The sequence below is a fragment of the Amia ocellicauda genome, chromosome 14 (assembly GCF_036373705.1).
Source record: "Amia ocellicauda isolate fAmiCal2 chromosome 14, fAmiCal2.hap1, whole genome shotgun sequence".
Classification (NCBI taxonomy): Eukaryota; Metazoa; Chordata; class Actinopteri; order Amiiformes; family Amiidae; genus Amia; species Amia ocellicauda.
In genome coordinates, this window is record NC_089863.1 from 24,185,917 (window position 1) to 24,255,870 (window position 69,954).

At 48.3% G+C, this 69,954-nt stretch overlaps 3 protein-coding genes across 4 annotated transcripts; 1 reads left to right on the top strand and 2 right to left on the bottom strand.

The window, feature by feature from the left end:
* Positions 1-1,052: 1,052 nt before the first annotated feature.
* Positions 1,053-26,136, bottom strand: efna3b (ephrin-A3b). Its single transcript, XM_066721281.1, has 5 exons — positions 25,982-26,136; positions 3,981-4,285; positions 3,171-3,236; positions 2,794-2,871; positions 1,053-2,027 (listed from the first exon to the last, which is right to left on the bottom strand). Exons 1-5 carry the CDS (start codon positions 26,086-26,088, stop codon positions 1,909-1,911), a joined length of 675 nt encoding a protein of 224 aa, XP_066577378.1. The 5' UTR covers positions 26,089-26,136; the 3' UTR covers positions 1,053-1,908.
* Positions 26,137-40,510: 14,374 nt separating this feature from the next.
* efna4 (ephrin A4) lies at positions 40,511-53,772 on the top strand. Its single transcript, XM_066721282.1, has 5 exons — positions 40,511-41,135; positions 45,717-46,018; positions 49,896-49,967; positions 52,203-52,232; positions 52,950-53,772. The coding sequence occupies exons 1-5, from the start codon at positions 41,014-41,016 to the stop codon at positions 53,039-53,041; spliced, it is 618 nt and encodes a 205-aa protein (XP_066577379.1). The 5' UTR covers positions 40,511-41,013; the 3' UTR covers positions 53,042-53,772.
* A 2,043-nt stretch (positions 53,773-55,815) lies between these two features.
* Positions 55,816-64,351, bottom strand: she (Src homology 2 domain containing E). Of its 2 annotated transcripts, XR_010821833.1 has the most exons (8): positions 64,068-64,351; positions 62,619-63,156; positions 60,952-61,078; positions 59,957-60,214; positions 58,815-58,986; positions 57,550-57,669; positions 56,455-57,457; positions 55,816-56,236 (listed from the first exon to the last, which is right to left on the bottom strand). XR_010821833.1 is itself a non-coding variant. In XM_066721283.1 (7 exons), exons 2-7 carry the CDS (start codon positions 63,105-63,107, stop codon positions 57,274-57,276), a joined length of 1,350 nt encoding a protein of 449 aa, XP_066577380.1. In that variant the 5' UTR covers positions 63,108-63,156; positions 64,068-64,351; the 3' UTR covers positions 55,816-57,273. The 2 variants fall into 2 exon arrangements, 1 of the variants encoding a protein (XP_066577380.1); XM_066721283.1 differs by having other exon boundaries at positions 55,816-57,457.
* Between the last annotated feature and the right edge of the window lie 5,603 nt (positions 64,352-69,954).

Sequence of the window (69,954 nt, forward strand, 5' to 3'; positions counted from 1 at the left end):
TGTGTGAGTGTGTCATTCGATTGTGGCAGTGTGTCAGTGGATTGTGTGGGTGTGGCAGTGGATTGTGTGAGTGTGTTAGTCGATTGTGGCACTGACAAACTGGCCGACTGACTGATTGACACACTTCCTGACTGATTGACACAAATTCTGACTAAGTGACTGCCTACGATTCAAATCCACACTTTTGTTTCTTATGAATTAGAATTTATTCATCTTATAATTCTTACGGTTTTCATGAAGAAGAATAGTTCTATTATTTGCTTAAACCTTCCACCTCCATGATGAACGATGAAGACAACTCACGAAAGTATTGTTTTCGGCCGCGTCGGCCGCCGCAGCATTGCTGTTGTCGTTGTTATTGTTGCTTTATTGTCTTTCCAGCAGATTCAAGTCCACTTTTGCAGAAACGCGCAGAAACGTAAACATGGTTGAGTCACTGTCCGTCTCGTTAATAAATGCTTTAGTTTTCATCTCTCTCTCTCTCACACACACTCTCTCTCTCTCTCTCTCACTCACTCTCTCTCTCTCTCTCTCTCACTCACTCTCACTCTCACTCTCTCTCTCTCTCTCTCTCTCTCTCTCTCTCTCTCACTCTCTCTCCCTCTCTCACTCTCGTGTCTTAGTTAAGTGCAACATTTGAAGAGTGCTGCGTCTCAGTGTCCCTCCTCTGAGACGCCAACACATCTTCGGGTTAAAGACCGCCCCTTCCCTCCCGCACCCCCCCACTCCCACCCACCACCTGCGAAGCAGAAATATAACAGAAACACCCCCCCCGCCCCCCCGCCCCACCCCCACTTCCCTCCTCAGACAAGATGGCCCCCAGTTTGTAAGAATCCCAGATTGCTTTGCAGTTTGTCCTGTTGTTGTTGCTGTATTTGTGTCTCTTTTGTCCTTGTATCTCCAGGGGAGCGGCGGCTGTGGTCCGAGAGACAGGGCCACCCCCCCACCTCCTCCGTCCCACAGGAAAAACTCCCCCACTCTGTCGTTCTGTGTCCCAGCCGTGAGGGGGAGCCTCCGTGCAACATCCAAATATAATAACGTCAATGAGTTGGTTCTTTTTTCTTTTTTTACCAAAGTTGCTGACTGGACTGGATTGGACCGTGTCACAATAAGTATGCAGATAATTGGACACAAAAGTACTGTCGTCCATCCAGTCATTTGATATTTCTCCCAATTCTCCTTGTTTCTTGTGTCTGACTCTGCCACCCCTCGCACACACACGCACACGTACACGCACACGCACAATGGCCACAAGACACTGTTGTAGCTGTGTATCTGCACGGGTCTCCAGACATTTGCCCGTTTGGTTTCAACTGCGCCGGTTGTTCCTCCCATTCCTCGGTTCTGACGTCTCCCCAATTTTGGTCTCTCCCAATCATCTGATTGTCTTTTTCCGTTTGAGAATTCTTTCAAACCTAGATCCCGCCCGGCGACGAATCGCGTAAAACAACCGTCCCCTCTCCTCTCCCGCAGAGACCACCAGAGACCCCCCAGGCGGGGAAGGGGCCGCTGCGGCTGCACGGGCCGACACGCGGGTACGAGTAATCCGTCAGTCACAGCAGGCGAAGAGTAACGCGCCGGAGCAGAGCGAGCACAGCGGTGTCGCCGACCTCCGTTTTGTAAATCCACCGTCCGACCGTTGACGCCAAGTTCCTCCGTAAGTGGCGCGGCCTGTGCGTGTGTGTGCACCGCCTCCAGTGTCGCGCTCTCTCTCTCTCTCTGTGAGTGCGTGCGTTAACTAAAGTTCAGTCACACACGCACACGCACTTATGTTGTGTGGGTGTTTTGGCGTCTCGCTCAGTGTTCCTTCCATCTGTCTGTCTGTCCGTCTTTTCTGTCCATCCCGGTGTGTGTGTGTGTGTGTGTGACTGGGAGGGGAGGGGAAGGAGAGGGTGTTGATGGGCGTTGCTAGGACACCGACAGGGAGAAGAGGAAGAGCGTCGCCACGGTGACACAGAGTTGCTCTCTGGTCGGGCTGTTCCCGGAGATGCTGTTCTCCAACTGCGGGACCTCCGGGCGGAAATCGTCTGAGAGAGGGAGGGAGAGAGGGAGTGTGTGAGAGAGAGAGAGAGAGAGAGAGAGATAAACCCCCCAGGAACATCAGACTGAACAGTGAGAGTGTCAGGGCCTTGAACTGCACACACAGCACATTGTTATTACTGTTATTATTAGTACTCATATTAGAATGATGTTACACGTGAGATTGTGTGTCTGTGTTTCGGGAGAGAGAGAGGGAGGGAGAGACAGATACTGGTCTTCCTTGCGGCGCACAGTGTTGGCTTCCTACCAGAACACCACACCACAGTTTACATCTACACCCTGCACACCGTAACGGATAAACACGCCCACCGAAATACAAACATTTGCTTCTTTAACACTTGAAAGCGTTTAATTCAATCTGGCAGGAAGGTTTATTTTACAAACTTCTCCAAAGAGGCGTAGGAGGTGAAGTTTCTGATGGTATCGAATCGATGTGCACAGGAAATGAAAGCGGAGGTAAAAGGACAGAGTTCTTCACTCAGGGGCAAAGGGGTGAGACAGGCCTGAGGGCCACAGTGGCCCCTGACTCACCCACACAGTAGAGACTCCCGCAGAGAGATCATGTCTATGATACATATGTCTGCACATATGAAACTGTTAGACATTTATTACTAATGCTTTGGCAATACAGATTCTGGTCGTGCCAATAAAGCACCTTGAATTTGAATGTAAGAGGGAGAGAGGGAGACACATAGAGAGAGAGGGAGAGAGGGAGGAGGGGAGAGAGAAGGAGAGAGGGAGAGAGAGGCTCACCGAGGTCGTCTATTTTGATGTTGGGTCTCAGGGTGTAGTCTGGCTGTGTGGGGCGGAACCTCTCGTCCTGCTCTGACGCTGAGAGAGGGAGGGAGAGAGAGAGAGAGAGAGAGGGAGAGAGAGGCGGATACTGTTCACTGCAGTATAGTAAAACAGCGCAGAACCACGCAGAGAGAAGCAGAGCAGACACAGAGATACAGAGAGACAGAGACAGAAAGACAGACAGAGAGAGAGAGAGAGACAGTGGGACATTGAGACAGTGAGATAGAGAAAGACAAACAGACAGACAGTGAGACAAAGAGAGAGACAGACAGGCAGAGACGGAGAAACAGATACAGACAGACATACAGAGACAGACGGGAGGGGGGACAACTCACTGGAGGCACAGCACACGTACACCTTCATCCTCAGGCAGCTCCGGCCGTGGTGATGCGTCGGCGTGGCTGCAACGATTACAATATGCTTACAATACGCACACAACATGCTTTCAACACGCTTACAACACACTTACAATCTTTCAACACACTTACAACATGCAACAACACACCCAACATGCTTTCAACATGGGACATGCTCAAAAATGCACACGACTTGCTACAAACATGTGTTCCATACACACACAACATTCTTACAACATGCTTGAAACACACATGCTTACAAACACACACAACATGCTTAAAACACACAACATGCTAAATCACACACACAACTTACTTGCAGCACACGCACAACACACAACATGCTCTCAACACACGGTACATCCTTACAACATGTTTTCAACACACACAACATGCTTGCAACATACAACACACACAATGTGCTTACAACATGCTAACAACATGCTAACAACACACAACACAAGCAATAGACTTACAAATGCACACAACATGCTTAAGGCATGTTTTCAACATGCCAAAGTACTGTACATGATAACAGTGTGATAGTATAGTGCAGTATAGTAGTGGTAGTTTACTAGTAATGGTACTCAAAGATGTAGTAGTGCAGTGGTAGTGAAAAAGCAGTAGTCACAGTAGTGCAGTTGTAGCGGTACTCACAGATGCAGCAGTGCAGTGGTAGTGGTACTCATAGTGCAGTAGTAGTGCAGTAGTAGCAGTACTCAGAAATGGCATAGTGCAGTATTAGTGGTATTCACAGATGGAGTAGTGCAGTAGTAGGGGGGTACTCACAGATGTAGTAGTACTCGTGGCCGATGTGGAACTCGTAGCCCAGGGAGAAGGCGCTGTAGCGCTGGAACTTCTCGGAGAACTTGATGGGCGCGTGGGGGGCGTGTGGCCGGTTGCACTCCCAGCGCTTGAAGCCCAGCGAGGGGTCGCAGGAGCGGTACCCCTCAGAGCTCACCATGTACAGCACGTACTGCTCGCCCCCACGCAGACCCCCGGACGAACCCCCCGCCGAGCTGTTGTAGTGCGGGCAGTAGATGTCTAGGTAGTCATTGACGTTCACCTGCACTGTGTAGCCCTCCCTCCGCAGACTGACCAAGAGAGGGAGAGAGAGAGGGAGGGAGGGAGAGAGGTAGAGAGGGAAAGAGAGGGAGGGAGAGAGGGAGAGAGGGAGAGGGGGAGGGAGAGAGAATGAGGCACAGGGACGGAGAGAGGGAGAAAGGGAGGGAATGGGGAAGAGAGAGGGAGAGAGAGGGAGAGAGAGAGGGAGAGGGTTAGTATATATGCAATGTTGTAGACTGAAACTGAACAGGAAGAGATGGAAAATGGAGAGGAAGAGGGAGGATTTTGATAGAACAATGTTTCCATGTCTTTCCCCGTGCTGGGAGAGAAAGGGAGAAAAGGAGAAAAGGAAGGAAGACACAGAAAGACAGAAGACGGACAGACAGACGGGTTATGCTATAAACAGCAGAATTCCAGAATGAGAATGCTCAGAGGCGGCACCTGCACAAAACGGCCAGCAGAGGTCAGTGTTGCTGTTGAAATGAATTAAACCCAAACGCACAGCTTAGTAACAGGATATAAGTATCATCGGTGGTCAGCTTGGACTTCTGATCAGGTCAGGGCTGCGATCAGAGTGTGTCTGGGTGTGCGTGTGTGTGTGTCTGGGTGTGTGTGTCTGGGTGTGTGTGTGTGTGTGTGTGTCTGGGTGTGCGTGTGTGTGTCTGGGTGTGTGTGTGTGTGTGTCTGGGTGTGTGTGTGTGTGTGTTTGTTTGTCCATATCTTCACAAAAAGAAGCCCCCGGCCTCACTCTACACAATAAAGAGATCAAAGTTCCTGCTCTCCACAACCTTCAAAACAATCGACCTTAACCTGTATGTAAAAAATGTATTCAAATGAATAGATAAACTGGAATGTTATTGGGCACTAAATAGGAATTATCATTGATCTTTTTTTTTTATTATGTTTATTTATATATCTTATTTTTAAGTTACGTAATTATCTTTAAATATATATTTTCTTGTTGTTTTTGTGCATCGCCTGTATCTTACATGCTATGGCAATAACAAAGAGAGGTCATGCCAATAAAGCACCTTTGAATTTGAATTTGAGAGAAGGAGAGAGAGAGAGAGAGAGAGAGAGAGAGAGAGAGAGAGAGAGAGAGAGAGAGAGAAAGGAGAGAGTAAGGGAGAGAGAGAGAGAGGAAGAAAGGGAGTGAGAGAAAGAGCGAGAGGAGAGTGAGAGAGCGAGCGAGAGAGAGAGAGATGTTCTAGCAGTAGCTGCTCTGTTCATTTAATAATTGAATAAATGAACTCCCAGGGGAGCTGGCCTAGAACTGAGAGCTTGAGAGAGAGAGAGATAGAGAGAGAGGAAGAGAAAAGGTGAGAGAGAGGGAGAGAGAGAAGGAGAGAAAGGGTGAGAGAGTAAGAGTAGCAGTATCAATAGCCGTTATAATAGTATCAATAGTAGGTTTAACAGCAGAAGCCAAAGTAAAAGCAGTGGCTCTACAGTAGCAGTTCTCTCTCTCTCTCTTCCCAAATTTCGCTCTCAACCTATTCTTCTCCCTCTCTCTCTCTCTCTCTCTCTCTCTCAAATCAGTATTTCTCTCCCACTCCCTCTCTCTATCTCTATCTCCCTCTCTCTCCCTTTCTCCGTCTCTCCAGGCAGTAAGATGAAAGATGTCTTGATGCTTTGCGAGAAAGCAAAAAAAAATGACAGACGCTGGGATGGAACTATTTTTAAACAGAGAGGGAGGGAGAGAGAGAGAAAGAGAGAGCGAGAGGCTGGAGGGAGAGAGAGGGGGAGTGAGGGAGAGAGAGAGATTGGGGGGAAACAAGCCCGTTAGAACTATTTTTAAAAATCGAGTGGGGGATTTGTGAACGAGATGGGGGAGAGAGAGAGAGAAGGGGACAGAGAGAGAGGAGAGAAAGTGGTTAACAGAAAAAGAGAGAGAGAGAGAGAGAGAGAGAGCGGTACTATTTTTAAACTCCGCAAGGGAGAAAGAGAATGCGCGTGTGAGAGAGAGAGAGAGAGAGAGGGAGAGGGAGAGAGAGAGAGAGGGAGAGACAGAGTGAACGAGTGTTAGCAATGTCTCTCCTGGGATGAACTGAAGTAGAAAATAAATGAAGTGATGCAAGCACTCTCTCTCTCTCTCTTTTTTGTCTGATCACCAATTTCCTTTTAGCAATCAGATTGAGGCAGTTATAGCTACCCGGCACTAGACATTGTCCAGCAGGTGTCGCCAAAAACACATTAGAAATATATAGTGCATTAAAACAACAGTTAAATAAATACACACACACACACACACACACACAAAATATAAACAGGAACTACATTTACACATTTTCCAATCACACTTCGAACAGGCACAAGGTGATCTGATCTGATACCACACAGCAGATTGCAGGGCAGTACAGTGCTGAAGTGTTGGGGCCTGCTCCCTTTTCCGCCTGGTGTTGTATCAGTATGATGTGGTTTGGCCATGAGTTTGTGTAGTGTTTCGGTCTTGTGTGTGTGTGTGTATGTGTGTGTATGGAGACTCTGAATTGAACTGAACTGAACTGAATTGAACTGAGAGAGACGGAGGGAATAAGCTAAGTCTCCACAATACACCTTCAACCACCCTTCTCATGTGTTGCCTCCATTCATTCCTTTCTCTATCTGTCTCTTATTCACTTTCCCTCCCTCTCTCTCTCCCTCTTCCCTCTCTCTCTGTTCCTCATCTCTCTCTCTCTGACAGAAAACAGTTCATGAATAATTGAGAGGTTATTAAACTCAGGAATACCAACACACAGGAGCTGAACTGACTGCCTCACACATACTTACACACACACACAACATACTGTATTAAACTGCACTGCACTGCATTATATTAAACATGCCACTGTACAGCACTGCAGGACCAAGAGAGGAGAGAGAGAGGAATGCAAGAGAGGGGGACATTAGAAGAGAGGGCTAAGGAGAGCGAGAGAGACAGAGAGTGTCTTTATCTACCTGAAATGTCTCCCCTTTAATAAAAACAACAGCTGCTCCCCCCCCCTCGTTAACAGAGTCGTTTTAATTAGCGCCGTAATTACTGCAGACACACCACTATGGCACCTGTCCTGTCCTTGTGAGCACAGGCTGTAACTGACACTGACACAATGATACACTGACACACTGACACACTGACTGACTGACTGCTACACTGACACACTGACTGAAACACTGACTGACTGACTGACTGACTGCTTTACTGACACACTGACCGACTGACTGACACACTGACTGAAACACTGACTGACTGACTGACTGACTGCTTTACTGACACACTGACCGACTGACTGACACACTGACTGAAACACTGACTGACTGACTGACTGACTGCTTTACTGACACACTGACCGACTGACTGACACACTGACTGAAACACTGACTGACTGACTGACTGACTGACTGCTTTACTGACACACTGACTGACTGACTGACACACTGACTGACACACTGACTGACACACTGACTGACTGCTACACTGACACACTGACTGAAACACTGACTGACTGACTGACTGCTTTACTGACACACTGACCGACTGACTGACACACTGACTGAAACACTGACCGACTGACTGACACACTGACTGAAACACTGACTGACTGCTACACTGACACACTGACTGAAACACTGACTGACTGACTGACTGCTTTACTGACACACTGACCGACTGACTGACACACTGACTGAAACACTGACCGACTGACTGACACACTGACTGAAACACTGACTGACTGACTGACTGACTGCTTTACTGACACACTGACCGACTGACTGACACACTGACTGAAACACTGACTGACTGACTGACTGACTGACTGCTTTACTGACACACTGACCGACTGACTGACACACTGACTGAAACACTGACTGACTGACTGACACACTGACTGAAACACTGACTGACTGCTTTACTGACACACTGACCGACTGACTGACACACTGACTGAAACACTGACTGACTGACTGACTGACTGCTTTACTGACACACTGACCGACTGACTGACACACTGACTGAAACACTGACTGACTGACTGACTGACTGCTTTACTGACACACTGACCGACTGACTGACACACTGACTGAAACACTGACCGACTGACTGACACACTGACTGAAACACTGACTGACTGACTGACTGACTGCTTTACTGACACACTGACCGACTGACTGACACACTGACTGAAACACTGACTGACTGACTGACTGACTGCTTTACTGACACACTGACCGACTGACTGACACACTGACTGAAACACTGACTGACTGACTGACTGACTGCTTTACTGACACACTGACCGACTGACTGACACACTGACTGAAACACTGACTGACTGACTGACTGACACACTGACTGAAACACTGACTGACTGACTGACTGACTGACACACTGACTGACACACTGACTGACTGACTGACTGACACACTGACTGACACACTGACCGACTGACTGACACACTGACTGAAACACTGACTGACTGACTGACTGACTGCTTTACTGACACACTGACCGACTGACTGACACATTGACTGAAACACTGACTGACTGACTGACTGACACACTGACTGAAACACTGACTGACTGACTGACTGACTGACACACTGACTGACACACTGACCGACTGACTGACACACTGACTGACACACTGACCGACTGACTGACACACTGACTGACACACTGACCGACTGACTGACACACTGACTGAAACACTGACTGACTGACTGCTTTACAGACACACTGACCGACTGACTAACACACTGACTGAAACACTGACTGACTGACTGACTGCTACACTGACACACTGACCGGCTGATCCTCCTCTGCTCTCTCATCTCTTCTCTCTCTGTCCCACCATCTTCATCCCTCTCTCTCACCCTCTCCCGCCCCAGTCTCTCCGTCTCTCTCACACAAACACACGCACGCGCCTGTCAGAATGACTGATTGATTGACAGGTGCCACTGCCCACCTGGGCTCCTTCTGAGCGCGCTCAGTACAGTGTGTCACGTTGGCACGGCAACCGGTCACAAGGGGAGAGTGAGGGAATGAGATAAAGAGAGAGAGAGAGACAGAGAGAGGGGAGGGAGACAAGGTGATGGAGAGGAAGAAAGATAGTGAGAGAAAGCTAGAGAAAGAGGAAGAGAAAGAGAGAGAGAGTGCATTACAAGAGCAAGAGCGATGAGCGATGAGAGAGAGAGAGAAGGTGGGGGGGTGCTTTATGCTGAAGCCCCTGTCTGTTCTGACAACTCCGGACGATGTTTGCTGTGTAAAAGCCCGACCACAAAATTAAATATTAACAACAGCCCTCCCTTCCCCCTCGCCCTCTCTCTCTCTCTCTGGCTCTCTCTCTCTTCCTGCGAGAAGAGGAAACAAGTTACACGCCAGGAGCACACACAAGGACACATGTGTTGTCACCACAACACACCATCAACATGCCAAACATGCCTACCACAGAGACAGAGACAGAGCAAGAGAGAGTGAGAGAGAGAGAAAGAGGAGGACAGAGAGTGAAAAAGAGGCACAGGGAGGGACAGAGAGCAGAGAGAGTTGGAGAGAGAGAGAGAAAGAGACTAAGTCATGTGCCATACAGAGTCTATTGCATTGCAGTTGCAGTAGATGTCATTACACAATATGGTCCACCTATTACAATGTAATACACTAATATACATTCTATTACACTCTATTACATTATATTACAATCCAGCATAATACTTTCCACTTTATTACAATCTATTACAATTTACTACACTATATTAAATTCTGTTGCATGCTATTATGCCCTATTACAATCCAAACTATTACAACAATGGGAGTAATAGCAGTTGCAGTACCAGTAGTACTAACATAGTAGCAGTGTAGTAGCAGGGACTGTGGCAAATTGATTAAACGCACAGCGCAATGTGTTAACACGCCAGTGACTCTCTTACACACCTCAGGGTCCCAAGGTGTTTGTGTGCTGTAGCTCTGGTCTTATTCTCTTTCTTTTCGGTTTGTCTTGTTCTGTTTTGTTCAGGCAGTGAAATGGCCGCCCGCCCGGTAGTTGGCTGGCTGCCTGGACCCAGGGTCCTCGCGGCTTGGCAGAGGCGTCTACAGGATGCCTGCCAGGGCTGCTGGTGGTGGGCGTGTGTGTGTGTGTGTGAGTGTGAGAGAGGGAGTGTGCGTCTGAGTGTTTACCCTGCCAGTCTCGACGGGCATTCAGGAAGACAGCCTCATGCTGGGGATCAGGACCCCACGTTGTTTGACAATGTCTCTCTCCCCCTCTCCCCACCGCCCTCCCTACACACATCTCTCTATTACACCTTCTTGCGCTCTCTTTTTCTCTCTTCCTCTTTTATCTGTATTATCGCTCCCTCTCCCCATTCTTTCTCTCCCTCTGTTGCTGAAAAAATACTCCCTCTCTCCCTCCTTCCCCCCCTCCCTCTGTCTCTCTCTCTCTCTCTCTCTCTCTCTCTCTGGGGTAGGCACACATTGGCCCTGAATGTTAATGACAGCCCCAGGCTCTCTCTCTCTCTCTCTCTCTCTCTCTCTCTCTCTCTCTCTCTCTCTCCCTTTCCCCCTCCCTCTCACTTTCTCTCTCTCTCTTTCCCTCCCAAATTCAAGTTGAAAGAACAGCCATGTCCAACCCCCCCCCCTCTCTCTCTCCTGTCTCTTTCTGTCTCTCTTTCTCTGTGTAGCATTACTTCACTGTACTGTATTGGAATGTGCTGTCCCTCTCCAGTACTGGACTGCACATCAACAAAACACAGATAGGGAGAGAGGGACAGACAGAGAGAGAGAGAGAGAGAGAGAGAGAGAGAGAGAGAGAGACTCAGTCAGTCAGTGACTAAAATGCATTAGCGTCCCCCCCAAACCCTCCGCTCACCCTTCCTATACCAGACAGACACACGCTGCTCTCCACCCTCCTGGGAGCAGCACATAAATGAGTCAAATGAACGAGGGATGACAGAGAGATAAACCCATCAGTGTGTCTCGAGGGAGGGCAGGTGCAGCCACTTGCACTGATCCTTAAAACAACAGAAGCAGCCCCCCCTCCCTGTCATTCTTCTCTCCCTCTGTCTCTCTCCATCTCTCCTTTCTTCTCCTTTCTCTCTCCCTCCATCATTCCAAGACAACAAGTGGGAGAATGGACAGTCAAGGGAGAGAGGGAGAGAGAGGGAGAGAGGGAGAAAACAAGATGGAGAGCAGGAGGCAGAGCGGGGAGGGAGAGGGAATGAGGGACAGAGGGAGAGAGAAAGAGAAGGAATGTTTTATTATTCTGTACATCACTGGCTGTGTGCTGGTTGACTGACAAAACACACATACACACAAAAAGACATGGATATACACACAGACACACAGTCATGATACATTGAGAGAAAGAAAAAGGTGGGAAGATAGAGAGAAAGAGAAAGAGGTAGTTAGAGGGAAAGAGAGAGGGGGATGTGGGCCCGTAGCTCCTAGGCTGTGAATGGTTAGTGTTGCTGTATTCCCCTGGACAGAATCTGTCTTTCCAAATCACTGACTCCACTGCAGAGAGAGAGAGAGGGAGGGAAAGATGGGTGTTCTGAGAGAGAGAGAGAGAGTGTGAGGAAGGAAATGATCAAGTTCACAGAAAAGTCAGCCCTGTGCAGTCCAGTCCAATCCAGTCCAGGCCGGTACAGTAAATACAGCCCACTAAAGTCCAGTTTTGGCCAGTCAAGTGCAGTCCAGAATTACCCCAGTCAAGTTGAGTCCAATTCAGTCCAGTGCAGCCCAGTACAGTCCAGTTCAGTCCAGTCCAGTCTAGTCCAGTCTAGTCCAGTCTAGTCCAGTCTAGACCAGTCTAATAACAAAATTGCTCATGGTGTGAGTTTGTGAGATGAGACTAGGCTGTGGTGAATTAGTATTCCTGAGATTCTCTCTGTACTCCCACACTGCCACTAACTGACATTGACACTGACACACACACTGACACTGACACTGTAACACACACAGACACTGTAACACACTCATACACTGACACTGTAACACACACAGACACTGTAACACACACAGACACTGACACTGACACTGTAACACACACAGACACTGTAACACACTCATACACTGACACTGTAACACACACAGACACCGTAACACACACAGACACTGTAACACTCACAGACACTGTAACACTCACACACAGACACTGTAACACTCACAGACACTGTAACACTCACACACAGACACTGTAACACACACACACAGACACTGTAACACTCACACACAGACACTGTAACACACACAGACACTGTAACACACACAGACACTGTAACACTCACACTCTGACACTGTAACACTCACACTCTGACGCTGTAACACTCACAGACACTGTAACACTCACACACAGACACTGTAACACACACACAGACACTGTAACACTCACACATAGACACTGTAACACACACAGACACTGTAACACTCACACACAGACACTGTAACACACACAGACACTGTAACACTCATACACTGACACTGTAACACACACAGACACTGTAACACACTCATACACTGACACTGTAACACACATAGACACTGTAACACACACAGACACTGACACTGTAACACACACAGACACTGTAACACACTCATACACTGACACTGTAACACACATAGACACTGTAACACACACAGACACTGTAACACACACAGACACTGTAACACTCACACACTGACACTGTAACACACACAGACACTGTAACACATACAGACACTGTAACACTCACACACTGACACTGTAACACACACAGACACTGTAACACTCACACACTGACACTGTAACACACACAGACACTGTAACGCACACACTCTGACACTGTAACACACACAGACACTGTAACACTCACACACTGACACTGTAACACACACAGACACTAACGCACACACTCTGACACTGTAACACTCACAGACACTGTAACACACACAGACACTGTAACACACACAGACACTGTAACACTCACACACTGACACTGTAACACACACAGACACTGTAACACACACAGACACTGTAACACATAGACACAGACACTGACACTGTAACACACACTGACACTGTAACACACACAGACACTGACACTGTAACACTCAGACACTGTAACACACTGACACTGACACTGTAACACACACAGACACTGACACTGTAACACACAGACACTGTAACACTCACACACTGACACTGTAACACTCACACACTAACACTGTAACACACTGACACTGACACTGTAAGACTCACACTCACACACTGACACTGTAATACACACTGACACTGTAACACTCACACACTGACACTGTAACACTCACAGACACTGTAACACACACACTGACACTGTAACACACACAGACACTGTAACACTTACACACTGACACTGTAACACTCACACACTGACACTGTAACACTCACACTCACACACACAGACAGTGTAAGACTCACACTCACACACTGACACTGTAATACACACTGACACTGTAACACTCACACACTGACACTGTAACACACACAGACACTAACGCACACACTCTGACACTGTAACACTCACAGACACTGTAACACTCATACACTGACACTGTAACACACACAGACACAGACACTGACACTGTAACACACACAGACACTGTAACACTCATACACTGACACTGTAACACACACAGACACTGTAACACTCACAGACACTGACACTGTAACACACAGACACTGTAACACTCACACTCACACTGACACTGTAACACTCACAGACACTGTAACACTCACACACTGACACTGTAACACACACAGACACACACAGACACTGTAACACTCACACTCACACACTGACACTGTAACACTCACACACTAACACTGTAACACACTGACACTGACACTGTAAGACTCACACTCACACACTGACACTGTAATACACACTGACACTGTAACACTCACACACTGACACTGTAACACACACAGACACTAACGCACACACTCTGACACTGTAACACTCACAGACACTGTAACACTCATACACTGACACTGTAACACACACAGACACAGACACTGACACTGTAACACACATAGACACTGTAACACTCATACACTGACACTGTAACACACACAGACACTGTAACACTCACAGACACTGACACTGTAACACACAGACACTGTAACACTCACACTCACACTGACACTGTAACACTCACAGACACTGTAACACTCACACACTGACACTGTAACACACACAGACACACACAGACACTGTAACACTCACACTCACACACTGACACTGTAACACTCACACACTAACACTGTAACACACTGACACTGACACTGTAAGACTCACACTCACACACTGACACTGTAATACACACTGACACTGTAACACTCACACACTGACACTGTAACACTCACAGACACTGTAACACTCACACACTGACACTGTAACACTCACACTCACACACACAGACAGTGTAAGACTCACACTCACACACTGACACTGTAATACACACTGACACTATAACACACACAGACACTAACGCACACACTCTGACACTGTAACACTCACAGACACTGTAACACTCATACACTGACACTGTAACACACACAGACACAGACACTGACACTGTAACACACACAGACACTGTAACACACACAGACACTGTAACACTCACACACTGACACTGTAACACACACAGACACTGTAACACTCACACACTGACACTGTAACACACACATACACAGACACTGTAACACTCACACACTGACACTGTAACACTCACACACTAACACTGTAACACACTGACACTGACACTGTAAGACTCACACTCACACACTGACACTGTAATACACACTGACACTGTAACACTCACACACTGACACTGTAACACACACAGACACTAACGCACACACTCTGACACTGTAACACTCATACACTGACACTGTAACACACACAGACACAGACACTGACACTGTAACACACACAGACACTGTAACACTCATACACTGACACTGTAACACACACAGACACTAACACTGTAACACACACAGACACTAACACTGTAACACACACAGACACTAACGCACACACTCTGACACTGTAACACTCACAGACACTGTAACACTCATACACTGACACTGTAACACACACAGACACAGACACTGACACTGTAACACACACAGACACTGTAACACTCATACACTGACACTGTAACACACACAGACACTGACACTGTAACACACACAGACACTGTAACACACACAGACACTGACACTGTAACACTCACACTCTGACACTGTAACACTCACAGACACTGTAACACTCACACACTGACACTGTAACACTCACACACTGACACTGTAACACACACAGACACTGTAACACTCACACAATGACACTGTAACACTCACACTCACACACACAGACACTGTAACACTCACACTCACACACTGACACTGTAACACATTCACACACTCACACACTAACACTGTAACACTCACACTCACACACACAGACAGTGTAACACGTACACTGACACTAACACTTACACTCACACACTGAAACTGTAACACACACTGACACTGTAACACTCACACTCACACACACAGACAGTGTAACACTCACACTCACACACTGACGCTGTAACACTCACACACAGACACACTGACACTGTAACACTCACACACTGACACTGTAACACACACTGACACTGTAACACTCACACACTAACACTGTAACACTCACACTCACACACACAGATAGTGTAACACGTACACTGACACTAACACTTACACTCACACACTGAAACTGTAACACACACTGACACTGTAACACTCACAGACTGACACTAACACTCACACTCACACTGACACTGTAACACTCACACACTGACACTAACACTCTCACAATGACACTGTAACACACACACACAGACACTGTAACACTCACACTCACACACTGACACTGTAACACTCACACTCACACACTGACAATGACACTGACACACTAACACTGTAACACACCGACATGCACACTGACACGGTAACACACACATACTGATACACAACACAGAGAGAGAGAGAGGGAGAGAGAGATGGAGGGAAGGAGGTGTGTTCTGGAGTGTTTCCTTAGACTCAGTTCTTATCTACAGAGAGAGGAGACAGCACTGACAACAGCACTTCACCTGCCACTGAGGGAGAGAGGGAGAGAGAGGGGGGTAGTGGAGGAGAGAGAGAGAGGGAGAGTGTTAGGGAAGGAGAGGGAGGGGGTAGAGGGAGGGAGGGAGGGAGGGAGCAAGAGCGATGGAGAGAGAAAAGAGTGCAGTGTTAGCACTCAGTGCATCATTAGTGCTGTTTGTAGCCCTGATGACAGATTGGGCTTGTTTGTGTGTCTCTCTCTCTCTCATCTCCCCCCTCCCTCTCCCTCTCTCTTCCTGACTCCCCTCTTCTTCTCCCCAACACCCTCTCCCTCTCCTCCTCTCTCCCTCCCTCTCGTGTAAATGTTAATTCAGACACAGTGTGCCTGCTGTGGGACCAGAAGTGAAACTCAACCAACACACACACACACTCACACATCTTAACCTCCCTTTCTCTCTGCTTCCCCCCTCTCTCTCTCTCTCCTCCATTTTTCCTTTCTTTCTGGGTATCTTTCTGTTCATCTTCTCTCTCCCCACCAACCCTTTCTGGTCCTAGAATGAGTAAAGTCAGAGTAGGGGCTGAGTGGAGGGATTGAGTAGCTGGGAGCAGAGTTGAGTAGCTGGGGGAGGGATTGATGAGCTGGGGGCGGGGGCTGGGGAGCTGGGAGATGAGTGGAGTAGCTAGGGGAGGGATTGAGTAGCTGGGGGCTGGGGTGAGTAGCAGGGGCAGGAGTTGAGTAGCTGGGGTGCTCCTCTCGCTCTGGGTTGCTTAATCTCCTCAGTGTGACATTTCTGCGAGTTGACGATATGGGTTTTGATTTCATGTAATTGTTTTAGTTCAATAAAGTGTTTTGTAAAACTCTCTCTCCTCCCTCCTCTATCCCCTACTTCTCTCCTGCCCCTCCTCTTTCTCCATCTCTCTCTCTGTCCTCCCACCATCCCTACCTTGCTCTGAAAAAGAAAGAGGGATCTGAGGCCTAACTAAAATTCCTCTGGAATGCAGAATGAGGGAAAGAGAGATAGAGAGAGAGAGGGTAGAAGAGAAGGAGAGAGATAGGATAGAGTGTTTTATGTGCAGAAACAAAGAGTGGGTCAGTGTGTCAGTCAGTCAGTCAGTCAGTCAGTCAGTGTGTCCGTCAGTGTGTCAGTCAGGCAGTCACACACATTATTATAATCATTGTTAATTACACTGTCATTATAATTGTTGTCTGTGTGAGTTTCAGAGTACAGATGGTCCTGAGGTCACACAGATTATGGACTAAATTATTGCTCATTAGCATACAGAAACACAGTTCCCAATTAATTAAATTATTAACTGAAAAAAAAAAGTTGTCAGCTACTCTGATAGCCACCTGCAGAGAGAGAGGGAGAGAGAGGGAGGAGGGGAGGACAGGCAGCAAGAGAGAGGGGAGGAGAAGGAAGGAGAGAGGGTGAGCCGGAGGGATGGGGGAGGAGAGGGGGAGAGAGAGGGAAGGGATGGAGGGGGAGGAATTTAAACCGATAACAGACCCAGGAGATGTGCACTGTACTGTAGATTTACAACACAAATCTTTCTCTCTCCTTCTCTCACCCTCCCTTCCCTCCCTCCCTCACACCTGTTTTCCCTCTCTCTCTGCACATCTCTCTTCTCCTTCTCTCACTTAATAACCCCCCCACTCTCTCTCTCTCTCTCTCTCTCTCTCTCTCTCTCTCAGGGGAAGTGACACAGAAATCTTTAAACTAGTCTCAGAAATACAGAGCTGTACAAAACACACTGACACCCTGAGACACACACACACACACACACACACACACACTCTCAGTCAATAACTGACACACTCAGTCAATCATTGGCACACACACACAAACTCACACTCAATCACTGACACACACACACACACACTCAGTCAATCACTGACACACACACACACACACTCAGTCAATCACTCACACACACACACACACTCACTCACACACACACACAACACACACACTCAGTCAATCACTGACACACTCAGTCAATCATTGGCACACACACACAAACTCACACTCAATCACTGACACACACACACACACACACACAAACTCACACTCAATCACTGACACACACACACACACACTCAGTCAATCACTGACACACACACACACACACTCAGTCAATCACTCACACACACACACACACTCACTCACACACACACACAACACACACACACTCAGTCAATCACTGACATACACACACACACTCACTCACACACACACATTCAGTCAATCACTGACACACACACACAAAGTCACACTCAATCACTGACACACACACACACACACACTGTCAATCACTCACACACACACACACACACACACACACACACACACACACTGTCAATCACTCACACACACACACACACACACACACACTCTGTCAATCACTCACACACACACACACACACACACACACACACACACACACTCAGTCAATCACTGACACACACACACAAACTCACACTCAATCACTGACACACACACACACAAACTCACACTCAATCACTGACACACACACACACACACTGTCAATCACTCACACACACACACACACACACACAACACACACACACTCAGTCAATCACTGACATACACACACAAACACACACACACACTCAGTCAATCACTCACACACACACACACACACACACACACACACACACACACACTCAGTCAATCACTGACACACACACACACACACACACTCAGTCAATCACTGGCACACACACTCTCAATTTGACTACATTTGTATAAACAAAACAATCTCTCTCTCTCTCTCTCTCTCTCTCTCTCCCCTTTTCCACCACTCCGGAACTAATTATTATTATTATTATTATTATTATTATTATTATTATTATTATTATTATTATTATTATCATTATTAGAGGGAGAATCTGTAGGATTACACTGAAAAAAAAGTTCCTGCAAAACTCTCCAAAAAAGGATTCTCTCACTTGCTCTGACAGGCTGGGACAGGTAACATTCCTGCACCAAGACACTAATCACAAAACTGCACTGACAAGCACACCTGCTCTCCCTCAGCCTCTACGACTGACACACACACACACACACACACACACACACACACACACACAGTGTATCAGTGCATCAGTGTATCAATCACATAGTCAGTCTACGTATCAGTATATCAGTCCAGTTGGGGTCCACTATACTATACTATACTATACTATACTGCACTATACTACAGTCCACACAGCGCTGGCTCCAGTCTGGGCTTGATAGTTCAGGCTCTGCCTCACCCTCTCTCCCACTCGCTCAGGTCAAAGTCTGATGCCACAGAAACAGCCCACACTCTGCCCTTCCCATCCGGGGTGAGGCCACCCTCTCTCTCTCATTCTCTCTCTCTCTCATTCTCTCTCTCTCTCTCTCTCTCTCTCTCTTTCCTTCTCTTTCTCTCAAATCCAAATTCATATTCACCTCCCTGCATCTTCCCCCCCACTCTCTCTCTCCTCCTGCCTACCTCCCTCTTTCTCTCTCTCTCTCTCTCTCTCTCTCTCTCTCTCTCTCTTTCTCTCTGTCTGTCATGCTGTTTCTGAGCTGGTGGTTTGTCACTGTGACCCCAATCTGTTTTTGCAGCACAGAGAAAGAGAGAGAGAGAGAAAGAGAAGAAGGAGAGAGGGAGACTGGTTGGAGTCACACACATACACATACACACATATATATATAAATAAATACCATACTGCGGAGGTCAGCAGAGTGACAGTTGTGTTTAAATTGCTAATTCTTTGGCAACAATTATCAGTCCGTTTATTGGACCATGGGGGGGTAGGGGTAGGGGAAGTTGGGGGGGAAGCAATAAGACTTTTATTACGGATCGATGAGAGGAAAAGTGATCAATCGATTCTGAGGACCAAGCACTTTGTCAGGAAAAAACCTCTCTCTCTCTCTCTCTCTCTCTTTCTCTCTCACTCTTCTTTCTTGGATCTCTGTCTGTCCCTCTCTCTCCGTGTTGTTGCAAACGTGACTCTCTCTCTCTCTCTCTCTGTTTTAATACCTCCCTAAAGACAGGCCATTAACAACAGCTCTCAGCTAAATCTGGGAACAGAGGATTGGGAAGAGAACACAATAAAGAGTGAGAAAGCAAAGCAAAGCAAGGGAAAGAGGGAGGGAGGGTGAAAGAAGCGATGGAGGAAAGACAGAGAAAGAAAAGACCATCACCCTCGCACAGACCACACAGGAAGTTAGCAAGAAAGCAAGTATAAGCAAATAAATACATACCTATATACATAAATACAATACAATACTGCATGCTGTACTATAGCCCACCTTCTGCAGTTTACTACAGTTACACTACACTACAGCACAGTAAACTACACTACACTACACCACAGTACAGTAAACTACACTATAGTACAATACAGCACTCTACATACAGTTAACTACAATACAGAACACTAAACTATAATGCACTACAGCACAATGCACTGCACTATATTGCAGTACAGCACACTGTACCGATTAAACAGCACAACTGCGTTACACATAAATGGCAACTGGGAAACGAGTGCAAGAACAGAAATAAGAAGAAAAACAGAATACAATGACACTGCTAGCCAAGAGAGAGGACAGACAGAGAGCACAGAGCGGACAGATAGAAAGGACATAGCGAGCACAGAGCAGACAGACAGAAAGGACACAGAGAGCAGAGAGAGGACAGACGGAGAGGACACAGATAGCAGAGAGTGGACAGACAGAAAGGACACAGAGAGCAGAGAGAGGACAGAGAGGACACCGAGAGCAGAGAGCGGACAGACAGAAAGGACACAGTGAGCAGAGAGAGGACAGACAGAGGACACAGAGAGCACAGAGCGGATAGACAGAAAGGACACAGCGAGCAGAGTGGACAGACAGAGAGGACACAGAGAGCACAGAGCGGATAGACAGAAAGGACACAGCGAGCAGAGTGGACAGACAGAGAGGACACAGAGAGCACAGAGCGGATAGACAGAAAGGACACAGCGAGCAGAGTGGACAGACAGAGAGGACACAGAGAGCACAGAGTGGACAGACAGAGAGAACACAGAGAGCACAGAGAGGACAGACAGAGGGCACAGAGAGCACAGAGTGGACAGACAGAAAGGAGAGAGAGAAGACAGAAGGACAGACAGGACAGAGAGAGCACAGAGAGGACAGACAAGTGCAGTGATGTCTGCAATGAGAAACATGAGAGAACACAGAGTAATGCAATTAATTACACAGCCAAGCAGAAAACACAGACAGAGAGAGAGACAAAGCCCAGCACAGCACACTATAGTATACATGCCGTACCACACTATACTGCACTGTACTGTACTACAATATGTGATCTTGTACTGCATTCTATTATACTATACTGTACTTATATAATGTGTGCTGGTCTGTATGTGTGTGTATGTACAGTATGTATGTCTGTGTGTGCATGCATGTGTGTCTGTGTGTATGTATGTATGTGTGTGCATGTGTGTGTGTGTGTGTGTTGTGTGTGTGTGTGTCAGTGTAACTCTGGCAGAATCAGCATTCCACAGCTGTATCTAGGTCACTTCCTGAATTATTCTGCTCCATTAGAGAGCAAGAGAGAGACACACATGTACACTCACACACACACACACACAAACACACACTTGTGTATTTGACTCATTGAGGTGTATTAAGAGATGCCACAGAGACGTGACCTTGGTGCCCTTAAACCACACATCAATAGCCAGCTGTCCCTCTCTCTCTCTCTCTCTCTCTCTCTCTCTCTCTATTTCTGTCTCTCTATCTATACATCTATCCCTCTATCTCTGTATCAGCACACACACATCAGTGTTCTGGCTAATATGTCTGTCTTCCCATCTTTAAGTCTGTCTCTATCTTTCTACCTATATCACTATGCACCCTCCTCCCTCTCCCCTTCTTTCCACATCCCCCTCTCTCTCTGTCCCTCTCTCTATCCCATCTTTTCTCTCCCTCTCTCGGTCTCTGTCCCCCCCTCTCTATCTCTCTCTCTCTCTCTCTCTCTCATTGTCTCTCTCTGTATCAGTGTGTTCTGCGTCTAGGCAAACTCAGAATGAAAGAGTGAGTAGAATACCTAATCGGTACGGCACAGCACAGAGCACAGAGCATACAGCACAGAGCACACACTCGTATCAGTCTGTTTATCCATTTACTCGATCTATCTATCCCTATCACTCTATGTATGCATCGCTCTGCGTCTATCAATCAGTCACCTCTTCCTCTTTATCTATACAATCCCTGTCAATCACTCATACAAGCTCTCCTCCCTCCTCCCTCTCTCTCTCCCTCCCTCCCTCCAGACAGACGGAGAGATTGACAGAGGAGTGAATTAACACGTTCTTGTTTTTCTCTCCAGGAATCAATCAGCATCCCACCCAGAGTAACCACAACAACAAACAAACAATAACAACACAGTGTGTGACTGTCACAGTGTGCCACAGGCAGCAGGGTGGTAGCGGTGGTGTAAAAGAAGGTGTGTTAGAGTCCTTGAAAGTGTGTCGGTAGAAGTGTCTGTGTGTCATTATAACAGTTTTTCACACTACAGCACTACAGTACTACACAGCCGAACTGAGAGCAGTATTCCTTCCACAGCTGCACTGATCAGCCAGTGGGAACCGCCCACAAGACTAATTCAACCGATTTCACATCACAACATATTTAATATGCAAATACGAGCCAAATAAGTACAACACAGACAAAGTGTGGTGCAGGACAGGCAACGACTGCCATCCGGAAAAACAAAAAACATCACGCTCGACCAAGAAGTCTCATACATACACGGGTGACCAAAACGTGTCTCAAGGGACCATGGTTTCTGAGCCTTAGGTTTGGCCCTCATAGATACCCATGAGTCCCCCACAGAATAGAGTCCCCCGCAGTATAGAGTCCCCCTCAAAATAGAGTCCCTCTCGGTATAGTGTCCCCCTCAGAACAGTCACCTCAGTAGAGTCCCCCACAGAATAGAGTCCCCCTCAGTATAGAGTCCCCCGCAGAATAGAGTCCCCCTCACTATAGAGTCCCCCACAGAATAGAGTCCCTCTCAGTATAGTGTCCCCCTCAGAACAGAGTCACCTCAGTAGAGTCCCCCACAGAATAGAGTCCCCCTCAGTATAGAGTCCCCCTCACTATACAGTCCCCCACAGAATAGAGTCCCCCTCAGTATAGAGTCCCCCACAGAATAGAGTCCCCCTCAGTATAGAGTCCCCCACAGAATAGAGTCCCCCTCAGTATAGAGTCCCCCACAGAATAGAGTCCCCCTCAGTATAGAGTCCCCCTCAGAACAGAGTCACCTCAGTAGAGTCCCCCACAGAATAGAGTCCCCCTCAGTATAGAGTCCCCCGCAGAATAGAGTCCCCCTCAGAACAGAGTCACCTCAGTAGAGTCCCCCACAGAATAGAGTCCCCCTCAGTATAGAGTCCCCCGCAGAATAGAGTCCCCCGCAGAACAGTCCCCCACAGAATAGACTCCCCTTCAGTATAGAGTCCCCCTCAGTATAGAGTCTTCCTCAGAATAGAGTCCCCCACAGAACAGAGTCCTCCTCAGTATAGAGTCACCTCAGTATAGAGTCTCCCACAGAAGAGAGTCGCGATCACTATAGTCTCTCACAGAAGAGGGTCCCCCTCAGTATAGAGTCCCCATCCGAATTCCTCCAGGCAACCGGACCGAAACCCAGCGCAATCATGTCCAGAATAAAGTGCACCCGGAGTGAAAGTGGGACCGAACAGAAACAGGGAAACGATTCCTGGTCAAAGTCGCAGCTATAGAGACATCAATACAGAGTAATACAAACCAATCAGCGTTGCTCCGGGTCAGCTTCAATACACTGTCCTGCACCAGCCCCCAGCACTAATGAGGCCGTTTTTATATCTGTAATATCTGTAAAGTGTCGCACAGGACGGCCAAGATGCGTCTGAAACTACAGCTGACTTCTAATGCCATACCAACACGAACTGGCATTGAATGGGCACAATGATAAACACATACATTCAAACGCATCCATATTACCGCAGTTCTAGTTTGACGCTATTCCCCGAAACGCTCGTTACACATCGCCTTTATTCATGCAATACGTATATATAGCCTAGACACACATGCCAGTAATTATGCTCTGCCGACTCCGCGTCTCTGGAGAAGCCCCGTGTAATGTGATTTATTAGAGAACCAGAATAGTGCACCGGCCGCGGCAGACGGGCTTGTTCACGTCGTAGGAGAGATGTCACGGAGTGGACGAATTAATGAATGAAACTCCCCGTCTCTCCCTCTCTCTAATTGTGTCCGGCATCTGTGTCTGTCCGTCTCTCTCTCCCTCTCTCTCCATGTACAGTATCTGTCTTGTCCGTTACCCCCTCCCTCTCCCTCTCTCTCGTGTATACAATCCCTCTGTCTCCCTAATTGTGTACAGTATCAGTGTCTGTTTCTCTCTCTCTATATATATATATATGTGTGTGTACAGCATCCCTCTCTTTATGTGCAATCTCTCTCTCTCTCTCCCTCTCTCTCTCTCGTGTATACAATCCCTCTGTCTCCCTAATTGTGTACAGTATCAGTGTTTGTTTCTCTCTCTCTCTCTATATATATATATATATATATATATATATATAAATATATATATATATATGTGTACAGCATCCCTCTCTTTATGTGCAATCTCTCTCTCTCTCTCTCTTGTGTATACAATCCCTCTGTCTCCCTAATTGTGTACAGTATCAGTGTCTGTTTCTCTCTCTCTCTCTCTCTCTCTCTCTCTCTCTCTCTCTCTCTCTATATATATATATATATATATATATATATATGTGTGTGTGTGTACAGCATCCCTCTCTTTATGTGCAATCTCTCTCTCTCTCTCTCTCTCTCTCTCTCTCTCTCTCTCTCTTTACAGTATGTTTCTTTATTTCTCTCTCACACACACACACATTGTAGCACCCCCAGACCCCACAACAAAGTCTCCAGTATCTGTTCACTTTGACTTGGTCGGTGGGCAACTGATCAGAAAAAAAGAAACGAATAAACAAACACATCAACAAATCAAGGCAGCCCTTTTCAAGCCCCCTCCTCTGTACAGATCGACGCTGGCACCATCGCGAGTAATAGGTGCGGGATTGTGTCTCCCCCGCTGTGTTAAACTCTCTGTCTGGATGGATATTAACAACCCCGGTGTGTTCACTGGAGAGGGAACACAATCCGCCGACACACGGCAGCGACACACACACGCGTTACATGACAGAACTGCAGATCAGATAAGTGCATTTCAGAGAGAGAGGGATAGGGAGAGAGATGGAGAGATAGAGAGATACGGTGGGGTGGGGGGGGGGGAGATAAAAAAAGGACAGAAAATGCCAGATTACAATCGTCTGATCTGCTGATCCATGAAGAGAGGAACGATAGAGATAGAGGAAGGGGGGATGAGAAAAGCGCACAGTATAGTTATTGCGGTGTGTTGCGTTACTGGACGCTACGGCAGTGTACTGTACAGTGTGTCGTCCTGTGCTTCGTATTGTATCGTGTTGCACTTCATTGTATGCCATATGATATAGTAGTGTGCTGTATGTTGTCGTATTGTGCGGTGCGCCGAGGTACGCGCCTATACACGGCGGGTGTCGTGCGGGACGGGACGCTACTCCGGCGCTACTCCGGCGCTACTCACTGTGGGTTGGAGCTGTTCCAGTGAACGGCGTGTCGGTTACCGGCGACCAGGTGAGACTCCAGACAGGTGAGCGCTACCATCCACAGCGCGACGGCGGAGAAAGCCATCTCAGTCTCTCTCTCTCTTTTCTCCGTCTCCCTCCCTCCCTCCCTCCCTCTTTCTCCTGGTCTCTCTCTCTCTCTCTCTCTCTCTCTCTCTCTCTCGATTCCTCTTTTGGTGTCACTGGCTTCTTTTGAGCGCCACGTTTAAACACCAGCAGCGACCGAACATTCAAACTACTCCTACTAGTACAACTAGTAATAATAATTATAATATGAATAATTATACGCAATGACGAAGTGGGCAATTAATCAATTAGTTATCTGCCGATTATAGTGCAGTCCTGTAACACAACAGTGCGGATAGACCCCCAACGAGAATTGTTATTTTATTTGCCCCCCCCCCCCCACCTTCTTGTCTTCCCCTCTCTCTCTCTCCCCCACCCACACCCCTCTCTCTCTCTCTCTCCTTCTACCTCCTCCACCCTCTCTCTTCCCCTCCTCTGTCCTATACAATAATAGGAAGACACCCCAAAATATTCTCCTACTTCAACCCCCCCACCCCCCCGGCCGCCCCCCACGGCCGAGCCTCCACCACTCCCCCCTCCACACCCCCACTCTAACTAAGAGGGTTAAACGAGTCGCCCCACGAATTGCGTTTAAACGTCTATCCGTGTAAACGCCGGCTCCCCGTTTCTGACACCAATCAACCAGAGAGCGCAATTAAATAATACTAGTATTAATCAGATCTAGAATGACAAAGATAGTCACAATGCTGTCCAGGTTTCTCGAGTGACAATAATCCACAAGAAGATCTTTCTCTTGTTAAAAAAAATAGCATGTGTACAAAAATATTCTCTTTTTAAAAAAGCACCAGAAAATTGCAAAAATGGTAACAGTAACGTCTCGGAGTGCCGCTCTCTTAATCCAGTTCGCGGTGTTCTGTGAAATCCCTCGCCGCCGGGAATCCGATTTCAGTCCGTTTTCAGATGCGAGAGAGAGAGAGAGAGAGAGAGAGAGAGAGAGAGAGAGAGAGAGAGAGAGAGAGAGGACGACTTGTTTCTCTCCTTCTTCCTTTTTCTCACAGCGTCGGAGGGGCGATCCTGCATCCCTCGCATCCTCGCACACACTCTCTCCCGTCCCCAGCCTCGCTCTCTCTTTCTATCCCTCCCTCCTCCTCTCTCTCTCTCTCTCTCTCTCTCTCTCTCTCCCTGCGCTCACAGGCCCCATGCGCAGGTTCGTACGGCTAAGCCCCGCCCACCTCGCAAACCAGACGCGCGTCCCCGCCCCCGCACGCGCGCCCCCGACCCGGCCCGCCTCCACCTGTCTGGCGGGCCCGCGCCTCGCACACGCGCATGCGCATTGTTAACCCTCGCCTGCCCGCCACGGCAGCGCTGTCAGGTGTTACAGCCAGTGAAACCCGCACACCTGGCGCGACTCCACAATCACCATTTCTCCCTCCCACAGGTCCAACGATAGCAGCAGCAGTAATAGTATTATCAGTTGCATTAGCAGCAGCAGAGGTAGTAGCAGTAGGAGTAGTAGTAGTAATGGTAGTAGTAGTAGTGATAGCAGTAAAAGTATAGTAGGGCAGTAGTAACAGTATGTGTGACATCAGTGATAGTAGTAAAGCAGTAGTGGCAGTGTGTGTGACATCAGTGATAGTAGTAGGGCACTTGTAGCAGTATGTGTGACATCAGTGATAGTAGTAGGGCAGTAGTAGCAGTGTGTGTGACATCAGTGATAGTAGTAGGGCACTTGTGGCAGTATGTGTGACATCAGTGATAGTAGTAGGGCACTTGTAGCAGTATGTGTGACATCAGTGATAGTAGTAGGGCAGTAGTAGCAGTGTGTGTGACATCAGTGATAGTAGTAGGGCAGTAGTAGCAGTGTGTGTGACATCAGTGATAGTAGTAGGGCACTTGTAGCAGTATGTGTGACATCAGTGATAGTAGTAGGGCAGTAGTAGCAGTGTGTGTGACATCAGTGATAGTAGTAGGGCACTAGCAGCAGTATGTGTGACATCAGTGATAGTAGTAGGGCAGTAGTAGCAGTATGTGTGACATCAGTGACAGTAGTAGGGCAGTAGTAGCAGTGTGTGTGACATCAGTGATAGTAGTAAGGCACTAGCAGCAGTATGTGTGACATCAGTGATAGTAGTAGGGCACTTGTGGCAGTATGTGTGACATCAGTGACAGTAGTAGGGCAGTAGTAGCAGTGTGTGTGACATCAGTGACAGTAGTAGGGCAGTAGTAGCAGTGTGTGTGACATCAGGTGACATCCAGTGATACATGTTCGACTGGACATGACTGTAATGGAGTCACTGACTGGACACACACACCCCTGTGGCAGCTCTGCGAGTCAGTGTGTAACCCCAGGCAGCTCATTGTGAGATATTGTGTCTGTTTTCTCCGTCTCCTCAGCCCCCCCTCCTCACCCCGGGCCTAGTAATACAGAATTATCTACACAATCCGCTTAGAGGAGACAAATTGATTTATCCTGCCTCTCTCTCCCTCCCTCCCTCGCTCGCTCCCTCTCTCTCTCTCTCCCTCTCTCTCTCTCCCTCTTTCTTTTTTCTCATGCTCTTTCTCTTATTTTCACTGTCTCTCTCCCTCACCCTCTCTCTCTCTCTCTCTCTTTTTAAGGAAGGAAATGACCAGGCAATTAATAAACGTTTGGTTCAGGGGCTGTGCAAGAAAAACCTTCACATAGGAGCGAGAGTGAGAGGGAGAAATGTCAGAGAGTGTTTGTGTCAGTGTGTCAGACTGGCTGACTCACTGATCTACACACTGACTGACTGACACCCTGACGGATGGCCTGTCTGCCTGTCTGTCTGTCGTTCTAATGCGAAGAGGCAGTTGGGAGGAGGAGTAGACGGGGGGTTAGCTGGGAGGGGGTCTCTGTTATAATTGGAGACCCCCTGGTGAGTCTATCAGTCCCCATTAGTGTCAGTACAGCCCTGCAGACACCCCCCTCCACCACAACAACAACGCCCCCACACACAAACACACACAGTGACACACTGGACTGCGTCACACACACACACACACTGTTTATCATTGTGTGTGTGTGTGTGTGTGTGTGTGTGTGTGTCAGTGTCTGGATTCAAACAACCTGAAGGGTACAAACAGATAGACAAATGTAAGAGGTGAGAGAGAAGAAAATAGAGTAGAAAGACAGTTATTAATATAAATGATCATAATGATCTGACTGACTGACACACTGACTGACTGACACATTTACTGACTGACTGACACACTGATTGACACACTGACACACTGGTAAGTACATTAACACTGTTTTGAGAGAGAGTGATAGAGATGTGGCGAAATATAGAGAGCAAGAGAGGGGGAAGGGATAGAAAGGAAGTGTGATGGACAGAAAGAGAGCAATAAAGGGACATAGGGAGAGAGAGAGAGAGAGAGAGAAAGAGAGGGGGGGTATTCATCAGCGTGTGTTATTGTCTCCAGTGTAAATGGCTGTTCATCTCTCCTTCAGTGTTTCAATATTTTATAACTATAAAGGTAGATCTATTCTGAGCAATCTGCCTCTCTCCCTCCCTCCCTCTCTCTCTTTTTCCCTCTCTCTCTCTCCCTCGCTCTCTCTTTCTCCACCCTCTCTCCCTGGCTGTCTCTCTCTCTCTCCATCCACCTCTCTCCCTGCCTCATCTGCCCTCTGTCTCTATCCCTCTCTCTTGTCTGAGTGCTCAGTACAGTGACAGTAACCTAAAGTGACACTCTTCTCTCTTCGTGGCTCTCTCTCTCTCTCTCTCTCTCTCTGTCTGTCTCTCCAGCTGTGTGACACAGATCCCCCCCACCCTGACCATCACCTGCCCCCCCCCCCGCCCCCGCCCCCCTGCCCATGGGCCCCCTGGTGAGTGACATGAATTTCCCATTTTAATGTTTATCTTGTGCTATGAAGCTTAAAACAACATTGAGAGAGAGGGGGGGAAGGAGTGAGAGAGAGAGAGAGAGAGAGAGAGAGAGCAGGCAGGAGATGAGAGAAGACAAGGAAGGGAAAGATTGAGAGATGATAGTATAGCATAGTATAATACAATCTAGTGAAGATCAGTATAGTATAGTGTAGCATAGTATAGTATTATATAGTATAGTGTAGTATAGTATAGTAAAGTTCAGTGTTGCATAGTAAAGTATAGTATTGTATAGTATGGTGCAGTATAGTGTAGGGAATGGATATAGAGAGGGATGGAGAGAGAGAGGGGGAGAGAAGGAAAGACAAAAAGGGGGAGAGAGTGAGAGAAGGAGAACAGAAGAGAGGGAGAGAGCAGTGGTGTAGTCGGGGAGGGAGGGAGAGGGAGAGCAGGAGAGAGGGAGAGAGAGAGAGAGAGTTTCTGCTGGTGACACAGTGTAGCGTTTGTGGCATCCTGGGCGAGAGCGGGACTGTCTGTGCATGACGCAGTGTGACGCAGTGGGGAGTCAATCTGACATCCTCACTGACACCCTGTCCGTCCATGTCACAGGCATGTAGCCACAGGCATCTGTCTGTCAGTCATGGCATAGAGAGAGAGAGAGAGAGAGAGAGAGAGAGTGAGAGAGGGTCAGACAGACAGAGAGAGAGAGATAAAGAGAGGGAGTGAGGGACGGAGACAGAGGAGACTGATTGTGATAGAGGGAGAGAGAGAAAGAGGGGAAAAGGGTGTGGAGTCAGGCAGAAACCGAGAAGGAAAGTAAGACAAGGTGTGAGTGTCTCAGTGTGTGTGTGTGTTTGTGAAATTGTTTGCTGTCTGGGTTGGTATGGCTATAGCTCCGGAGAGCATCTCTCCTTCTCTCCCTCTCTCTCTCTTCAGCACTCAAATCTAAATCATATTGTCATTGATCTCAACATTACTCTCAATCTCTCACACCCAAACACCTCTCTCCTTCTCTCCCTCTCTCTCCCCCTCTCTCCCTTGGTCCCACTCTCATACCCAATCATTCTGCATTTCCCTCTCTCAAATTCAAATGGTGCTTTATTGGCATGACAGACATTTATAGTGTTCCCTCTCTCTCCCTCTCCCTCTGCCACTCTTTCTATACTCCTCTCCTCTCCCCCTTCCATGTCTCTCTCCTTCTTTCACTTTAAGCATTTCCCATCATCTCTCCATCTCTCTCTCTCTCAAATTCAAATTCAAATTCAAAACAAGCTTTATTGGCATGATATGTTTTCACACAAGTATTGCCAAAGCAATTGGGTACATCGAAATGATATACAATAACATTAAGAACATTACAAATAAAAAATAAAACATTGTGTTATTTACATATATTACATGGTTAATGTGCTGTGTTGTTGGTTTGGAGACATGGTTGTGGTTCTCTGGCTGTGTGGCTGTGATGTACTCTCTCTCTCTGTAACTCCCGCAGTCTTTCTGGTACAGATTCTCTCGCTCTCTCCCTCCTCTCCCCCACTCTGTCATTCCCTGAATAACATAAATCAGTTTTCCTCTCTTTCTCGCTCTCTTTCTCCCTGTCTCTCCCACCCCACCTCACCTCTCTGTCCCCCCCTCTCTCCTTCTCTCCCTCCATCTTTCCCTCACTCCCTCCTTCTCTCCACCTCACTCTGCAATTTCAGTCTGCGAGATACATTTCGTTGATAGTCGCCCCTCTCCCTCTCTCCATCAGACTGAATAATAATATGTTTGCTTCAGTTTTCCTCCCCTCTCCCTCTCTTTCTCCATTTTTAGTCCAGTGGTGTCGAACTGATTTTTTTGCGTTCCCTCTTTCCATCTCCCCCTCTTTCTCTTTGACTGTTCTTCATCTACCACTTTCTCTCTCTCCCCCCTCTGCCCCGTCACCCTCTCACTCCTCTTCTCTCCATCCCTCTCTCTCACACACTCAGTGTCCTCTCTATGTGTCTCCCTTTCTCAATCTCTTCATCTCTCCCTCTCTCTCACACACATTGTCCTTCTGTCTGGGTTTCTCTCCCTCCCTCTCCCCCCCCAGCCCCCTCTCTCTCTCTCTCCCCTATTAAACGCAACTTCATTAAAAGGAGAATGTTCATTATCTCAGTCAGAGAGATTGTCTGGCTCTCTGACACTGCTCTGCGATGGGAGAGAAAATGGGGATATTATTAAGCAATTAACAGTAAACGAGGCCACGCAATAAGACTAGGGAGATTAGTCACCAAGTCCTATCTGTGGAGCCTGGCGAGAGGGGGTTGTCTGTCATTAAGCACAATGAAGAGAGTGTGACAGTTTTGGGTGAGAGAGCACAGAGAGGGGCACAATGTCTTATTTGCAGTGATTTGTGTTACAACAGCATTAAAAGTGAATACATTAATCAATCTGCTCCGACACTTGATTTGGGAGCTGCTTAGAGGACCCACACACTCACTCGTGCATCGACACACTGGAACACTCACACACTCACTCGCACGCCGACTCCCTCTTACTCAGACACTGACACACCCACTCGCACACCAACAAACTCTTTCCTACACTGACACACTCACTCACACACTGACACACTCACTAGGATACTGACACACACACACTGACACACTCACTCACTCGCACACTGACAAACTAATTCAAACACTGACACACACACTCACACTGACACACTCACTTGCACATGGACACACACTCACTCACTCACTCACACACCAACACACTGACACACTCACTGACCGAGACACTCACTCACTCACTTGCACACTGACAAACTAACTCAAACACTGACACACACTCACTCGCACTCACACTTTTTAGCACACTCACACACCAACACACTGACATACACTGACCCTGACTCTCACTCACTCACACAAACACATACACTGAAACACTCACACACTATCACACACTGACAAACTCACTTGTCTACCGACACACACAATCACACACTGACTAGCACACTCACACACTAAAACACTGATTCTGACACACTCAATCACACACTGACACACACACACTCAAACACAGACACACTCCCTCACACACCGACACACACTCGCACACTGACTGTAATGTTACTGTAATGTGTCAATGTCTCGGTGTATCAATGTGTCAGTGTATCAGTCAGTGTGTCAGTGTATCGATCCCTCCCTCTGTTTCTCCCTCCTTCCCTCTCTCCATCTTTCCCTCCTGCTCTGCCTTCTCCCTGGTTGATGTGTCTGTCTGTGTGGACTGGCTGGGCTGAGCTTGCTGAGAGAGTAAACCTCAGCAAAGAAGTGAAAACTGATACCCCAGACAGAGAGAGGGAGAGGGAGAGGGAGAGAGGGAGAGAGGAAGGGGAGAGAGAAGAGAGAGAGGGCAGAGATGGAGTGAGGGGGGGAAGAGAGAGGGAGAGGGAGAGGGAGAGAGAGACAACCCAAACAGATCAAATCTATTTTTGTAAATATCATTTTATTTCTCATGTGTCCAAACTGGGCCCATTTCTTGGTATACACTTATTTTACAGGTTGAATATATTTTGAAGGACTTAACCCATATATTCTCAACATAAATACATGCCTATGTATAAATATATGTATATAGAATGTATACGATACAGTCAAATACATAGATAAATATTTAATTTAGATTTAGATTAGAGGGAAAGAAAGAAAAAAGAAAGAAAAGAGAAAAAAAAGAATAGAAAAAGAAAGAAAGGAAAGAAAAGAAAGAAAAGTTTGTGCAGTTAGATGCAGGTCAGTACCTCAGGGCATCAGGTGTGGCCTAGAGAGAAGGAGAGAGAGAGGGAGGGAGAGAGAGACAGATTCAGAGCGAGAGAATGAGAGAAGGAATGACAGAGAAGAGAGAGAGATCCACAGAGGGGAGAGAAAGTGAGAGAGAGAGAAAAAGAAAGAGAGGGCTAGGGAGTTAGGGAGTGAGGGAGGGAGGGAGGAAGAGAGAGAGTGACACCAACTGAGAGAGTTTTACTTTTGATGGTGGGAGACGGAGGGAGAGGGAGCTGGAGGAAAGGAGGAAGGCAGAGGGAGGGAGGGAGGGAGGAGAGTGGTGATGGATGAGTGTACTAGGTGCGATTGCTCTGTCCTAACGAAGCAGCTAATTAGAGAGACAGTAATGCATCGTGGGCCCCAACATGTAGATTATCAACATTTATCTTTCCTTTGTCACACTCCCTCTCTCCCTCTCTCCCGCTCTCCAAAAATAACCTCGGCTCCCTACCTGCTACAGACCTCCTTTCCCTCTCCCTCTTTCTTTTTCTGTCACTCCTCTCTCTCTCTCACTCCTTTCCCTCTGAAATGGCGTCTAGCTCTTTTCTCCTCCCCTCTTTCCCCCTTCATAATTTGAATGTGTATAGTATAGTATAGTAAAGTAGTGTCCAGTCTTCAGTTTGTAGAGTCCAGTCTTCAGTGTCCAGTCTTCAGTGTGTAGTGTCCAGTCTTCAGTGTGTAGTGTTCAGACATCAGTGTGTAGTGTCCAGTCTTCAGTGTGTAGTGTCACGTTTTCAGTGTCCGTTCTTCAGTGTGTAGTGTCTAGTCTTCAGTGTCTAGTCTTCAGTCTTCAGTGTGTAGTGTTCAGACATCAGTGTGTAGTGTCCAGTCTTCAGTGTGTAGTGTCACGTTTTCAGTGTCCGTTCTTCAGTGTGTAGTGTCTAGTCTTCAGTGTCTAGTCTTCAGTCTTCAGTGTGTAGTGTTCAGACATCAGTGTGTAGTGTCCAGTCTTCAGTGTGTAGTGTCCAGTCCTTAGTTTCCAGTGTATAGTGTCAAGTCTTCAGTGTGTAGTATCCAGTCTTCAGTGTCCAAGGCTGTTGGTGTTGAGTGTGTATGTAAGAAACATATGATGTCAGACTGTACCTGAGAGAGAGTGGGAGAGAGAGAGAGAGAGATATTTTGATAGGGAGATGGGGAGTGAAGGAGGAAGGGAGTGGGGGTGGGGCGGGGGCTAAGGGGGGGTGCAGTGTTCTACTTTGGTGACACGCTGTAACGAACTTTGACTAACGAGGACGACCTCGTCACACAGAGCACCTCGTTAAGATGTCCTCTGAGGAGCTCGTTAGAGACTGCTGAGTAATGCAGTCAGACACAGAGAGAGAGCGAGAGAGAGAGGGAGCGAGGGAAAGAGAGAAGGAGAGAGGGAGGGGGGGAGGGGAGGGAGGGAGGGAGAAAGAGAGAGAGAGGGACACACAGGGAGGAGGTACGAGGGAGAGACAGAGAGAGAAAGGGAACAGGCGGGAAGGAGAGGATGAGGGAGAGAGGGAGAGGGAAAGGGAAGAAACCTCTCTTTCTCTCTCTCTCTCTCTCTCTCTCTCTCTCTCTCTCTCCCCCTCCCTCTCTTTCTCTCTCTCTCTCCCTCCCTAAGACTCAGAGTGAAACGTTGGAATTCCTCCGGCTCTTCCAGAATGTTTGGTACACAGCCCCTTGCAGAGGCCACTGCCGTTGTCATGGCAACAGCCGACAGACACAGATACAGATTTTTTAAAACACAGGCAATCAGAGACAGAGACACACGCATGCACACACACACACTAATCAACATCTCTATACAGCGCTGTCCTCCCTGTCCCTCTTCCCCTCGTTAAGCAATATTTCACTATCCAATAATGACTGCATGATCAATTCTTCAAGCATTCCCTACTTCTCCCGTTCCTTCCATCCTTCCTTCCCTCCCTCTCTCTCTCTCTCCCCCTCGCTCATTAGCAGTGAAAGTGTAAGCGATATTTTTCCGATAATTACCGTGGGATCGATCGATGCCGGTGATTAGAGCGTCTCCGTGATCGCTCACTCAGACACTTCCCGCTCGCTGCCCCCGGTCGATGGCGATATCAACAGCCATCGTCTCAATTATCCAATCACAATCACAATCAGAATAAATATACTGTTACTTTACTGCTACTACTTCCCTACTACTGTCACTGATGTCACACATACTGTCACTACTTCCCTACTACTATCACTAATGCGACACGCACTGCAACTACTGCCCTACTACTGTCATTGATGTCACACATACTGCTCTACTACTATCACTACAACTACTGCTACTCCTACTATCACTACTACGGCTTCTGCTACTACTATATCTATTGCTTATATTACAACAACAACTACAATTTCTAGTACTACTACACTGCTACTTCTGCTATTACTTTATTCATAATTACTGCTACTACTACAACACTACAACTACTGCAATCATAATGACCCCAAAACAGGCCCAGACCCTTCCAGTATATGGGGGGTAATTTTGATGAACACTGAAGCCCTCAGCCAGGCGGATCCGCGCCGACCAATCAGGAGCGCGCACCATCAGTTCGCTTCACATACAGTGCCCTCGGTTATACCGCCACACATATGACAGCCACGTGAAGCTGGAACACGCCTCCCCCCCCCCAGCACAACCACGCTGATGTTTGGGTTGTTAAGCCGATCCGCTTCGCAGAACCTGTATCTATTAATTAAGACAGGTTGAAAAGAGTCGGCGAGGGAAACGTCCACAAAACCATCAAATACAGATACAGTATGGATCACAGAGTCACATATATACCAAATAACGCTCATATATATCTGACACGGGCACAGTTCCGGCTGGCATGTAAAGAGCACACGTCTGTAGCGTGTACCACTGTACCACTTGTACCAATGCTCTGAAGGAAGACATGAAAAAGTGCAAGACAGACAGAAAGAATAGAAAAATATCCAATTCACCCCCCCCACCCCCTCGGGGACCCCCTTCAGCTCCTCTCTGTTCTGTTCTGTTCATTTCTCTCTCTCTCTCTCTCTTTTTCTTTTTTCATTTTTGTCTTTTTGTACTTTCATTATTTATTTATTTATTTATTTTGTACAAGAGCTGAGTTATTAAAACTTCACCTCCTTCACCCCGGAGTGATTAATCACACTAACTCTGTGTGATGGAGGGAGGGAGAGAGGGAGAGAGAGAGAGAGAGAGAGAGAGAGAGAGAGAGAGAGAGAGGAATTGGGGGGAGGGGTGGTGAGAGAGAGAGAGAGGGAGAGGAAGGGAGAGGGAGAAGGAGGGAGAGAGCGGGAAAGAGAGAGAGGGAGATGAAGGGAAGGGGTGGTTAGAGCGAAAGGAGAGGGAGAGAGACAGAGAGCGAGCGGAAGAGAGAGAGTGAGGGTGAGAGTTTAATGTTCTAACATTACATCAAAGCCTTATTAGCAGGGAATTACAGACAGAGAAAGAGAGAGAGGGAGAGAGATTACCTTTTACACCAGATTAGCAAAAAGTGGCTGTCACTCCCTCTCTCTCACCCTCTTTCCTTCCTCCTGCATCCTATCCCTCTTTCTCTCTGTTATTCCATTCCTCCCATTCTCCCTCCATCCCCCACACTTTGTCTCTCTGTCTCTATCGCCCCATCTCTCTCTTTCTCTGTCATTGTATCTACATTTGGAAGGAGCTCTCTAGTGCCCCCTCAGTCTGTGGCAGGCAGCTGTATACTGGGCTAATGGGGTCCTCTGTTGGCCTGTCTCAAATTCAAATTCAAATTCAAAACAAGCTTTATTGGCATGATATGTTTTCACACAAGTATTGCCAAAGCAATTGGGTACATTGAAATTATATACAATAACATTAAGAACTTCTCTCTCTCTCTTTTTCTTCTCTCCCTCAGTTGCCCTCCAACTCACACTGTCACAGATACACACATACTGACACACACACACTGACACACGCACATTGAGATACACACAAACACATACACACTGACTCACACACACTGACATATACACACGCAACACAGACACAAACAATACCTCACACTGACACACACACAAGGACACCTTACTGTCCCTTCACTCCCCTCTCTCTCTCTCGCTCCCCCCTTCTTTCCATCACTGTCTGTCACACTCAGACAAGTGACAGCAACTTGCAGTCCAGGAGAGTGTGAGAGAGAGATAGACTGAGAGAGGGATGGAGAGAAAGAGAGAGGGAGAGGAGGAGGTGGCAGGCGGACTCAGAGATAGACTGAACGATATTGCTTCCAGCTAATACCTCTCTATCTATATATATATATATATATAAAGAGAGAGCGAGAGAGGAGAGAAAGTGATAGAGGGAGAGGGGGAGAAGGAGTGATTGAGATGGAGAGAGAGAGAGAGGGGGACACTATCTATTTCAGTCAGCATTGCGACAGCCTGTCTCTGTGTAGATTGTACAGAATTCATCTCTGCCCCTCTGACACTGACTGACACAGCCTGATACGTCCACTGAGACTCTGACTGACACACACACACACAACAGACAAACACGCAAGATAGACAGACGGACACGGACCGACTGCCTAGACAGACACACGGACACACAGACAGACTATGAATGACAGATTCAATTCTCCACCCTGGCATGCCAAGTCAGCCAGTCTCTCTCTCTCTCCCTCTCTATCTCTGTTGGCTTCTGTCGCTCTTTCTCTCCCTCACTATCTGCCCCCCCTTTCTCTGTACCACTCTCCATCTCCTTCTCTCTCTCTCTCTCTCTCTCTCAGGGGCTCAAAGTGTCCTTCTCTACCTCTCTCTCTCTCTCCCCTTCTTTCTCTTCTGTCTCTTTCACTACTTATTCTCTCCTCCCTCCCTCCCTCGCTATGATTGTGTTGTTCTGGCACTTTTTGGTCGCTGTGTCTGTTTGTCAATTTTTGCACCGGCTATCAGCCTGTCAGGGGATCAAGTGGAAAACATGAGGACTGTAAAAAAAAGAAGAGGAGAATGAATAAAGGAGGAAAGAAAGTGAAAAATCGTTACAGTCAGAGTTGCACTTTCATCACTATCCTGCTCTGGGCTGCTTGTCCGACCAGCTTTGATTTCCCCCCAGGGAACAATTAACTCCAAACTGATCAGTTCCACCCTCCCTGTTCTGTAAACACACACAGCCACAAACACACACACATACACACAGACTGGAGCCAGTATAGTGCAGTATAGTATAGTACAGTATAGTATAGGGCCAGACTGGAGCCAGTGCTGTGTGGACTGTAGTATAGTAGAGTATAGTATAGTATAGTATAGCATAGGTGTCAGACTGGAGCCAGTGCTGTGTGGATTGTAGTGTAGTATAGTATAGTATAGTATAGGGGCCAGACTGGAGCCAGTGCCATGTGGACTATAGATAGTATAGTATAGTGTGTATAGGGACTATGACAGCCGTGTTCATGCCGTGTGCGCAGTACTGTGCAGAATCAGCTGCGGTGCTCGGAGAGGGGCGTGTCCGGGGCTCCAATCAGTGGAGGCCGAGCAGGTGTGGGGTCCGTGCGTGCTACACTGTGATTGTTGTGAGATTTCAACTGATTGCAGTTCATAGGAGAGACAGGGAGGGAGGGAGAGAGAGAGAGTGAGTTCTCTTCTTGTCAATCTCTCTCTCTCTCTCAGTTACTATAGAAATGTGCATCTTTCAACTGATCCAGTTTTGTTTGTTTGTTGTCTTGTTTCTTTATTTTCAAATTGGATCTCTTTGTGCATTTATGTAACTTCTGCAAAGTGTGACAATCTGACCGCTCTCTCCCTCCCTCCCTCTCTCTTTCTCTGTCTGACCTCCCTCCTCCCCCACTCTTTTTCTCATCCCCCTTCCTCTGCCTCATTCTCTCCATCTCTCTTCCACTCACTGTCTCCCTCTCTCTCCCTCCTTCCTCCTCCTCTGCTGTCCATTCCAGAGCAGCTCTCAACTGGTCAGCAGGTCCCAGGCTCAGAGATGCAGAGACAGACTCAAAATAATCAGATAGATAGATAGTCTCCATTAGTAGTATTGTTATTATTATCATGATATTTTGTAGCAGATGCCCATATCCATGGGGTGATTACAATTATTACAATAGATCACATGATCTCTGCCACATGAGGGCGCCACTACCGTACCTGTGAGCTGCTATCTGGCTGAAATCCTTTACTGGTTTTCAAACCGGTCCTGGAGTAGCCCCTGCCCTGCTGGTTTCTATTCCAACCTAGGTCTTAATTACTTAATTGAATTGTATATTGCTTTGTTAGGTCAATTAAGAATTCAATTAAGCAATTAAGACCTCAGTTGGAACAAAAACCAGCAGGGCAGGGGGTACCCCAGGACTGGTCTGAAAACCACTGCGTTACACCCTCGCTTTCTCCTTCTCCTCTCTCTCTTCTATTCTGCCCCCTTCCCTCCATCTCTCTCTCTCTCTCTCTCACGTTTTTTGGTTGCTCTGCATCCTGATTTTTTCTCCCCCCCCCTCATCTTGTAGCTCTGCTATTATCTTCCTCCCTCCTCCTTCCCCCGTCGTCTGTCATACTTTCTCTCCCTTCCATTCGTTTTCTTCAGAAATTCTCTAGCCTTCCGTCTCCCGGTCTCTGCCCGTCCGTGCCGCTCTGAGCGCAGTACCGACAGGGGGCGCCGTTTCCCCGCAACTCCAGTAGCTCCAGGTATAAACGGGTGGAAACTCCGGTCCGTCCACGATGACGTCGGTCCGGACCGCCAGGTTGCAGAGGCGCCGCCGTGCAGCCCAGACCAGACTGTGGATAAACACACACAAAAACTTGACAAACTTTGCAATTTCAACCCCCTCACTTTGCAGCCCTCCCATTGGCCGAAAGTTGCATGCCTCCCCCCCCCACATACCTTTCCCCGCCCCACACACACTTTCCAAATCTGCAGTTGTACTTCCTTGAATTTGGGGAATGCAGTAAATCCGCATACGACTGCAGTAAACTACAGCAATGCGCTGCACAGGATCGCAATCAGCGCAATGACGGGACGCGACGGGGAGGTGCGCTGAACTTTGCGCGCAGTTGCGGGACGCGGTGCGGCTTTACTGCAGACTGAGATTCACACAGAGAGGGAGGTCACTTCAGTAGACGGAACTTTTAAGGAGAAAAAACTATCATTTTCGTTTACTTATAATAAGAAACTCAGATGACTTGAGTGCAAACCTGCAATTTCACCTTTTGGGGATTATTACAATATCTCTTGACTTAAAAACTACTTGTTAGCGAGGATTTCTCTCCCCCCCATTTATTTATTTATTTACTTACTTACTTACCTGGGCGGAAAGAAAACAAAAAAAGCTTTTCCTCCACGCCGCCGAGCCGACGCGCTCCCCTATCCAGCCGCCCTAAGTGCGCCCGAACTCGGCCGGCGACATGGACCGCAGCCGCCGCCGCCTGGGAGCCGCGCTGCTGTGCTGGATCGCCGCCTGGCTGGAGCTGCAGCCGGGAGGAGGTGCCGTGCGCCACGCCGTGTACTGGAACAGCAGCAACAGCAGGTAGGACGCGGGCCCAACGGATTGATTGATTAATTAATTAATTGACTTGATTGAATGAATTCAGAAATGTAAATTAGAAGTACAATAAGTGCGAGGAAACGATGTGCGGTCAGTGTGTAAATGCGTGGAAACCGAGACCAGGAGTGTGTCGGGAGCCCCGCACTGCGCTGACTGAATGTTTTAAATGTTCCCAAATTGTCTCTTCAGCCACATCGCTGGGGAGTTTGTGCAGATTGTGACGCCTCTCTGTGTGAAGAAGTGTCTCCTGTTTTCTGTCTTGAATGCCTTGAAGCCCAATTTCCATGTGTGTCCCGGGTGCGTGTGTCCCTGCTGATCTGGAAAAGCTCCTCTGGTTTGATGTGGTCGATGCCTTTCATGATTTTGAAGACTTGGATCAAGTCCCCACGTAGTCTCCTCTGTTCCAGGGTGAAAAGGTTCAGGTCCTCAGTCTCTCAGTAGGACTTTCCCTTCAGACCTGGAATAAGTCTGGTTGCTCTCCTCTGAACTGCCTCTAGAGCAGCGATATCTTTCTTGAAGTGTGGAGCCCAGAACTGTCCACAGTATCCAGATGAGCTCTAACTAGCGCGTTGTACAGTCTGAACATCACTGCCCTTGTTCTCAATTCTACACTTTTGACAATATACCCTAACATCCTGTGTGCCTTTTTTATTGCTTCCCCACACTGTTTGGATGGAGAAAGTGAGGAGTGCACATAGACTCCTAGGTCTTTCTGATGCGTTACTTCATCTAGATCTGTTCCTCCCATAGTGTAATTATAGTGGACATTTTTGTTACCTACATGTAATACTTTGCACTTGTCCACATTGAATTTACAACAGGACCTGTCGCCTGTCTGTCTGTTTTTCTTTCACACTCGTACCATCTCCCTATCTCTGGGCCGTGTCCTGATGACGTGTGTGTGTGTGCGTTGATTGGGGGGTGGGGGTGGGATACCTGCCCAACTCCACCGTGTTCGTGAGGAGCAGCAGGCGTGAGCAGGCTCGCTCTCCGGGCTCAGCACAGGGAGAGGGGAGAGGGGGAAGGGAAGGAGAGGGAGAGAGAGAGAGAGAGAGATATACACACACAGCAATATCTGGCTTGTCCATGAACCCTTCGTTGACCAGTCTTGCCCCCTTTTAAGCCATATCCGTAGGTTCACTTTGGTGATGATCCTGTGGATGCGTGCCATTCTCTTCCTGCCTCCCTCTCTTCCTCCTCTCTCTCTCTCTTCCCCCCCCCCCACCCTGGTGTTTATATCTGGTGACCTGCACTTTGCCTCCATGTCTAAAGTCCAGTTAAGATCAGGAGATATGTGTGTTTGTGCATCTGTAATAGAGAGAGAATGTGTGTTTCTGCGTGTGCGTGTGCATATGTGTGTGTGTTGTATAGCCTGGGAGACACCCCACAAGCACTGACACACTCCCAGTTATCACCGTGGAGTTATTACAACGCCCCTGTGTAAAAAAACCACTGCAGAACGAAGCAGCCCGATAAGATTACGTGTTTGTTTGTTTTTCTGCGTGTTCCTAGTGTGTGTGTGTGTGTGTGTGTGTGTGTGTGTGTGTGTGTGAGAGAGTGCGTCAATAATTCAGTCTTATCTCTCAAGTCAATATCCACACAGGTCTGAGCCTGTTGGCACAATTACTCTGCTGTTACTCCACTGCCACGCCACATACGTGAACCCGCTACTCCACGGATACTCGGTGCTACACAAATCTGTCACAGTCATGGTCTGCCACAAAGAAAGAGAGAGAGGAGATAGAGGGAGAGACAGGGAAGGATGGTAAAAATATTACTGTGTGTCCTAATGGGATTGATGTTGTTTGGGCGGGGGGGGTGGGGGTGGTTCTGACTCCCAGATGATCACAGGGCTCTTTGCGTGGGGGGTGGGGGGAGTTGGAGAGAGTACGAGAGTAGTGTCTCTGTTTTAAAAGTAAACAAGCAGCGAGGGAGGGAGGGAGAGAGAGTGTAGTAGTGTGCGAGTTAAGTTAGAGGAGGTTCGTTTTCACAGGTAAACAAGTGGCAGACGGAGGGCTGAGAGAGAGACCGCGACAGGGAGGCAGAGAGACGGAGAGAGAGAGGGAGGCAGAGAGACAGAGGGCAGCCGAGGGAGGCAGAGAGGCAGACTGTGCGAGGCAGAGGGGCTGAGAGAGACCGAGACAGGGAGGCAGAGTGACGGAGAGAAAGAGGGAGGCAGAGAGACAGAGGGCAGGCGAGGGAGGCAGGGAGGCAGAGACCGGGTGAGACACAGAGACAGGGAGAGACCGATGGGAGAGGTGCTGTACAGTAACAACAATGACACACCTGGAATAAAACGCATTGTCCCCACACCTCTGAGCTGCAGCTTGGGGCCGGCTGGCAATATGACGACAGCCGTATCGTATTTATTAATATCACCTTAAGAAGTGGCAGGAGTAGTATTTATTTGATTTAAATTTGAGCTGACAGACGCACACTCCCACTCTCTCCTTCTCTCTCTCTTTCTTCACTCTCCCCCTTTGCCCCTTCCTTTGTCTGCGCTTCCCTCCGTCTCCCTCTCTTTCTCCATTTCTCTCTCATGTCTTTCATGTGCTGTGAATAATTTCATTTTTGTGTTGCTCTCTCCCTGCCTCCCCTTCTCTCTCTTCTCTCTCCCTCGCTCTCTCTCTGTTTTCCTCTTGTTGCTTCTTCAGTTCAGTGGAGGAAGAAGAGACTGAAGGAGAGCGAGGGGTAGGAAGAGAGGGGGGGAAAGATGGAGAGACGGAATGTGGAAAGAGAGAGAGAGAGTTTGTCATTATCGTTGCCAAACCCAGCTTCAAAAACAACAAAAATATTATTGTCTCCCTCCCTCCCTCCCTCCCTCTCTCTCTTCACACACCTGTTTCTTCTGAAGGTGGTGTCGTCATTCAATTGTCATGATACATCAACTACCCTGCAGCACCAAGACTACTCCTCTCCCTCTTTCTTTCGCTCTCTCTCTCCCTCCCTCCCTCCCAGTAGTAAAGAATAGTGAGAGTAGTTTGAGTATAGTACAGAAGCCCAGAACCTTATAGTACTGTATATTAGTGTAGTAAAGTATTGCATACTACTACACTTTACTGATGGTGTGTCCCAGGGGGGCCGCAGTGACCGTGGAGGTGCTTAAACAAACTCTGATCGCAGCATTCAGTGCCAGTTGTCTGATCTCACACGCACACACCCCTCTCTCTCTTCTCTTTTCTTTCTCTGTCCTCTCCCCCTCACTCACTCGGCTCAGGGCTTTGCCGTTTGCTCCCTCCGCTCCTCCTCTCTCCCCCTCGTCCTGTGATGGAGGGATAGCTGGGAGAGAGGGAGCCCGCGGCGAGGCCATGCCATGTTCCTGTGTGTCTCTCTCTCCCCCCCCCACCCCCACAGTTTTTATTCCCATCTCTACACTAACAGACCCTTACCCAAATCTCAAACCAAGCTCCGAAATATTTAGCCACTTTATTCAAAATAATGCCCTGTTAGCAACCCAAATATCTGAGAGGGAGGGAGGGAGAGAGCGAGAGAGAGAACTTCACTAGACAGAGAAAATCGTTTTCGTTTATTTATTCTTTTAATTTAAGGAACTCGGGTCACTTGAGTGCAAATGTGCATTTTCACCTGCTGAGGATTATTCAAATATTTCTCTCTATTTTAGAACTACTTGTTGCCGAGGATTTATTTAGGGAGGAGAGAGGGAGAGTGTGAATGAACAGGTATATATTGGTGATCGATCAAAGTGACAGGTTACACGTACCGTTTCCATGGTGATGTGAGGATGAATGGGGGGTGCTGTCACTGTTCGATCGATAGCTACTTCTGTGGCGTTTCCGACAGCTAACGAGGCGTCTCAATTAATCAGCTCAGACACCGTGGCGAGCTGACACACGACTCGCGCGCACGCGCACACAGACACACTCACACTCAAGTGCAACACTCGCACACACTGACATGCTCTGACACGCTGATACACAAACAATGACACGCATACACAGACACTCACATACTGACACAGTAACACACTGACACACTCACAAAGTCTCACACTGACACTAACACACAGACACTGACGCACTCACTCACACACTCGCACTCTCTCTCTGTCTCTCTTTCTCTCGGCTGTCAGTGCTTTATAATGTAGCTGTTTGTTGTGTGACAGGAGCAGTCACTGATGCCGAGGGCAATGCTGTTTCTATTGCCAATCGATACACCGATCAATACAGTCATCAATACATACAGACATATTAGATCAGTCAGGCGCAGAGGTGGAGTGTTTGGATAAAGAGGTTGTGTGTCACTGTGTGTGTGTGTGTGTCGTGTCTGTTAACCCCGCACTCGCTTGCTCTCTGTCTGTCTGTATTAACCCCTCTCTCCCCCTCTCTCTCAGGCTGTCTGTATTAACCCGTCTCTCCCTCTGTCTCTGTATTAACCCCCCTCTCTCTCTCTCTCCCTCTGTCTCTGTATTAATCCCTCTCTCTCTCTCCCTCTGTCTCTGTATTAACCCCTCTCTCCCTCTCTCTCTCTCTGTCTGTCTGTATTAACCCCTCTCTCCCTCTCTCTCTCAGGCTGTCTGTATTAACCCCTCGCTCTCTCTCTCAGGCTGTCCCAGGGGGATTTCCACATCCAGGTGCATATCAACGACTACCTGGACATCTACTGCCCCCACTACCCGCCCGACGGCCCCCCGCTGCCCCCCACGGGGCCCGAGCTGTTCACGCTGTACCTGGTGAGCGCGGGGGGGTACCGGGGCTGCCGCGACAGCCCCCCCGCCTTCAAGCGCTGGGAGTGCAGCCGGCCCTTCGCCCCCCACGGGCCCGTGCGCTTCTCTGAGAAGATCCAGCTGTTCACCCCCTTCTCGCTGGGGTTCGAGTTCCAGCGCGGCCAGGACTACTACTACATCTGTGAGTGTGTGTGTGTGTGTGTGTGTGTGTGTGTGTGTGTGTGTGTGTGTGAGACTCCTCTTGCCTACTTGAATACTATCAAAATCCCTCTCTCTCTTTCTTTCCTTCTACCTCGCCTTCTTTCTTCCCCTAATCCTTTCGCCTCTCTCTCTCTCTCTCTCTCTGTGTGTGTAAAGTCAGGAAGTTCAGTAGACCACAACCAGGCTTCAGTGCCTCCCAGCAAGAGGCTGTGCAATAGCCTCCTGGCTGACACACACCACTACACACAGACACACACTGAGAGACGGACACACAGCGCCACACTCACACATACCGAGACACGGACTCGCGCTGAGACACAGACACACACACGGACACACACTGAGACATGCACCGAGAAACAGACACACACTGAGATGCACACCAACAGACACTCATACACACACACACACACACACACACACACACACGCGCGCGCACCGAGAAACAGACACACAGAGAAACAGACACAGACTGAGGGACAGAAACAGACACACACATACACGCACTGAGACACACACCTTCAAACAGACACACACACACTGAGACGCACACCAATAGACACACACACACACCGACAAACAGACACAGACTGAGAGACAGAAACAGACACACACAAACACTGTGACACAGAGAGGCACACACACACACAGCCGGTTTTATTAGCAGTGTGGTCTGTGTTGGGCTGGCGCTGTGTGTTGTGTAGGGGACGGGGGATGGGGGAGCAGAGAGTGACTTTTAACATCAAAACAGTTTCCCCTGATTTCATTATTATTGTAATCATACACTCATGGGGGGGAGGCTTTGAAGTCAGACGGGAGGAATTCTGCATGGCTGTGTGCAGTGCAGTACAGACCTCTCCCCTCTCTTTCTCCTTCTCTTCTCCCCATCCATCTCTTCTCCCCCGTCCCCCCTCTTGTCCCTTTTGCACTTTCTTTCTTTCTCTCTGTCCCCTCTCCTCCTCTCCCTCCCTCCTTCCCTTTCAGAGAGACGGAGTGGTTGGTCTGTGGTTTAGAAGCCAGATGACAATTTTCCTTTTTTGTTTTTTCCAAAGCCAGACCCCCCCTCTCTTTCTCTCTCCCTACTTCGCTACCTTTTTTTTTTTTTTTAATAACCATCGCACACAGATGCATACACTGTATGACAATAACACTCAGACAACTAGCAGACACACACACACACAGTATTACACTCACACACAGTATTACACACACTCACACACAGAGTATTATAAATAAATAAATAAATTTTTATTTCTTGGCAGACTTACAACAAGTGCAAGAATTAAGTACAGTTATTACACACACTCGCACACACACACAGAGTATTACACACACAAACTCAGTATTACACACACTCTCACACACTCAGTATTACACACACTCGCACACACTCACAATTACACACACTCACACACATACTCAGTATTACACACACTCAGAGTACTACACACACTCCGTATTACACACTCTCACACACTCGCACACACTCAGTATCACTCACTCACACACACACTCAGTATTACACACTCACACACACACTCAGTATTACACACACACTCTCACACTCACACATACTCAGTATTACACACACAGAGTATTGCACACACACACTCCGTATTACACTCTCACACACACACACTCCGTATTACACTCTCACACACACACACTCCGTATTACACTCTCACACACTCGCACACACTCAGTATCACTCACTCACACACACACTTAGTATTACACACACAGAGTATTGCACACACACACTCCGTATTACACTCTCACACACACACACTCCGTATTACACTCTCACACACACACACACTCAGTATTACACACTCTCACACACACTCAGTATTACACACTCTCTCACACACACACTCAGTATTACACACTCTCACACACACTCAGTATTACACACTCTTACACACACACACTCAGTATTACACACTCTCACACACACACACACACACACACTCAGTATTACACACTCTCTCACACACACACTCAGTATTACACACTCTTACACACACACACACACTCAGTATTACACTCACACACTCAGTATTACACACTCTTACACACACACACTCAGTATTACACACTCTCACACACACACACTCAGTATTACACTCTCACTCACACACACACTCAGTATTAGACACTCTCACACACACACACACTCAGTATTAGACACTCTCTCACACACACACTCAGTATTAGACACTCTCACACACACACACTCAGTATTACATACTCACTCACACACACACACTCAGTATTACACACTCTTACACACACACACACACACTCAGTATTACACACACTCAGTATTACACACTTACACACACACACACACACACACTCAGTATTACACTCACACACTCAGTATTACACACTCTTACACACACACACACACACACACTCAGTATTACACACACTCAGTATTACACACTTACACACACACACACTCAGTATTACACTCACACACTCAGTATTACACACACTCACACACACACACACATACAAACGCATATACAGACTATTACACACACACACACAGAGTATTACACACTCTCTCTCTCCCACACTCTCTCCCCACTTCCTGCAAACTTTTGTCTGAGACACCTGGGCAGACTATGTGTCTACAGTGTACAGATTAAGGGCTCTGTGGCTGAGGTTATTTCATTAATTAAACTATTTATTTATTTATTTGCGAGGCCTTTTATTTTTTTTATTTTTTTTATTAATTCATTCTCCACCTCGAATAACCACATTTGTATTCAGTCACTGTTTATTCATTTCCTTTGTTTTGCTGTCGAACGTTGGAGTGTGTAAGAATTCCAGCTGGAGTTGATCTATCTGTTTCACCAAGAGAAAAGAGAGAGTGACAGGTAGATGTGAGAGGGGAGAATATATGTGTGTGTGTGTGAGAGAGAGAGAGAGAGAGAATTATTTATATTTATTTATTTTACTGTAATACTGTAAAGTTTTTGTGTAAAACTGTGGGAGAGAGAGACTGGGATGGAGAGAATGTTTTGAGAGTTGAAAAGAGAGAGAGAGAGAGAAGGGAGTTTACATACACTGCTGGGTGGAGCAGTGACAGAATAGGCCATTGTTTGGGCTGTGAAAGAGAGGGACGCTGAGACGGCCTTTGTCACAGCCTGACAGCAACAATGGGCGACCCAGACGGAGAGCCACGGCCGGGCCATTGTCACGGTCAACCCGCAGGCAAACAAACACGGAGACACACTCGCTCACATAAACAGGTTTCTATGTGTGCGTAACGTCATACGAGATGTTTTGCATTGGCGGGATTAATTATGATGGTTATGATGATTATTTGTCTGCATGTGGGAACATTCAGAGTTTCGTTCTCTTTGCAAAATCTTTATTGTGTTTGTTTATTTGTGGATTTGTTTCTTCCGTTGCTGTAAGCGCTGACCCCTCCCGCAGTTCTCACGCTACACAGCCCAAACTGTGCACGGGACTTCAACCTGCTCCTTGTGCTGTTTGAATGAACGGTTGTGCATGTCCAGTAATATAGTATGCACACTGTCCTGCCACACGGTCATACATGGCCAGTAATGTAGCACACACAGTCCTTTCACAGGGTCATACATGTCCAGTAATATAGCACACACAGTCCTGCCACGGTCATACATAGCCAGTAATGTAGCACACACAGTCCTGCCACACTGTCATACATGTCCATTAATATTGCATGTCAGTGTGTTAGTGATTGGTGCTATTATTGATTGATTGACTGCCAGTGTATTGGTGATTGGTCCCGTGTTATTGATTGACTCTTTGTATGTTATCAATTGGTGATGTTATTGATTTAATTATTGTCCGTGTTTCAGCCCTGCCATCAGAGGAGAGCACCCCCAACCAGCCCTGTCTGCGGTTTCGAGTGTCCGTGTGCTGCGAGAACAGTGAGTCCCTCCATCCCTCTCTCTCCATCTCTCACTCTCTCCATCCCTCTCACTGTAATCCCCCATCTCTCTACTACTCTCTCTCTTTTGCATTGCGCTCTGTCGTTCCTGGAGTGGCGCTAATCTCCTGTTCCGCGCCTTCACTTCTGCTCTTCTCTTTCTTCTCCTTTTTTCTTCCTCTTTCCCTCTCTCCCCTCCGCCTCTTTCTCTTTTGTGCCAGGTGTAATAGACTGTATCTAATCCATAGCTAAATGTATCAAAAACCAGTGTTTTGAGTACACCTCTCTCTCCCTCTATCTCTTCCCCTCTCCCCCTTTCTCTCCTCCCCCTTCCCCCTTTCTGCTTCTGTTCCCAAGAAAGTCTTTAACTTTACTCTCTCCCTTTCTCTCTCTCATTCCATTTTCTTCCTTCCCTCCTTTTTCCCCTCCACTGTTCACATCTCCCTCCTTATACTTCCCTCTTTCTTCCCTCTCCTTCCTCTCCCTCCATCCCCCTCTTCTCCTTGTCTTTCACTCTCCTTTTTCGCTCCCCCATTTCTCTCTCCTCAACTCCTTCTGATCTCCCCCCCTCTCCCTCGCTCCCTCCTCTCCTCCATCTTATGATCTGTCGTTACCAGAGCAGGACTAATCTCCCCCCAATCCACTACACTTCCGCTATTCATTGAGCCCCATCCCTCCATCCCTCCCTCCGTCTCTCTCTCTCCTTCTCTTGTCATCTTCACTAGAGCAACACTAATCCTTCCCAGATGACACTTGTCTCTCTCTCTCTCTCTCTCTCTCTCTCCCTCTCTCACACTCTGTCCCTGAGTCTCCCCATCCCTCGTTTACTACTTCCCTTCTCTTTCCCTTCATTTTGTCTTTGTCTGTCTTCCATCTGCCACTTTTTCTGTCCCACTTGTCACATTTTTTTCCTCTTTCTCTCCCTCTCATTCCCTCTCCCCGTCTCTGTTCTGTGTTATCTGAATGCAACATGTCAATTGCCTCCATCTCTCTTCTCTTTTCCTCTCTCACTCTCTCATTCCTTCTCTCTCTCCCCCCCCCCCCCCCTCTCCACAGTGCTGGTCTGTCAGTAAACAGTTAAGCAGGACAAATATTTACAGCTAAATTCACTAACGACACTAATTACAATCAACTCTCCTCCCTCTCCCTCCCTCTGTTCCTCAATCTCTCTCTTTCCCTCCTGCTCTCTCTCCCTCCTGCTGTGAGAGACCATTAGGACCATTTTCTACCGTTTTCTATTTAATTGAACCACCGCTCTCCTCTCTCTCGTTTTCCGTCACAGAATCTGATCGTGTACAATTTTCCCAACACACTTGTTTCTTCTCTCTCTTCCTCCCTCCCTCTCTCTCTCTCTCTCTCTCTCTCTCTCTCTCTCTCTCTCTTTCCCCTGCTGTGAAGACATAATCGTGGCCATTGCTCTCTCTCCCTCCCTCCCTCCCGCTGTGACCAAATACCGTTGCCTGGTACTATTATTAAATTTAGCCATTCTGTACTTTTTCTCTCCCTCTCTCCATTTTCTCTCTCGCCCCCTGTCTCTTTCTGACTCTCTCTTTCCCTCTCCTCCCTCTATCCCCTATATCCCCATGATCCATTTATGATTTCCTCTCACTCCTCTTCTCCCTCCTGCTCTCTCTCTCTACTGCCCCCTTTTGGCTCTCTCCCTCTCCTTCTTTCCCTCTCTCCCTCCCCCTCCTCTGTCTGTCCATTTTCTCCCACCCTTCTTAACACACTCCTTCATTATCCCTCACTCCGGGACTCGGCCCCCCGCTGGTTGCCTGACACCCAGAAACAAGCCCTCCCTCCCTCCCTCTCTCTCCATCTTGCTCCTTCTTTCTCTTCTGGCTGTTTCTCATTCTCCCCCCCCCTCACCTCAGTGTCTGTTTTCTCTCTCTTTCACTGTTGTTTAATGCATTATATCCCTCTTTCTCTCGCCTGTCTCCCACTCTTTTTTTCTCACACTTGGCCACAGACTCCCTTTCTCCCTCTGCCTCTGTCCCTGTCTCGGTCTGTCATTCTCCACCTCTCTTTTTGTCTCTCTCTTTCTCTCCCTCTCCCCCTCTTTCTTTTTCTGTTTCTCCCACCGCTTACCATGTTGCCTGCCCCCTCCCTCTCTCTCCCTCGCTCTCCCTGTCGAAGTGCACTGGGGACATTAATCAGTGTTGCGCAGGCGTCAGTGCGGATCCTCTGTGTGCACCTGTATTAACCTCCCCTCCCGCTCTCTCCCCTGCTTTTTCAGCCACAAGATCGAAGGAGGCAGTCAAAGCAAGTGAGTCTCTGTCCGTCGTCTGTCTCTCTGTCTGTATCAGTCTCTCTCGATCTCTGTCTGTCTGTGTCTCTGTCGTCTGTCTGTCTTTCTCTCTCTCTCTCTCTCTGTCTCTCTGTCTGTGTCTCTGTCTCTGTCTGTCTTTCTCTCTCTCTCTCTGTCTGTCTGTCTCTCTCTGTCCGTTCTGTCTCTCTCTGTCTGTCGCTCTTTCTCTCTCTCTGTCCGTCGTCTCTGTCTGTCTGTCTGTGTCTCTGTCGTCTCTCTCTTTCTCTCTCTCTCTGTCTGTCTGTCTCTCTCTCTGTCTGTCGTCTCTCTTTCTCTCTCTGTCTGTCTCTGTGTCTCTCTGTCTCTGTCCGTTCTCTCTGTCTGTCGCTCTTTCTCTCTCTCTGTCCGTCGTCTCTGTCTGTCTCTCTGTCGTCTCTGTCTCTTTCTCTCTCTCTCTCTGTCTGTCTGTCTCTCTCTGTCCATTCTCTCTGTCCGTCGTCTGTCTGTCTGTGTCTCTGTCGTCTCTGTCTCTCTGTCTGTCTGTCTCTCTCTCTGTCCATTCTCTCTGTCTGTCTCTGTCTGTCTGTCTGTGTCTCTGTCGTCTGTCTGTCTTTCTCTCTCTGTCTGTCTCTGTGTCTGTCTCTGTCTCTCTGTCCGTCGCTCTTTCTCTCTCTCTGTCCGTCGTCTCTGTCTGTCTGTCTCAGACCCTCACTATCTGCGTCTCTCTGTCTTCAGTTACTCCAGCCCCCCACAGTGCAGCAACCTCAGCACTGAAAACCCCCCCGTCCCTCCTCGTCCTCACCCTGCCCCTCCTGCTCCAGCACTGAGACACCGACACGGGGCGCGAGGGGGACGGAGACGAAGACACTGAGACTGCCCTAAATGCCCCACAGACACCATCACTCCCCTTGTTACCCCCTCTAAAGACAAACTGCCCCACCACAGACACTGAGCCACTATAGTTACCCCCAGAAACACTGAGTCACTGTTATTGCCCTTTTTACCCCCACAGAGACACTCACAACTGCCCCCCAGGAAGATAATCTTAAACTACCCCCTGCCCCCCCCACAACACCCCCACAACTGCAGCACTTAAAATTACTGTAGATCAATCTCTTGATCAGAACTGTCTGTCTGTAGTTCCCTCTCTCCCTCCCTCTCCCTCTCCCTCTCCCTCTCTCAGAGCAGTACAGCATGTCAGAAACACTGTCTACTGTCCTGCACATTACTGAAGCGCTTTTTGGGGACACAAATGGTAGAATCTGGTTTGGCTCCTGATTCAGTCTGGTTTGAGACCACACTGTGTGAACTTCACTTTGGTGTCTGTTCTTAATTGTGTTCAATTTGGTCAGAATTTGAATCGATCATTGCAGTTGTATTTGGTGGTGTGTGTGTGTATATATATATATATGTATATATATATTTTTTTGTATATATATATTTGTAAACCGAACTGTTTTTTTTTTTCACATTTTAGTGAAGCCTTAATTTGACCTCTTCTGTGAAGAGTGTGATGTTTGAGCCACGTACTGTTCTCCAATAAAAAGATTTCAATACAGCTGTGTGTCTCTTGTGTCTGTGTCTCCATTTCTCTCTCTCTCTCTCTCTCTCTCTCTCTCTCTCTCTCTCTCTCTCTCTCTCTCTCTCTCCCCCTCAGTGCAGTGGAGTGTGTCAGTGCTGTACAGAGCTCTCTCTGATCAGGGTCTTTGTAGCTCAGAGTGCACCCCCACACACACTGCTATACAATAGACACCGCTCTCCCCCCACACACAACTGTCTACACCATGCATTCAGGTGTACAGTGTGTGCAGTATATAGATTAGGTGTACAGTATACCTCAAGTCTACAGTGTGCAGTATATACAGTTGAATTAATACAATCGTGAGTTTCAATACTTGGTGGCAAATCCTTTGCAGTCAATGACTGCCTGAAGTCTGGAGCCCATAGACATCAGCAGATGCTGGGTTTCTTCCCTGGTGATGCTCTACAGGCCTGCACTGCAGTGTCTTTAGTTCCTGCTTGTTCTTGCTGTTTGGCCTTCAGTTTTGCCTTCAGCAATGAAATGCTGCTCAGTTGGACTCAGGTCAGGTGACTGACTTGACCATTGCAGAATATTCCACTTCTTCACTTTAAAACAGTCTTGGGTTCTTTCACAGTCTGCTTCAGGTCATTGTCCATCTGCACTGTGAAGCGCCGTCCAATGAGTTCTGAAGCATTTGGCTGAATCTGAGCAGATAATAGAGCCCTGAACACCAGAATTCATCCTGCTGCTTTTGTCAGCAGTCACAGCATCAATAAATACAAGGAACCAGTTCCCCTGGCAGCCATACATGCCCATGCCATCGCACGCTTCACAGATGAGGTGGGATGCTTCGGCTCATGAGCAGTTCCTTCCCTTCTCCATACTCTTCTCTTCCCATCATTCTGGCACAAGTTGATCTTTGTCTCATCTGTCCATAGGATGTTGTTCCAGAACTGTACAGGTTCTTTAGATGTGTTTTGGCAAACTCTAATCTGGTCTTCCTGTTTTTGGGGCTTGCCAATGGTTTCCATCTTGTGGTAAACCCTCTGTATTTACTCTGGTGAAGTCTTCTCTTGATTGTTGACTTTGACACAGATACTCTACCTCCTGGAGGGTGTTCTTGATCTCGCCAACTGTTGTGAAGGGGTGTTTCTTCACCAGGGAAAGAATTCTTGTCATCCACCACAGTTGTTGTCCGTGGTCCTCCAAGGCCTTTTGCTGTTCCTGAGCTCACCAGTGCGTTCTTTCTTTTTGAGAATGTACCAAATAGTTGATTTGGCCAAACCTAATGTTGCTGCTCCCTCTCTGATTGGTTTGTTTTGATTTCTAAGGCAAAACTGAAGGCCAAACAGCAAGAACAAGCAGGAACTAAAGACACTGCAGTGCAGGCCTGTAGAGCATCACCAGGGAAGAAACCCAGCATCTGCTGATGTCTATGGGCTCCAGACTTCAGGCAGTCATTGACTGCAAAGGATCTGCCATCAAGTATTGAAACTCACAATTTAATTCATGATCATGTTAGTTTGTCCAAATACTTTTAAGCCCCTAAAATTGGGGGGACCACCTATAGAAATGGGTGTAATTCCTGCACCGTTCACCCAATTTGGATGTAACTACCTCAAATTAAAGAGGAAAGTCTACACTTAAAGCACATCTTGATTGTTTTCTTTCCAATCCATTGTGGTGGTGTACAGAGCAAAAATGATGACAATTGTGTCACTGTCACTGTCACTATTTATGGACCTAACTGCAGACCAGGTGTGCAGAATATAGAGCAGGTGTGCAGACAGCTGCAGTCTGTTAATTACAGAATTCAGACGGTACACCAGCTCCCCCTGGCGCCCAGGAGCGGGAACCACCGTAACATTGCAATCCCTGCGGCTCCTGCTGCCTCCTGGCCTGCTCTCCGCTCCTGCGCTCCTCCGGCCAGATGATGAACGGGGGCAACGGGGGTGGGAAAGACTGAGGTGGAGAGACAGAGGAAGGAGGGCTGGGAATGGAGATGGACAGAAGGAGAGAGACTAAAGGCAAAATAATAAAAACAGGACTAAACTGTAATACAAACAAAATACAAAATAATGCGTTTCAGAAGCAAAGAATTTATTTTTCCACTACATTCTTTCCATTATTCATTCCTCTGCTTTCTGTTCTGTTGCTGTCTGAACAGGACGGTCTTTGGCCTGGTTTCACATTTCTCACAGAGTCACATTTCAATCTGGGCCCCTATACTATACTATACCAAACTATACTATATAGTATACTATAGTCTACACATCTCTGGCTCCATTAATAATAATAATAACTATAATAATAATTAGGCTACATATTGTACTCAGTTCTGCCATTCCATTCAGCTCCTTTAAATACAGTCTGCTGGTCAACGCAATTCAATCCTCAATTCTGCAGCATGTGACGTGTCCAGCTGGGGGCGCCAGACCTCCACTGCGCTACATGCTTGGAGTCGGTGAAGTCAATTCACATGGTGTTGGAGTAACAATGGCTTTTCAAAAGAAAGATAATTTGTTGTTATTATTATTATTATTGTTATTATTGTTATTACTGCTAGATTTACTGGGATTTAAGTAATGGACCCCCCCCCACAAACACAAAATAAAAAAAAAACAACGCAACATGACAATTACAACGATATACTGTGCTAATACAATACATAATAATAATTAAAAGGGAACAAAGAAATATTATGTGGGATTTCTTTACCAGTGTTCCGTCTTCCCTTCTCTCCAAAATGTCAGTGTGTCAGTCAGTCAGTCAGTCAGTGTGTCAGTCAGTCAGTCAGTCAGTGTCAGTCAGTGTGTCAGTCACTCAGTCAGTCAGTGTGTCAGTCACTCAGTCAGTCAGTGTGTCAGTCACTCAGTCAGTGTGTCAGTCACTCAGTCAGTCAGTCAGTCAGTGTGTCAGTCAGTCAGTTAGTCAGTCAGTCAGTGTGTTAGTCAGTCAGTGTGTCAGTCAGTCAGTCAGTCAGTGTGTCAGTCAGTCAGTCAGTCAGTGTGTCAGTCACTCAGTCAGTCAGTGTGTCAGTCACTCAGTCAGTGTGTCAGTCACTCAGTCAGTCAGTCAGTCAGTGTGTCAGTCAGTCAGTTAGTCAGTCAGTCAGTGTGTTAGTCAGTCAGTGTGTTAGTCAGTCAGTCAGTGTGTCAGTCAGACAGTCAGTCATTCAGTCAGTCAGTTTGTCAGTCATTCAGTCAGTCAGTTTGTCAGTCACTCAGTCAGTCAGTGTGTCAGTCACTCAGTCAGTCAGTGTGTCAGTCAGTCAGTCAGTCAGTCAGTCAGTCAGTGTGTCAGTGTGTCAGTCAGTCAGTGTGTCAGTCACTCAGTCAGTCAGTCAGTCAGTGTGTCAGTCAGTCAGTCAGTGTGTCAGTCAGTCAGTCAGTCAGTGTGTCAGTCAGTCAGTCAGTCAGTCAGTGTGTCAGTCAGTCAGTCAGTCAGTCAGTCAGTCAGTCATTCAGTCAGTCAGTTTGTCAGTCAGTCAGTCAGTGTGTCAGTCAGACAGTCAGTGTGTGTTGTGGGTGGGGCATGTCAGTGTGGGCGGGGCACAGGGTTCATCAGGGTCATGTGCTCCGCCCCCTTGAAGGGCAGTTTCTCGCCGCTGTAGTAGCGCACGAGTTCTGGAACGCTGCCGAAGACGCAGCTGCTCTGGTCCAGGGTGAAGCCGCTGTCCCTCGTCTCGGCCACGATGATGTGCACGCAGCCCTGGCTGGTCCTGAGGGACGGAGGAGAGAGAGGAGAGAGAGTCAGTCAGGGGGCGTGGCGGGCCAGTGTCGGCGGGGGGAAGGCGGGGGGACGGGGACTCACTTGAGGGCGATGGAGTATTTGCTGTGTCCTGATTCGCTGGTCCGCACCAGGAAGCTGGCCTCCTTGCAGGGCTGCAGCTGAGACTCCGCCTCCTGCCGGGACACGGCGCCGTGGAACCAGCTAGACACAGAGAGAGATAGAGCAAGAGAAAGAAGGAGGACAGAGAGATAGATAGAGAAGGAGGACAGAGAGAGAGAGGGAGGGAGGACAGAGGACAGAGAGAGAGGACAAAGAGAGAGAAAGAGGACAAAAAGATAGGGAGAGGACACACACACACAAACACAGGACAGAGTGAGAGAGAGGACACAGAGAGGGAAAGGGAGAGGACACACAGATAGACAGAGAGAGAGAGGATACACACACAGAGGACAGAGAGAGAGAAGGAGGACAGAGAGGGAGAGGAAACACAGAAAGAGAGAAGGAGGACAGAGAGATAGAGAGAGGACAGAGAGAGGGAGGGAGGACAGAACAGAGAGACAGGACACACACAGAGGACAAAGAGAGAGAAGGAGGACACAAAGATAAGGAGAGGACACACACACACACACAGAGGACAGAGTGAGAGAGATGACACAGAGAGACAGAGAGATAGCACAGAGAGAGAGAGAGATATTCTACTTTAATAATGATTCAATGGAAACAACCAAAACACTTCTCAAATTATACATTTCCAAAAAACGTGTCACAGATCTCCACCCCCTGCACTCAGGACACTGTTTATCATTCCACAGTGTGTAAAGATATTGGGGAACACACTGGGGGGGATCTCTGACCAGGACGATTCTTCCAAGACCCTTGAGATCCTCAGCCTGCGCTTGAGGACCGCCCCCTGCAATCCACGCCCCGCGCTGTCCGTCGGGTCACTGTCATCTGTGGTCAGTCGGCCATTTCCTGGTTGATCGCGAAGCTTGCCGAGATCATTGGTCTTGAAAGGTCTATCTGAGATTGAGTTTCTGAGACAGAGGGAACCGGGTGTTGGGCCAAAATATCTCGATCCAGCACCATATTTCACCGTCGGCATGACCTTCCTTTCCACACAAGCTCTGCAGATCTCCAGCTGTGGCCTTTGGGTTCTCAGGACCGTCTGGCTTTTCTGCGCATCTGTGACCACAGGCGTGTCACCTCATTTGTATTCCCCAGTGAAACAGGAAGCCACAATATAGTTCCTTATGACTGAGATTGACTTTAAACAGTGGCAGGTTAATGCAGATTTACTTTTGTTGGATTTTATTTAACACACTTATTGTGTGTGTGTGTCTGCTCACCTCTGCTTCTCCAGGGGCAGTGTGGGATCGACCCAAGTGACCTCTGACACCTCTCCAGCAGTGGGGGAGGCCTTCAGGACCCTCTGGCTCCAGCTCTTCTGTCGGAGATGCTGGCGGCTCTGGGGGGGGTCGTCCTTGGCAGCCGGGGGGCGCTCGGAGCTCTCGAACTGCACTGTGGGGAGAAACATGCCAGGGTGTCAGTGTGTCAGTCAATGTGTGTCAGTCAATCAGTCAGTCAGTGTGTCAGTCAGTCAGTCAGTACGTCAGTCAGTCAGTCAGTGTGTCAGTCAGTGTGTCAGTCAGTCAGTCAGTACGTCAGCCAGTCAGTGTGTCAGTCAGCCAATGTGTCTCAGTGTCAGTCAGTCAGTCAGTGCGTCAGTCAGTCAGTGCATCAGTCAGTCAGTCAGTGTGTCAGTCAGCCAATGTGTCTCAGTGTGTCAGTCAGTCAGTGCGTCAGTCAGTCAGTGCATCAGTCAGTCAGTGTGTCAGTCAGTCAGTCAGTACGTCAGTCAGTACGTCAGTCAGTGTGTCAGTCAGCCAGTCAGTGTGTCAGTCAGTGTGTCAGTCAGTCAGTCAGTACGTCAGCCAGTCAGTGTGTCAGTCAGCCAATGTGTCTCAGTGTCAGTCAGTCAGTCAGTGCGTCAGTCAGTCAGTGCATCAGTCAGTCAGTCAGTGTGTCAGTCAGCCAATGTGTCTCAGTGTGTCAGTCAGTCAGTGCGTCAGTCAGTCAGTGCGTCAGTCAGTCAGTGTGTCAGTCAGTCAGTCAGTACGTCAGTCAGTACGTCAGTCAGCCAGTCAGTGTGTCAGTCAGCCAATGTGTCTCAGTGTCAGTCAGTCAGTCAGTGCGTCAGTCAGTCAGTGCATCAGTCAGTCAGTCAGTGTGTCAGTCAGCCAATGTGTCTCAGTGTGTCAGTCAGTCAGTGCGTCAGTCAGTCAGTCAGTGTGTCAGTCAGTCAGTGTGTCAGTTAGTCAGTGTGTCAGTTAGTCAGTCAGTGCATCAGTCAGTGTGTCAGTCAGTGTGTCAGTCAGTCAATGTGTCTCAGTTCGTCAGTCAGTCAGTCAGTGCATCAGTCAGTCAGTGCGTCAGTCAGTCAGTAGCTGTGCAGTGTTAACCGGCAGTGCAGTGTGTGTAGTTGTGTTACCTGACAGCGCCCTCACAATCTGCTCCTTCTTCCACTCCCACGGCTGCTCATACTCAGCGGGGGGTCTCTCGTCTGTCTCGGGCCGCGCCCCCCCCCGCCCCGGCCCCTCGGCCGCCCCGCCCTCGTACGGCGTGTCGTAGAGCTGGGGGGGCGGCGGCCGGCTCCCGGGGGGGTCCTCCGCCGCACCCCCGCCCTCCCCTGGCTCCAGCAGCAGGGTCATCTTCCCCAGGAGGTCCTTAGAGCCACGCCTCCTGATCTCTGCCAATCACAATCATTGATTCGTTGATGGATTGATTGACTGATTGACTTGTACAGTACAGTCATGTAAAATCCCACTGACTCTGTCCTAACTCTCTCTCTCTCTCACACACACACACACACACACACACTCAAACTCAAACTCACTGTCACACACTCACTCTCTCGGACTAAGAGACAATAGAACAGGAGGGGTGTATGAGAAGGTCAGGTGGTCATGTGACTGGTCTGCTGACCGATGCACTTCCTGGTTTCTGGGAAGTGACTGTGACCGGCGAGAGGGGACTGACTTCCTGAGAGCGTTGCCGTGGTAACAGCCTTACCTTCCTGAGCGGAGAGAATGGGGCCGGCGGGGGGGTCGGGGGGTCGGGGGGGTCGGGGGGGTGCCGAGACAGGAAACAGGAAAAAGTGACAGGAAAGAGGAAACTGCGCCCAGCTTCCCAGGACAACAGCGTCGCCACAGCAACCCGCCAGCCGGGGCGGGAGCGCACACTGCCCCCCCCCCCAGACCCCCCACCCGACCTCTGACCTCTGGCCTCCTCCAAACCCTCTCGGTGCCTCCCCGTCTCCCTCCTTCCCTTGCCTTCTCTGTCTCTGCTCTGCACCTTCATCTCTCCTCTCCACACTGTTCTCTCTCTCTCTCCTTCCTTTCTTTCCACGTTCTGCTGCTGTAACCTCACCCCTTCCTCCCTCCCTCCTCCTCTCTTCCCTCCATTCCGGTGTGGTTGTGCATGTACCAGTGATCATCTGCTGGGCGTCGTAGGGCTCCATATAGCCATCGTTGTCGCCCACCCTCTCCGCATCCCTCTGCTCCCTCGTTCGCTTGGCATCGTACGGGTCAGCGTAGTCCTCCACGATCAACACCTGAGAGAGAGAGAGGAAGATGGAAAGAAGGAGGGAGAAGGAGAGGGGGATAGGGGAGAGAAAGGGAGAGGGATTGGAGAGAGGGGGAGAGAGGGTGAAGGAGAGGGGGAGAAAGGGAGAGAGAGATTGAGAGAGGGATGGGGAGAGGGAGAGGAAGAGAGAGGGAGATGGAAAGAGGGAGAGGGGGGTAGTGAGAGAGGGGGAGAGAAAGGGAGAAGGAAGGAGAGAGAGAGAGAGAGAGAGAGAGAGAACGAGAGAGCAAGAGAGAGGGGGAGAGAGACAGATACGCACAGATCAGATACTTTTTTCATCTCTCTCTTTTTTTCTTTCAGATATAGGATGGTGTTCATTCCCCCTCTTCACTGTTTCTGTCGACGCTTTGTCAACACTGAGTCAGTCCAACAGACACCCGACACCCACTCTGATAACCTATATACTATAGGAAGGAGGGGAGGAGAGAGGGAAGGGGGGAAAGGTGAGGAGAGATGAGTGACGGGGGAGGGGAGATGAGAGAGAGAGAGAGAGAGAGGGAAGTGGTGAAGGGAGAGTTGACACCAGTTTGGCCCCCCATAAGGAATTCCCACCCCCTCCCTCTCTCTCTCTCTCTCTCTCTCTCTCTCTCTCTCTCTCTCTCCATCTCTCCTTGTGTTTCTCTGTAACCAATATCCTCCCCCCTCCTTCCCTCCCTTCCTCTCCCTCTCTGTCGTTCTCCCTCTCTCCCCCTCTCCCTCGGTGTGTCTGTGCCATTGTCACTGCAGATGCCATTAGATGTAGTTTTCAAAGGCCCGGCCCTGGGGGGGGGCTGTCAGACCATTGTTCCCACTGACGCCAAGAATTCTGACACAGGATACTGAGAGAGGGGGGGCTGACACCTGGGTGTCCATGACAATAGAGAGAGAGAATAAAGGTGTGTGGGGGGAGGAGGCGCTCCTATATACAGCACTATGGACCGGAACCACTGTAGTGCCGACTGTAAACCACTCATGTTAGACAGTGACTCTGCTATAGAGTCCAGTCCAGTCCAGTCAGTGACTATGCTATAGAGTCCAGTCCAGTCCAGTCAGGGACTCTGCTATAGAGTCCAGTCCAGTCAGTGACTCTGCAGAGGTCCGGTCCAGTCCAGTCAGTGACTCTGCTACAGAGTCCAGTCCAGTCAGTGACTCTGTTATAGAGTCCAGTCCAGTCAGTGACTCTGCAGAGGTCCGGTCCAGTCCAGTCAGTGACTCTGCTACAGAGTCCAGTCCAGTCAGTGACTCTGTTATAGAGTCCAGTCCAGTCAGTGACTCTGTAGCAGTTCAGTCCAGTCAGTGACTCTGCTATAGAGTCCAGTCCAGTCAGAGACTCTGCTATAGACTCCAGTCCAGTCCAGTGACTCTGCTATCGAGTCCAGTCCAGTCCAGTCCAGTCTAGTCAGGGACTCTGCAGCAGTCCAGTCCAGTCCAGTCCAGTCCCATCCAGTCCAGTCCCATCCAGTCCAGCCCTTCAGTGACTCTAAAAAAGTTCAATCCAATCTGGTCCAGTCCAGTCCAGTCAGTCTTACCGTGTCTGTTTTGCTGCCATTCTTCCCCTTCTCGCTCTCGGTTCCACTGGCCGGTCCCGTCCCATTGCCAGGGCTGTAGTTCTGGCTCTTGTCCACCTTGTCCACTTTGATAAGCCGGCTGATGTAGGCGCTGGCCCCCTTCCCGGGCCGGGGCTGCTCTTCGGAGCCCGGCTCGACCCGGGAATTCTTGCGGCTCTTTCCTTGGATCAGGCCCTGTATGTCCCACCCTTTCCCGTCCTTGATGGAGCCGGTCCCGGCCGCGTGCCCGTTCCTGCCCAGCTCGATGGCCGAGTTCTTGCGGTTCCGGCCCGACAGCAGCGAGCCGGGCCCGGACCCCGACTCCGCTGCCACGGCCGAGTTCTTGCGGAGGGTCCTGGTGCCGGTGGCCGCGGGTTTGGGCCGTTGCGGGGTGGCCGACTCGGAGGCGGAGCGGATCCGGTCGGTGCCGTTCTTCAGGGTGCTGGGGAGGTCGCGGAACCAGCGGGCCATGGTGCTGTGGGCTGAGAGAGCCGGACCCCCCGGCCTGCCATACACTGAGCTGCAGGGACACAACACTCACTACACAGCGCTCACTAGAGTACACAACACAAGTCTCAGTACTCAACACAACACTCACTATACAAAATTACACCACACAACATCTACAACACAACACCACAACAACACCGCCACCCATCCACCAGCTGACCAGGCCCAGGATCTCATGGGATCTGGCCTCGGGACACGTGCTCATAACATTTCACTCTGGTCATACATCTTATACATCTGCAGCCTATATAAATCAATCAATCAATCAATATATTTATCGGTGGATCCGTCGTGACAGCATCGCGCACTAAAGGGTTAATCTATGTCCTGAACACCTGCCCCGGCCTGAGATATGCGCTCGGTTCCGATCCGGCTGGGCTGGCCTCCGGGTCCCCTTTGATCTTCTGGTCTTAAGGAGGTGGAGACGGCGGCGGCGCCTGGTCTCGGACTCTTTAACAATAGTAGACAATGAGGACTGCCGTACTCAGAGCCGGACCGGACACACCTAACACAGTCGTGACTATGTCTGATCTGATCTCATATGGACCCGCTGCAGCGATTGTCATTTCGATAATCCTGTGATCGCCCTGTTATTGAATACAATAGCTGGACTGAAAATACCTTTACTACCACTACTACTGCCGCTAGTGCTACTACTACTACTACTACTACTACTACTACTACTACTACTACTAAGGTAGACGCCAGTTGTAAAGCTAATTCAGTATGTTGTTAGATTTGTTTTAATGAATCAACTACAACCGCTGGTATTGTTACCATTTCTATCAATGCTACTACTAACTTACTACAGTACTACTACAATTACTATTAATAATAATATCCAGTTGATATGCGCTCTCTCTCTCTCTCTCTCTCTCTCTCTCTGTTTGCTGCTAAAAAAAAAGTATGCATTCCCCCTACCTAATGCCCGGAGTGTCCGTCCCTGTGTCTGACTGTCCGGCCGTCCGGCCGTCCGTCTCTCGGTCTCACTCGGCGTCGGTGTGGCGCTGGCGTCCGCCGCTCGGTCCAAGTCGGATGCGGCGTCCTCGCCCCTGGCGCTGCTCCTGGCTCTGTCCCGGTTCTGGCTGCGCTTCTGGGTCGTGTTCCGTGGTCCCGGGTCCCATTCCCAAGCCCCTTGGTTGTCAACTCTGCTCCACTGAATGCCAGAACCCAGAGGTGCCGGGGCTTTCGACCGGGGCAGGGAGGAGGGGATTTGAGGGTGGCGGTGGGGGGTGGGGGGGGTGCGTGTGGAAAAGTCAGTCACAATGCATGGGCGTGGCGTGGTGTAGGTTTCTTAACCACACACACACACACACACTCTGCCCAGTCTCTGTGAGAGTGTGTGTGTATGAGCGTGTGTGATTTGTGTGTATTGTTCCACTGTACTATTGGGTGTACAGTGCTCTCTCTCTCTCTCTCTCTCTCTCTCTCTCTCTCTCTCTCTCTCTCTCACACACACACACACACACACTCACAGAAACTTTTTAATCTCATGATTGCGCTTTCCTGTGAAAATGCCGTCGGCCCACCTCCTCCCTGCCCCTCTCACTTTGTCTGTGCTGAGCGGCAATGCACTGTATTGTACTGTAATGCAGTTTACTGTACTTTACTGTATTCTACCGCACTACATTGTACTTCAGTTTTACTATACGCAACTATAAACTATACTATAATGTAGCCTATTTTATGGTACTGTAATTCTGTGCAGGAAACTACCAGCAATCGGGATCTTTGGATTTTTCTGATTGGTCGATTGCTTGATTGATTAATTGGTTTGCGTGATATTGGGTATGTCAATATAGTATTGCATACAGAATAAATATGAATGAATCACCATAATAATCGCCACTGATGTACTGAATTAAATAAGCTTCCCTCTTATTATTCCCGCACTCACACAGTGAGTATTTATGCTTATAAACACTGGTGAAATTGAGAGTGAATGGGATAACGCCTTAGATACAGGTTACTGGATAAGGGCGTGAGACAATAAACAAACAAACAAACAAACACATAATACAAATATTATTATTATCAATAATATTATTATCATGACGATTATTGTTAATTGCAAACAAACGAGATAAGGAAGAGCAGAAAGGAAATGAAAGGTTGATTTTCGCCCCGTCAATCATGTGCATTGGCTGCAGTGAACACTGTATGGCACTAGGGGGCGCTGGTGCCGATCGCACCCACACACACCGACCGGGTGTTTTTTATTTATTTAAACATCTGTGGCGCATGTGTTGCGATACATCAATCAAAATCTAAATACAGTTAATAAAATAACACCAATAAAAAGAGGAGATTGTCCATGTAATCACAGAGTGCAGTCCATATGATCGGACATCAGGTGACGTACGTGTACGTGGCGCAGACGATCTCTCGGGTACCGCTGGGCCGCAGCCTCCCCGCTAAATTTACAGGCCAGCGCGGCAGGGTGGACTGGACCCCGGCAGCAGCTGGAAGGTGAGTCGGTGTCTTCTCGTGTTTTCCGATTTAGGGAAAAATGACTTTAAATGACTTTGAACATGTATGATGTATTTATGTATTTCTCATTTTAAAGGATTATCAAACATTGTCATTTCGAAAAGTGATTTTAACACACATTATTAGTATTATTATAATTATTATGATTATCATTATTATCATCATTATTACTATTATGATTATGAGTAGTGCTGGTGCACTAACAAGATCGTACAGTATCTAGTAGTAGGTGAAGTTGTTACAGTGTGCAGGTTTATGTGTGTAAGTGTGATTGTGCATAGTGTGTGACTGGTGTGTGATTGTGTTGAGTGTGTGGCTGTTGTGTGTGATTGTGTTGGCATGTGTGACTGTGGTGGCGTGTGTGATTGTGTTGGCATGTGTGACTATGGGGTGTTGGCGTGTGTGTGATTTGTGCTGAGTGTGTGACTGGTGTGTTAGTGTGTGTGTGATAGTGCTGATTGTGTGACTGACTGTGCCGAGTGTGTGACTGTGGTGTGTTAGCGTGTGCGATTGTCTCTCTTTCTCTCTGTCTGTCTGTCTGTCGGTCCGTCCATCTCTCTCTCTCTGTCCCTCTGGTTGTCCGTCTCTCTCTCTCTCTCTCTGGTTGTCCGTCTCTCTCTCTCTCTATGTCCATCTGTCTGTCTGTCCCTCTATCCCATTCCCTCCCTCTACCGCTCTCTCTCTCAGGACGAGATTCTGCAGCTGTTCTCTGCGTTTGACAGCCAGACTGTCCGTAAAATTGTGAACGGGGCAAAATGGTATAAATATCTATAATAATCATAATAATAATTATAATAGTAATGATATAGACGCACAGTACAGAATATCTCTCTCTCTCTCCAGTTTTGCGTTCGTGGATCTGGGCAGTGAGTACAGGGTCTCCTCAGCCGTGGCACAGCTGAACGGACAGATGTTCCAGGGGCGCAAGCTGAGGGTGGACAGAGCTGCCCCCCCAGTGCCCCCTCACACACGGGACAACTACACCCCCCCCAGAGAGGTAACTCACACTAACTGACTGACTGCCCAACACACTGACTGCCGAAACGCTGACTGCCTGACGGCCCGACACACTGACTGCCCGACACGCTGACTACCTGACTGCCCGACGCACTGACTATCTGACTGCCCCACACGCTGACTATCTGACTGCCCCACACGCTGACTATCTGACTGCCCCACACGCTGACTACCTGACTGCCCCACACGCTGACTACCTGACTGCCCCACACGCTGACTATCTGACTGCCCCACACGCTGACTGCCCCACACGCTGACTGCCTGACACGCTGACTACCTGACTGCCCGACACACTGACTGCCCCACACACTGACTACCTGACTGCCCGACACGCTGACTGCCCGACACCCTGACTGCCCGACACCCTGACTGCCCCACACACTGACTGCCCCACACACTGACTACCTGACTGCCCGACACGCTGACTGCCCGACACCCTGACTACCTGACTGCCCGACACCCTGACTGCCCGACACCCTGACTGCCCGACACCCTGACTGCCCGACACCCTGACTGCCCGACACCCTGACTGCCCGACACCCTGACTGCCCCACACACTGACTACCTGACTGCCCGACACGCTGACTGCCTGGACTCTCCCTCCTCCCTCCCCCCTCCCCCCTCCCCCCTTCCTCTCTCTCTGTCCAGGAGTGCAGTGTGACAGAGCTCTCAGACAGCCACTGTCACAGGTGAGCGTCTCTCTCGGAGCGCTTTTCCACCGACATGGCACCCGTAACATCAGGGGCCGGGGGGCGGGGTAAAGTAGTCTCCACAAAAAGTTATTGGAGTTCAACCGCCATTTTTAAATTGTCAGAAGAGACGCGAGCAGTGAGGAGAGCTTTGCAAAAAAATTGGCGAAATCAGCAGCAAACAGCGGTCTGTCACGGAGAGCAACACTTTAGTAACAATATGGTCTCACGAGGTGCACTAACTAGTTAGGAGTTGGCAAATGGCAGCAATGAAGAAATGTGTTACGGCAGTGTGATGATTAAGATTATGGTTATTGCCGTGATATAGATCGGACAGAAATTGAATAGTGTTTGTTACTGAACTGGTCAGAAATGCAGTTTCTTCAGCTGCTGTCAGAAATGCTGTGTTGCGCCAAATGTAGTGCCCCCTACAAATCATGTGTCACTGGTTGGTTTTCACATGACACATACAGTGAGGGGGAAAAGTATTTGATCCCCTGCTGATTTTGTATGTTTGCCCACTGACAAAGAAATGATCCGTCTATAATTTTAATGGTAGGTGTATTTTAACACTGAGAGACAGAATAACAACAAAAAAATCCAGGAAAACGCATTTCAAAAAAGTTATAAATTGATTTGCATGTTAATGAGGGAAATAAGTATTTGACCCCTTCGATTTAGTACTTGGTGGCAAAACCCTTGTTGGCAATCACAGAGGTCAGACGTTTCTTGTAGTTGGCCACCAGGTTTGCACACATCTCAGGAGGGATTTTGTCCCACTCCTCTTTGCAGATCCTCTCCAAGTCATTAAGGTTGCGAGGCTGACGTTTGGCAACTCGAACCTTCAGCTTCTTCCACAGATGTTCTATGGGATTAAGGTCTGGAGACTGGCTAGGCCACTCCAGGACCTTAATGTGCTTCTTCTTGAGCCACTCCTTTGTTGCCTTGGCTGTGTGTTTTGGGTCATTGTCATGCTGGAATACCCATCCACGACCCATTTTCAATGCCCTGGCTGAGGGAAGGAGGTTCTCACCCAAGATTTGACGGTACATGGCCCCGTCCATCGTCCCTTTGATGCGGTGCAGTTGTCCTGTCCCCTTAGCAGAAAAACACCCCCAAAGCATAATGTTTCCACCTCCATGTTTGACGGTGGGGATGGTGTTCTTGGGGTCATTCCTCCTCCTCCAAACACGGCGAGTTGAGTTGATGCCAAAGAGCTCGATTTTGGTCTCATCTGACCACAACACTTTCACCCAGTTCTCCTCTGAATCATTCAGATGTTCATTGGCAAACTTCAGACGGGCCTATACATGTGCTTTCTTGAGCAGGGGGGCCTTGCGGGCGCTGCAGGATTTCAGTCCTTCACGGCGTAGTGTGTTACCAATTGTTTTCTTGGTGACTATGGTCCCAGCTGCCTTGAGATCATTAACAAGATCCTCCCGTGTAGTTCTGGGCTGATTCCTCACCGTTCTCATGATCATTGAAACTCCACGAGGCGAGATCTTGCATGGAGCCCCAGACCGAGGGAGACTGACAGTTATTTTGTGTTTCTTCCATTTGCGAATAATCGCACCAACTGTTGTCACCTTCTCACCAAGCTGCTTGGCGATGGTCTTGTAGCCCATTCCAGCCTTGTGTAGGTCTACAATCTTGTCCCTGACATCCTTGGACAGCTCTTTGGTCTTGGCCATGGTGGAGAGTTTGGAATCTGATTGATTGATTGCTTCTGTGGACAGGTGTCTTTTATACAGGTAACGAGCTGAGATTAGGAGAGTCCCTTTAAGAGAGTGCTCCTAATCTCAGCTCGTTACCTGTATAAAAGACACCTGGGAGCCAGAAATCTTGCTGATTGATAGGGGATCAAATACTTATTTCCCTCATTAACATGCAAATCAATGTATAACTTTTTTGAAATGCGTTTTTCTGCATTGTGTTGTTGTTATTCTGTCTCTCAGTGTTAAAATACACCTACCATTAAAATTATAGACTGATCATTTCTTTGTCAGTGGGCAAACGTACAAAATCAGCAGGGGATCAAATACTTTTTTCCCTCACTGTACGTTTATATTCTTACCAGACACCCTTACCCAGGGTGACTTACACAAAATGTAGCCTACATATTTTGCAGTAAGAGAAGATAAAATACACTAACTTCTGTGCTATAACTTCACACTACACCTGAGGTACATACTGTACACCTAATCTATATACTGCACACCTGCTCTATATACTGCACACACTGTACACTTGGTCTATATACTGCACAACTGGCCTACAGTTAGGTCTATAAATATTTGGACAGTGACACAATTGTCCTCATTTTGGCTCTGTATGTCACCACAATAGATTTGAAAGGAAACAATCAACATGTGCTTTAAGTGTAGACTTTCCTCTTTAATTTGAGCGCAGATACATCCAAACTGGGTGAACGGTGTAGGAATTACACCCATTTTTATATGTGGTCCCCCAATTTTAGGGGCTTAAAAGTATTTGGACAAACTAACATAATCATGAATTAAATTGTGAGTTTCAATACTTGGTTGCAAATCCTTTGCAGTCAATGACTGCCTGAAGTCTGAACCCATAGACATCAGCAGATGCTGGGTTTCTTC

What these genes read in the sequence shown, in the direction of transcription:
- efna3b (XM_066721281.1), bottom strand. Translation starts at nt 26,088, where the DNA reads ATGGCTTTCTCCGCCGTCGCGCTGTGGATGGTAGCGCTCACCTGTCTG. An exon ending in TGGAACAGCTCCAACCCACA is followed by an intron (nt 4,286 to 25,981) that starts GTGAGTAGCGCC and finishes TCTCTTGGTCAG; the next exon opens with TCTGCGGAGGGAGGGCTACA. An exon ending in CATCAAAATAGACGACCTCG is followed by an intron (nt 2,028 to 2,793) that starts GTGAGCCTCTCT and finishes TCCCTCTCTCAG; the next exon opens with ACGATTTCCGCCCGGAGGTC.
- efna4 (XM_066721282.1), top strand. Translation starts at nt 41,014, where the DNA reads ATGGACCGCAGCCGCCGCCGCCTGGGAGCCGCGCTGCTGTGCTGGATC. An exon ending in GTCCGTGTGCTGCGAGAACA is followed by an intron (nt 49,968 to 52,202) that starts GTGAGTCCCTCC and finishes CTGCTTTTTCAG; the next exon opens with CCACAAGATCGAAGGAGGCA. An exon ending in GAAGGAGGCAGTCAAAGCAA is followed by an intron (nt 52,233 to 52,949) that starts GTGAGTCTCTGT and finishes CTCTGTCTTCAG; the next exon opens with TTACTCCAGCCCCCCACAGT.
- she (XM_066721283.1), bottom strand. Translation starts at nt 63,107, where the DNA reads ATGGCCCGCTGGTTCCGCGACCTCCCCAGCACCCTGAAGAACGGCACC. An exon ending in ATGGCAGCAAAACAGACACG is followed by an intron (nt 61,079 to 62,618) that starts GTAAGACTGACT and finishes TCTCTCTCTCAG; the next exon opens with GTGTTGATCGTGGAGGACTA. An exon ending in AAATACTCCATCGCCCTCAA is followed by an intron (nt 57,458 to 57,549) that starts GTGAGTCCCCGT and finishes TCCGTCCCTCAG; the next exon opens with GACCAGCCAGGGCTGCGTGC.